Source organism: Bufo bufo, chromosome 6 (assembly GCF_905171765.1).
Source record: "Bufo bufo chromosome 6, aBufBuf1.1, whole genome shotgun sequence".
Taxonomy (NCBI): Eukaryota; Metazoa; Chordata; class Amphibia; order Anura; family Bufonidae; genus Bufo; species Bufo bufo.
This window is the reverse complement of record NC_053394.1, coordinates 66718980-66791068: the sequence shown is the minus strand read 5'-3', so window position 1 is coordinate 66791068 and position 72089 is coordinate 66718980.

Here is a 72089-nt window from a genome sequence, read left to right as displayed (position 1 = left end):
TTTTTTAACACAATAAAAGCGCAGAGAGCTATGGGACCTGGGTACTGCAGATGAGCTAGTGGCCATCTAGCAGCCCATGTCCCCAGCTCTATGCGCAAAATCATGGTGACAGGTTTCCTTTAACAACAAACAACATTTAACTCTTGCACGATCACTGCACATCCGAAAGGATGTCATAGCAATGAGGAGTGATATGGCAGGACTGGAGACCTACAGAGGACCCTTGGCTGCTATGACAGCCATTCAACATTATTACATTTGGGGGGTGCCGACTGGTGGACACGGGGAGCTCCTTTCTTCTGTCTAAACTCTCCGTTTCTGAAGTTGTGGCAGTGAGAGCAGGGAGACAATTTTTTTTAAAAATAGCAACCTATAAAATACAGGAATTGCAGTCGTTGAAAGGTAAGTGCACCCACAAAACTTATATATTTCCTGAAAGCAGACAACCTGATGATTTGAATTGCTTTGATAAACTGTTGACAACCATGTCTACCTTGCAACTTTGTGACAAGCAGGAATTATTAAAAAATGCATCCAAAAGACATTTACGCCTAAAACGTGCATCCAATTAGATGTTTAAGTGCAAAAAAACAGCGTAATATATTAAGGCGTGCAAATTTCATATACACCAAAAGCATATACATCAACAAGAAAGTATGCTCTTAAAAGCACTGAAACATATAATATACCGTCATGATCCACATATGTGTTAAGAATGTGTGCTGTCTGAACTAATGCTGACTTGCTTTAGGATCTTAGCTGATCACTGGCTACAAGTATTGCCAAGCCTGGGAGTAGACCTGTTGCATTTGGCTTTTGGTTCATTTTTGTTATCCCAATGTTTTCCTGCACCTCCCCTCTTGTGCCTTTGCTATACCTTTGCTTTCCCTCTCCCTCTCGTTCACCCCCTCTCCCCCTCTTTTCTCTCCAAACTGTCAGTCATCAGAAGGGAGAGCTGGAATTCATGAATAACCATGACTCTTCTCAAGTGGCCGTGACTCTTTTCCAGGCCTAATCTGCAATGATTGTGATGTTGGTTCTCGGCAACCACTTACTTTTAACTTATAAATGACAGACCGCTGAAATCAACTCACCTGTGTCTAATTTATGCTGCCGTTAGTATGGGCAGTATAAAGCTGATGACAGGTTCCCTTTGAATTTGTAATGTAGAAAAGATTCTGTACTGACTTATACACTCACCTAAAGAATTATTAGGAACACCTGTTCTTTTTCTCATTAATGCAATTATCTAGTCAACCAATCACATGGCAGTTGCTTCAATGCATTTAGGGGGGTGGTCCTGGTCAAGACAATCTCCTGAACTCCAAACTGAATGTCAGAATGGGAAAGAAAGGTGATTTAAGCAATTTTGAGCGTGGCATGGTTGTTGGTGCCAGACGGGCCAGTCTGAGTATTTCACAATCTGCTCAGTTACTGGGATTTTCACGCACAACCATTTCTAGGGTTTACAAAGAATGGTGTGAGAAGGGAAAAACATCCAGTATGCGGAAGTCCTGTGGGCAAAAATGCCTTGTGGATGCTAGAGGTCAGAGGAGAATGGGCCGACTGATTCAAGCTGATGGAAGAGCAACGTTGACTGAAATAACCACTCGTTACAACCGAGGTATGCAGCAAAGCATTTGTGAAGCTACAACACGCACAACCTTGAGGCGGATGGGCTACAAGAGCAGAAGACCCCACCGGGTACCACTCATCTCCACTACAAATAGGAAAAAGAGGCTACAATTTGCACAAGCTCACCAAAATTGGACTGTTGAAGACTGGAAAAATGTTGCCTGGTCTGATGAGTCTCGATTTCTGTTGAGACATTCAAATGGTAGAGTCCGAATTTGGCGTAAACAGAATAAGAACATGTATCCATCATGCCTTGTTACCACTGTGCAGGCTGGTGGTGGTGGTGTAATGGTGTGGGGGATGTTTTCTGGGCACACTTTAGGCCCCTTAGTGCCAATTGGGCATCGTTTAAATGCCACGGGCTACCTGAGCATTGTTTCTGACCATGTCCATCCCTTCATGATCACCATGTACCCATCCTCTGATGGCTACCTCCAGCAGGATAATGCACCATGTCACAAAGCTCGAATCATTTTAAATTGGTTTCTTGAACATGACAATGAGTTCACTGTACTAAAATGGCCCCCACAGTCACCAGATCTCAACCCAATAGAGCATCTTTGGGATGTGGTGGAACGGGAGCTTCGTGCCCTGGATGTGCATCCCTCAAATCTCCATCAACTGCAAGATGCTATCCTATCAATATGGGCCAACATTTCTAAAGAATGCTATCAGCACCTTGTGGAATCAATGCCACGTAGAATTAAGGCAGTTCTGAAGGCAAAAGGGGGTCCAACACCGTATTAGTATGGTGTTCATAATAATTCTTTAGGTGAGTGTACATGTCTCATGTGATCTTTTAATGTTTATTTTCTGTTTTATGACTCTTAATAAACAGATTGCAAAATATACGGTTGTGGGAGTTAGCTTTACAAATGGTAGGCGACTAGCAGGATTGGATGCAGCATAAGGGTTTTATTAAAAAAACAAAAACAAAATTGTCCCAACAGGATGGCTTAACATCAGCTGTTTAAATTCAGTCACATAAAGCACTTATCTTCAGCCAAAACGATAGAAAGTTCTCATGCCTCCATGTGTCTTATAACAGTCCATTTTCAACAGGCAGAAATGCTAGAGTCACCTTGTGCAGGGTCTTGTCTCTCCCTTTCTGCTGCACTGTGGAGAGGAATGCTCCCAACCTCTCCATTAGAGTCTTTCTGCCCCCTGCTCCCAGGCAGCCATTCCCTTTTTAACTACCTCTGGGAACTGCACCTGGACTCCTTTTCAGCAGTATGGAAAATCCGGGATGAACTGCTGGAACAGCCACACTGCAATCCCTGGACTTAGCTAACTGACATTAGCAACCTATATGGCACATATCTGCCCTCTAGTATTTTTCCTGCTGATTGCCTGCAATGGTGTATACAAATATAACGTAATAATTAATACACAGCCACCTTCATGCAACTTTGCAGCAAACAGTGATTATTAGCAAAAAGTGGCCAAAATTTTTTATATGTACTCCAGCAGAATCCTTTTGCAAATAATGCAAAATGTAGTCTGCAAAAAACTGTAATATGTGAGGAGGTCAATGCAAAAGCTGCAGGAATGCACCAACCAACTTTTGCATGCAAGTATTGGGAATTATGCAGTATATAATTTGCCATACCCCTATGCAAACTGTAATCCTAATTAACAATGTAAATATTAGTGTTGAGCGATCATGCTCGGCCAAACACCAGTTCGGCTCGAGCATCGCTATGCTCGGCACATCGTGGAGATGCTCGAGTCAGTGTATTTAAATCTAATTTAGCAACTATTTCTATGCAGAAGATCGCTGTACAGTGAGGGAATCCCTCAGTGTGAGTCCATGGCTTAGGAGTCCCTGCTCTGACTCCATACATAGCTATAATGGGGCAAAAAAGTATTTAGTCAGCCACGAATTGTGCAAGTTCGCCCACCTAAAAAGATGAGAGAGGCCTGTAATTTTCATCATAGGAACACTTCAACTATGAGAGACAGAATGGGAGGAAAGAATACAGGATATCACATTGTAGGAACTCTAATGAATTAATTGGTAAATTGCTCGGTAAAATAAGTATTTTGTCACCTACAAACAAAGCAAGATTTCTGGCTCTCACAGACCTGTAACTTCTTCTTTAAGAGGCTCCTCTGTCCTCCACTCGTTACCTGTATTAATGGCTCCTGTTTGAACTTGTTTATCAGTATAAAAGACACCTGTCCACAACCTCAAACAGTCACACTCCAAACTTCACTGTGGCCAAGACCAAAGAGCTGTCGAAGGACACCAGAAACAAAATTGTAGACCTGCACCAGGCTGGGAAGACTTATTCTGCAAAAGGCAAGCAGTTTGGTGTGAAGAAATCAACTGTGGGAGCAATTATTAGAAAATGGAAGACATACAAGACCACTCATAATCTCCCTCGGTCTGGGGCTTCACGCAAGATCTCACCCCGTGGGGTCAAAATGATCACAAGAACAGTGAGCAAAAATCCCAGAACCACATGGGGGGACCTAGTGAATGACCTGCAGAGAGCTGGGACCAAAGTAACAAAGGCTACCATCAGTAACACACTACGCCACCAGGGACTCAAATCCTGCAGTGCAGCCTGTCTGAAGTTTGCTAGAGCATTTGGATGATCCAGAGAATAGGATTGGGAGAATGTCATATGGTCAGATGAAACCAAAGTAGAACTTTGTGGTTAAAACTCAACTCGTCGTGTTTGGAGGAGAAAGAATGTTGAGTTGCATCCAAAGAACACCATACCTACTGTGAAGCATGGGGGTTAAAACATCATGCTTTGGGGCTGTGTTTCTGCAAAGGGATCAGGACGACTGATCCGTGTAAAGGAAAGAATGAATGGGGGCATGTATTGTGAGATTTTGAGTGAAAACCTCCTTCTATTAGCAAGGGCATTGAAGATAAAACGTGGCTGGGTCTTTCAGCATGACAATGATCTCAAACATACCGCCCGGGCAACAAAGGAGTGGCTTCATAAGAGGCATTTCAATGTCCTGGAGTGGCCTAGCCAGTCTCCAGATCTAAACCCCATAGAAAACCTTTGGAGGGAGTTGAAAGTCCGTGTTGCCCAGTGACAGCCCCAAAACTTCAATGCTCTAGAGGAGATCTGCATGGAGGAATGGGCCAAAATACCAGCAACAGTGTGCGAAAACCTTGTGAAGACTTACAGAAAACGTTTGACGTCTGTCATTGCCAACAAAGGGTATATAACAAAGTATTGAGATGAACTTTTGTTATTGACCAAATACTTATTTTGTATTATGTCTCTCATAATTGAGGTATACCTATGATGAAAATTACAGGCATCTCTCATCTTTTTAAGTGGGAGAACTTGCAGAATTGGTGGCTGACTAAATACTTTTTTGGCCCACTGTATGTCCATATATGGAGTCAGTGCTTTGGGACACCACAGTGTACTTGAATCTAATTTAGCCTGTATTTCAGAAAAGTTTCTGCCGGGATTCAAACTCACGACCTTCTGCTTTAGAGGCAAGGCACTTAACCACTCAGCTAAAATAGCTGCAAAGCCAGTTACTTTAAATAAATAAAATAAAATATGAGACTTCTACTGTACTGTACTTCTACTGAGACCTATACAGTAGAAGTCTCATATATATTTATTTTTAATTTTTTTATGACTGGCTATGCAGCTATATAGTGTAGTGGTTAAAGTTCAGGGCTATGATGCAGAAGCTGTGAGTTCAAATCCCGTCTCAAGCTTTTTCAGAAATACACATAGCCAGTCACAAAAAAAAAACAAAAGCATATGAGACTTCTAGTGTATTGGTCTCAGTAGAAGTCTCATATTTTTTTCTCTTCAAAACAGGGGGTGACTGGTTTAATGTTCGGGTTCTCCCATTGACTTCCATTGTGCTCGGGTGCTCTGTAGAGCACCCGAGCATCGCAAAGTGTTCTACTAGAGCACACGAGCACTTTGATGCTCGATCAATACTAGTAAATACCTAAATCTAATGCATTAACTAAAGGTGGCCATACACATTTATATAGTTACACAGCCTGTCAGGAATTCCCTCACTGCCCATGACATCTCAGCAGGCTGAAAGGGGTAGCTCTGCTTTCTGCTGGCATACAGTGTATCTCGAGCTGGGCAACAGCCAGAGATTGTTTTATCGCAAGTTAGAGCGCTTAACAAATCAGGTTTAGAATGATTGATACAGGTATATGCAGATTTCACTAAGACCCCTCAATCTTGTTCTTGTTTTAAAACTGATATTGTCATGTCTTGATTCTCTAGCAGTTACACAGCCAGTGATCCAGGCATCAGTAGTAAGGACATACGAGGTATGTACAGAACAGAGTTTTCACATACAAAGGGCATTTTACATAAATTCTTGTAAGAAGTACTAGGAAAGCAACATTCAGTTATATGGTTAAGTAGCAGGAAATGAAAGATTGCGCAAAGAGGAAGTATAATGTACACTTACCAACAAGCAATGCTTAGTAAAGGAACTTAGACGCTATGACCTTTGCGATGATATTTGATTTCTTTGCACTGGGTTTCAAGACTGTAGGCAGGTAAAGGTGACTTATTAACTTGGTGTACCTATCATTTTCTTCTGTATCAAAATTCTGTGACAATTGATAATACATCTTTATAGGGCAGAGAGTTACAAATCCCGTTACTTCACACAGTTTTAGAGGTAAATTATCAAAAATATGGCTGCCTGCATGAAAGGAATACTATACCCCACTGGAAAGTCACAAACAATTTTGGTACAAACAGGAACTGTGTATTTTTGTCACAAAGAGGCCCAGTATTCTTCACAGTTTCTGTCACTTTTAAATGGGTTGCTCAGTTTTTGTTGTTTTAATTTCAGCATAGATAGGGTCACATGCATTGCTGCTGTCAATAAGTGGCCTCAGCTTTGACTTGTCCTCAAGTGTCACATCACTGCTGCATCACCTGACTGCTGGGGCCAGTTATTAGCTGTACTGGTGCAATGAGCAGGAAACGGGTAAACGCTGACGCCAAATTATGCAATGACTGGGTCAGGTGTAGATGATAGTCTATGTTTTGTTCGTGACGCCAATTGAAGCGTGCGCAGGGTACTATAACAGGGCCCTCCCAAGGTGTTTTAACGCACATCCCAGGTTAGGAATGCCAGAGTGGTGTGATTGCCTATAATGTCTCTGTATAGGGATAATAATTGTGTCAACGGTGTCTCCTACCTGGGTACGGCTGGACTCCTGGCTCACTTGCAATAAATTTGAGTGTAGTGATAGTAGGAGTAAAAGAGGAATTTTGCAGCAGAAATTGATGTCCAGACCTTTAGGTGAAGTTTAAACTTTTCTTTACTGAGGATAACTTGAATCCAAACTGAATACAGCTTTGGTCTTTGGTCCCAGCAGGTTTTGGCAATGGTTGGCAGGAATAAATCTTCTGCACTATAAATCTGGAGCTTGCAGGATAAGACGTCTGCTTAGTAGCTCTGTAACTGTGGCAGGAATTTGTCTTCTGCTTTGAACTGTACCTTCTGCTTTGTGGGGGACAGACTAGCTGAGGAGGAATGGCTTCTCCTAGGTCTCTGGACTTGACTCTCCGATAGGCTCTCAGGGAATGCTTTCGTCCTGGAACTCTGGAGGTTGTCTGCTTTCTTCTCATCCAGCTGAGGCTGCAGGGCTCAGACTTGGAATATGATCAATGTCTCAGCCGAGACAAGATCCTAGCTTTCTTCCCTATACAGGGGGACTCCTGAACTCTATCACACAGCCTTTCCCAACAGGGATGGCTGGCACACTGACTTAACTTCCTTCTCCTCCCAAGGTGCAGGATGTGGGAACAGTCCACACCTGTACAGTGATAAAGGCTCTTAGAAGATAGTAGTGGGGTAGAGGCGTGTAGTAACACAACTCTGGGGTGTTACACTGGCACATGTGGCAGAAAGCCAGAAGAGAGCTACGGGGAGCAGGTGAGTATGGATTGTAACACAGGTATTCCAGACTGGGATGCAAATTTAAGAAAAAATCTAGACAACCCCTTTAATTTTTACAGTCTCTTAGTGAGGTGCAAAGCTTAGTGGTTATTTTCACACTGGGTCTAAATGGTAAAAAACGCGGAATCCCACCCTTCCGGGTTAATTAAGACTAACTCCCCCGTGTGGCGATTGAGGAAGCCAGTCATTAATTCTAATACACTGAGTCTCTGAGTGAAGAGACCCAGCGTACTATAGCTTCAGTTCATATGTTGGCTAGCAGGTGGCGGAATTGTGTTTGTTTGTTTTTCCGCCCCATTTAGAATTTGTTTCTTCCCACTACATTGTATGCCCTGTTAAATGGTGGCATTAGAAAGTACAACTTGTCCCACAAAAAACAAGCCCTCATATGACAAAAACGGAAAAACCTCCGATATCCAAGGTTGTAATGCCCCAGGTTTAGCATATGTATATATTGTGGCAATGTGAATAGTGATGAGTGCAGTAAAGTCCCGGGGAAACATGAAAAAGGGGTGTTGTTTGCACCAGGAGCGTGTCTATTTAATCCTGTTGCTGGACTTGGTTGTGGCTCCCAGTCTGGGAAAGGAGCTGTGTCGAGGCCTGTGGGAGCCGGGACCTGGGACCCTGGACCCTCTAACCCTGTGTGTGGGGTCAGCGCTGGTGATGTGTTTTGGGGAGCTGGGTGGTAGACCCAGATCCCGATAGAGAAGGAAAGACTGTTTAGTCAGTGGCCAGGCGGCTGAGGATTTATGTTTTTGATTTATGTTTTGGTTGCTGTTTTGTGCTTGGAAAATAAAGCATCGTTTGGACTTCAATCTGGTGTCCGTAGCAAAGTCTGTGAGAATGACCCCCGGATAAGAGACGATCCCCCACAATTGGTGTCGGATGCGGGCAAGCGTCCCTGCTAAAAAGAGACTGACTTGTGAAAAAAAAAATTTGGGGGGGAGTCTCTGGCTAAGTGGACTTGGTTGCCGAAATGTCTGTTAAAAAGACTTTCATGACGGAATATGCCAGACGGTGGCAGCATATCAAACGGCAAGAAAACCTGGTCAAGGAGCTGGGTTGTGGCCCCAGTGAAATGGCGTGCATTGATGTAGAGCGGGAGGCGTTGAGGGCGCAATTGCAGTGGACCCACGAGACAAATTCTCCAACGCTGTATGGACCCTTTGTAAACGTCCAAGGTGTCGGTGGTGTGCCTGGATTTCCATAGGAAAAGCGGATCTATGCCGTTGCCCAGGGCAACTGTCGGGAAGACAAAGAGGGGGAGAGCGGTGCGGCTTTCAGGAGTGCCTGTGTTTCCTGTTAAAGTGTACAAGGTCCTAAAGGGTGCGCCTGGAGTGACCGTCTGGGAGAGGTCTGGACTCCATGCCATGAGGTTTCCGGTAGCAACGGCTGCAGTAAGGAGTCTGCCGGTGGTCGTGGTACTAGGAACTCAGAGAAGGCTGGAAATCTCAGCAGAGGTAATCTTGGGATATCTTCATCTCCAGAGACTGGCAAATCCGCGACGTCAGGCGGTAAGAACATTCCTGTATTTATTGGGCTGGCCGACCCCTGGACAGTACACCGACGACAGTTGCTACATGCTGGGCCGGCAGGTGGAAAAGTCCCTGAGGCAAGGAACTGTTGCAAGGGGATGTGTCTATGTGGAAACCACAGTGTCTGAGCAGGCGGGTAAGCCTGTTGCGGTTGCTCCCTCGCGGGAATCTGCAGGGGAGCAGGGTATTGTGTTTCCCAAAATGCCGGTGACCAAGGCTAGGCTCGGGTTTGTGAAAGTTAGAGACCCTATGCTAGCCCGGGTAAGGGGTAGCACGATACTGAAAACTAAGACTGGTATAATGGTAAATATGCTGGACAGACATGTGATTAAAAAGGACTGTCAGTTCCCACCAGAAGTGAGACTATGGTGACAACTAAAATCAATGGTGCCAAGTTATCTGCATTGCCTAATGAAAATGTGAAGTTATGTAAATTAAGTGATAATGATAACACCCCTTTTCCTTTGCAGGCTGTGATCAGGAAAAAAGCTACCCGTGCTGGTTTAATTGTATATGTGGTAGGGATGTTGATTGAAAGTGAGGCAATGCTAGAAGGTGTACCACATGTACTAGGTGCAGATAAGCAGTCTCTCCAGGGTCCTATGGTTAGTGAGCCCAGGTGCAAGATAGATGAAAGTGGTGTGACCTATAATGTGAACCAGGCACCTGAAAGAGAGCCTGCGCAAGTGCGGGTGGTTCTCATTGGGGGGGGGGGGGGGGGGAGTCTCCAGCGATAACTGGGTCTTGTGGACCTGATGTTACAAATATTTTCATATATGATGTGATGTTTGGCTGTGATATTGTTTCGTTGTTGTGGGGTAAGGTAGACACTTCTGCAGATAGTGACGAATCTCCTGTAGAACCTGTACTTGCCCGTTTAAATAAAGGTCTAAGGGAGCTGCACATTGACCGCCATGGGGAAAGAATATTGCCTATTGAAAACAATGGCGCTGATAAGGTGCAAAGCAACTGTACCAAGTTTGCGGAAAGGCATAATGAAAATGTGATGTCAGGTGCAATATGTGATGATGATGACATGCCTTTTCCGTTGCAGTATGTGATCAGGGAAATAGCACCCCATGGTGGAAAACATGTGAATGATGCAGAAGTGCAGATAAATGTCGTGAGCCCCAAGTGGAGCAATCCTACTCTGGTGAATGTGCAAGAAAGGGTAGCAGTCCTAGAGGGTGTACCACACGTACCAGAGGTAGACATGCAGTCTCCACAGTGTTTTATGGTCAATAAAGTAATGTCCCAGGGAGGGATTAACTCTGCAGTGCCCCTAGAGGTCAGCGTTAATATTGACACGAGTGACATAGGTGATGTATGTGCTGTGGCCATTAGCAATTCCGAGAGGGAAGCTACCAGGTCGAAGTCTTGCGAAGTTGAGGTGATTACTAGTGGCGACCAGTTGATAGTTGTATCTGACATGACAAAAGTTAAGTGGGGAGACTTCAGCCTAGTGTCTGAGACCCATACCCAGGCCGTGGTAAATTACCTAACTTGTCAGTACAGCCGCAAGCAAGATGATGATTCCTCCCTCTCTATACGATCCCTAGATGTGATAAAGAAGAGACTAGCTGTCTTCACAGAGTCATTGAAGAAGGTTGCAGAGGGGTCAAGGGAGGAGACCCAGAAAGAAATACAGAAAACTGCGGTAGACACCGATAAAGTGCTTGAAGGAACTCAAGGTGGAACCCCCACAGGGTCTCTGGAAAAGAATCGTGATACTCCTATATCTGCTGCCGCAGAACCCAGCGATGAGCAGTTGGACCAGGAGGCCCAAGAGCGGGGCGCTTCCAACAAACTGGTGCGAAAAAACTGAAAAAATTTGATCGGCCCCGGGCTGAAGAGAAATACATCTTGGCCTGATATGCCGAAGAACATGACCAAGCGAAGGCGGATGCTCGGGAAAGAGAGACCAAGGCCCTCTCCTTGGCTAGAGCCCTTGAAGAAGTGCAAGAGAAGTGAGATGAGTTTGAGGGGCTGAACAGGCAACTCAGAGCAGAGATGGAGGATCTTATGAGCTCAAAGGATGACGTTGGGAAGAACATCTGAGTTGGAGAAGCCTAGGCCAGAGCCTGTTAAGAAGGGATCTGGAGATGGTGGCGCTGCGGTGCCGACCGAGGCGGAGAAGACGGAACGTCTTTCTGCTGAGCCCATTGATGGGGCTGATGTGAAAGCAGAGGCCAAGAGACACATGGCAAGGGGTAGCCAGGACCTGGTCCCGAAAGACTTCCCTCCGCTTGCAAAGCCGTCCAAGTTGCCAGCAGCCTGCTAGGGAAGGAATACGAGGAGATGGGCGACCAGTATGCGGATCCTGTCTACTACTGTGAGTCGGCTCTCTTAGAGCCTAAACGATTGGGGAACAATATCCTGGGTGAACCTCTGGAGGGATTGCCAGGAGGCGACGAGTCTGGTGAAGATCCCGATGTCCCCAGTGCCTCCAACCTTGATGAGAAAGAGGAGGAGGAGTTGAGAAGGCAAGGATATGATGCCATGTCCGTAAAGGATGAAAAGGCTAATAAAGTGAATGGAGACGCCAAAGAAACAGAGGCTGAAGAAGCTAAGGTCTTGAAGTGGGAGAAATCCTAGAGTGTTCCAGAGACCAAGGATAAGGCTAAAGAGGGGTCTGCTGAAGTGGAGAGAGCCACTGACGAAGCAGAAGACCCTGAATCTGAGGCCAAATCTGAGGAAACCACTGCTGAAAAAGAAGCGATTGGGGGCAAGCGTGCTCTGCTGAAGGAGCGCCGCAAAGCCAAGGAGAAGGGGTCTGAACGAGCATGAATGGCAGAAACTATGCGAACAGTCCAGTCAAGAGCTGCAGCCGTACAAGAAAAGGCCTGAGCATGAGAACAAGAATCAAAGAGTGTGAAAGCATGTTATTGTCACTCAGAAAACAGTAGAAAAAGAGTGTATATACGTTAGTTGGGCACAGAAGGCCTTTAGACAGTTTCTACTAGGTAGGAAGGCAGTGTTTATGACAAACCGAACTCTTCTGGCCTGGGTCTGGCAGAATAAAGGGAAGCCTATGATGCTGTCCACATCTTACAGGGGGAATGTTGAGCTGGAAGATGGCAGGTTAATGCGGATGCCCTATCACAAGCATCCGTTTGGTACATGTAAAACAAATATATATTGTGGCTCACCCGTATCTGTCAATGTGGTTAGGGTGCTCTGCTTTTTGGATGAATCACCTATTCATCCGGCAAAATGACTTAGAATTAGTTAACAATAAAAGCAGGCACTCACCAGCTGGCTAGTCTAATAAGTAGTAGCTTTATATAATAATATAAAATTTACAATAAAAGATATAAAATGTTTAACATATAATGCACTGGGGGTAATTAGAACACTGTGGTATCTTGCTTTGGTTGGCTAACTGAATGGAAATTGGGCTTTGGGTCTATGAGTGTATAGATTATATATAATCAATTCATATAAATCAAATAAGTGTCCTGTGTAAGATAACACAAATACAAATACAAAACTCAAATGTCCTTCTGTGAACAAAAACCTGTGAAGAATAAAATGAAGATCCTGTGGAAAATGAGTGAAAGAAAGTATATATACTGTTGATAAATTTTGAGTGAATATAGTGTTAAATAAGGTCGTGCATAGACCCAATAGCGATTCCTCAAATGGGGTATGTATTGTTTCAATTCAGTAGCAATTCCTCTATGCGCTAGGCAGTAGGGCTTTGGTAAAGAGTGGTCGGGTTTTGGAACTGGGGCGTCCCCCTAGTTCTTCAAACCCTCTTACCTTGCCCTTGGTTAAGGCTAGACTCTTTGAGGGTGCCTCTCTCCTGAACGTTAGGGTCCTTGGTGCAGGATCCAATAGTGTGAGAATTTTCTCTCGCCGGTCTCAGCGTTCCACGAAGGTGCTTCCTTGCGTCTCAGCAATCAGGAAGTGATCTCTCAAGTTCTCGTGGTCTCGCGTAGTCTCGCGATAGGTTGGTCCAGCTAAATTTGCACTGGATTGTAGATGCAGACTAGACGATATTCTTCCAACTATTTGTATATTCGGATTAAGGTGGGTAATTACTCGCAGGAACCAGCCAGACGCGTTTCGAGGGTCCTAGCCACTGAGGAAGAGGGAGGACCCTCGAAATGCGTCTGGCTGGTTCCTGCGAGTAATTACCCACCTTAATCCGAATATACAAATAGTTGGAAGAATATCGTCTAGTCTGCATCTACAATCCAGTGCAAATTTAGCTGGACCAACCTATCGCGAGACTACGCGAGACCACGAGAACTTGAGAGATCACTTCCTGATTGCTGAGACGCAAGGAAGCACCTTCGTGGAACGCTGAGACCGGCGAGAGAAAATTCTCACACTATTGGATCCTGCACCAAGGACCCTAACTTTCAGGAGAGAGGCACCCTCAAAGAGTCTAGCCTTAACCAAGGGCAAGGTAAGAGGGTTTGAAGAACTAGGGGGACGCCCCAGTTCCAAAACCCGACCACTCTTTACCAAAGCCCTACTGCCTAGCGCATAGAGGAATTGCTACTGAATTGAAACAATACATACCCCATTTGAGGAATCGCTATTGGGTCTATGCACGACCTTATTTAACACTATATTCACTCAAAATTTATCAACAGTATATATACTTTCTTTCACTCATTTTCCACAGGATCTTCATTTTATTCTTCACAGGTTTTTGTTCACAGAAGGACATTTGAGTTTTGTATTTGTATTTGTGTTATCTTACACAGGACACTTATTTGATTTATATGAATTGATTATATATAATCTATACACTCATAGACCCAAAGCCCAATTTCCATTCAGTTAGCCAACCAAAGCAAGATACCACAGTGTTCTAATTACCCCCAGTGCATTATATGTTAAACATTTTATATCTTTTATTGTAAATTTTATATTATTATATAAAGCTACTACTTATTAGACTAGCCAGCTGGTGAGTGCCTGCTTTTATTGTTAACTAATTCTAAGTCGTTTGGTACATGTGTTCACCCCCACAGGGTTGAACACAGGGAGGATATGTGGCAATGTGAATAGTGATGGTTGCAGTAAAGTCCCGGGGAAGCATGAAAAAGCATGTTTGCACCAGGAGAGTGTCACCAAGGGGCCCGGCCTTGGTGGAGTAAAGGCCCTAGATATACAATTGCAAGAAAAATTATGTGAACCCTTTGGAATGATATGGATTTCTGCACAAATTGGTCATAAAATGTGATCTGATCTTCATCTAAGTCACAACAATAGACACTCACAGTCTGCTTAAACTAATAACACACAAAGAATTAAATGTTACCATGTTTTTATTGAACACACCATGTAAACATTCACAGTGCAGGTGGAAAAAGTATGTGAACCCCTAGACTAATGACATCTCCAAGAGCTAATTGGAGTGAGGTGTCAGCCAACTGGAGTCCAATCAATGAGATGAGATTGGAGGTGTTGGTTACAGCTGCCCTGCCCCATAAAAAACATACACCAGTTCTGGGTTTGCTTTTCACAAGAAGCATTGCCTGATGTGAATGATGCCTCGCACAAAAGAGCTCTCAGAAGACCTACGATTAAGAATTGTTGACTTGCATAAAGCTGGAAAGGGTTATAAAAGTATCTCCAAAAGCCTTGCTGTTCATCAGTCCATGGTAAAACAAATTGTCTATAAATGGAGAAAGTTCAGCACTGCTGCTACTCTCCCTAGAAGTGGCCGTCCTGTAAAGATGACTGCAAGAGCACAGCGCAGACTGCTCAATGAGGTGAAGAAGAATCCTAAAGTGTCAGCTAAAGACTTATAAAAGTCTCTGGCATATGCTAACATAGCTGTTAGCGAATCTACGATATGTAAAACACTAAACAAGAATGGATTTCATGGGAGGATACCACAGAGGAAGCCACTGCTGTCCAAAAAAAAACATTGCTGCGCGTTTACAGTTTGCACAAGAGCACCTGGATGTTCCACAGCAGTACTGGCAAAATATTCTGTGGACAGATGAAACCAAAGTTGAGTTGCTTGGAAGAAACACACAACACTATGTGTGGAGAAAAAGAGGCACAGCACACCAACATCAAAACCTCATCCCAACTGTGAAGTATGGTGGTGGGGGGACCATGGTTTGGGACTGCTTTTCTGTGTCAGGGCCTGGACGGATTGCTATCATTGAAGGAAAAATGAATTCCCAAGTTTATCAAGACATTTTGCACGAGAACTTAAGGCCATCTGTCCACCAGCTGAAGCTCAACAGAAGATGGGTGTTGCAACAGGACAACGACCCAAAGCATAGAAGTAAATCAACAACAGAATGGCTTAAACAGAAAAAAATATGCCTTCTGGAGTGGCCCAGTCAGAGTCCTGACCTCAACCCGATTGAGATGCTGTGGCATGATCTCAAGAAACGGATTCACACCAGACATCCCAAGAATATTGCTGAACTGAAACAGTTCTGTAAAGAGGAATGGTCAAGAATTACTCCTGACCGTTGTGCACGTCTGATCCGCAACTACAGGAAACGTTTGGTTGATGTTATTGCTGCGAAAGGAGGTTCAACCAGTTATTAAATCCAAGGGTTCACATACTTTTTCCACCTGCACTGTGAATGTTTACATGGTGTGTTCAATAAAAACATTGTAACATTTAATTCTTTGTGTGTTATTAGTTTAAGCAGACTGTGATTGTCTATTTTTGTGACTTAGATAAAGATCAGATCACATTTTATGACCAATTTGTGCAGAAATCCATATCATTCCAAAGGGTTCACATACTTTTTCTTGCAACTGTAAGTGACAACCAAGAGAGTTAGCTTAGCTGGCTCCAGCTAGTCCGGGACGGGCTTCTATTGGGAACAGGCAATGTGTTGGGTGGGTGCCTGTTCCCTATGCTCCAATCCGGGATTTTGCAATATGCCCATGTCCAGGGATGCTATTTAATCCTGTTGCTGGACTTGGGTGTGGCTCCCAGTCTGGGAAAGGAACTGTGTCGAGGCCTGTGGGAGCCGGGACCTGGGACCCTGGACCCTCTAACCCTGTGTGAGGGGTAAGCACTGGTGATGTGTTTTGGGGAGCTGGGTGGTAGACCCAGATCCTGATCGAGAGGGAAGGACTGTTTAGTCAGTGGCCAGGCGGCTGAGGATTTATGTTTTTAATTTATGTTTTGGTTGCTGTCTTGTGCTTGGAAAGTAAAGCATCGTTTGGACTTCAATCTGGTGTCCGTAGCAAAGTCTGTGAGAATGACCCCCGAATAAGAGACGATCCCCCACTATATTATATATGTGCCCCAAGTATCTATATAGATATATATGTGTTTATAATGTGGCCAAATCATGCCCCCAATCACGGTGCCCCCCCCCCCCAGCCTAATCCTTCTGCATTCTCCTGCAAGGGGGGAAATGACACCAGATGGCTGGACAATTATGTCCAGCTTCGGTCATTTCAAAAGACAAGGGATCAATAAGATCTTTTTGCCTTTTTTTTTAAACATCTCCAGCAGGGCTGGATATGTTTTACATAACAGAGATAGGGGAACAAAAGTTCCCCTGCCTCTGTTTGTTACATACCTGTGGTTAATTACAGCACCTACGGTATGCAGACACATCACAGGCGGGATAATCAAAGCATTCCCCTGCCTGGAAGCGCGCTGCGCATTCCTCTGAAGGCGCGTGCAGGGACGCGCGGGCTGGTGCGGCGACATCATGTGTCCTTGCCTGTGGTGTGCACGCACGCTATAGCACAGGCTGCTCGAGAGCAAGCGCCACTGGATTTAAATAGTCCGGCGGCACTGCGCTCTTCAGTTGAGCCATGCAGTCCAGACAAGGAGAACGAACATCACCTAGAGAGCACCCCTGGACGACAAGCTGGAATAAGTATCATTAACCCCGGATAATCTCTGCTGCCCTATATACCCCTGTATTAACCCCTTCCTGCCATAGCCCACAGCTCTGTAACCCTTTCCCTCCCACTGCCACCAATAACCCCTTACACCCTGCCCTGCTATATTTACCACTGCACTGCCCTGCAACCCTGGGTTAACCCTTTAACCCATGCAGTGCCATCCTTTGTGTTTAACCCCTTGTTATCCCAATAGGGACATTATAGAGCCAGGAGTGTGCTTCACAAATGCTTTGCTGCATACCTCGGTTGTAACTAGTGGTTATTTCAGTCAACATTGCTCTTCTATCAGCTTGAATCAGTCGGCCCATTCTCCTCTGACCTCTAGCATCCACAAGGCATTTTTGCCCACAGGACTGCCGCATACTGGATGTTTTTCCCTTCTCACACCATTCTTTGTAAACCCTAGAAATGGTTGTGCGTGAAAATCCCAGTAACTGAGCAGATTGTGAAATAATCAGACCGGCCCGTCTGGCACCAACAACCATGCCACGCTCAAAATTGCTTAAATCACCTTTCTTTCCCATTCTGACATTCAGTTTGGAGTTCAGGAGATCGTCTTGACCAGGACCACCCCCCTAAATGCATTGAAGCAACTGCCATGTGATTGGTTGACTAGATAATTGCATTAATGAGAAATAGAACAGGTGTTCCTAATAATTCTTTAGGTGAGTGTATATGTCCATTGATATAAATATATATATATATATATATATATATATATATATAGTTATAGCAATAATTAGACTGTAAACTTGTTATTGTGTTAATAAATATACTTTATTATTCATAATACAGTGTATAGTATTTTTGGTAGGCGCCGTAGTATATAACATAGTGAACGCACGTAGTTCAGGGAAAACATGTAAATGCAACAAGGAATATATGTAGGTAACTAGTTAATTAGTATTTTTAGGATAAATAGGCCGAGTCATCAATAGACGACTCACGCCTATTTATGAATATTAATTACCGATATTAACCGAAATATTAATAATTAATATTCCCTTTAACATTGGCGAGCCAGGCCCACTGCTAGGAATTTGTGTCTGTGTTTGGTTTGGTGAAGAAAATCGCTTACTCTGTCAACTAGTCAGGCAAGAGTGACGCGGTAAGTAGTTTCTGAGCGTCCAGGGCCTGATAGTTTGGACAGATAAAGCGATTTTTCAAGAATCTAAATCTACAGTATACTGATTTTTGTGTATTAAATATTCTCCTGATTGCCTTACACGCCCACTGTAATAAGTCGTCACATACCGTCACTGAGAGAGAACCATCACCGTTGGAGCTGAACAGAAGAAGTCCGGCTGGTCGGGAAAAGGCGTTCCGGATATTAGAGGACCTCCTCCACGCAGCAACAAAGGACAAGAAAGTACAGCACCAAAGATGGCCTCTCATCAAAAAATTTGTATGGACTTCTCCACACTGCAACACCTAGGTAAACACAGTACATTCAACCACATCATCCCCACCACTTACAAATCTACAGAGCTGCTATATGGTCCACTTTGTTGGACCAGGCATATGCTCACGATAAAATTTGTATTAGTAAAAGTGTTTTCAATTAAACCAACCAACGGTTCCAAATGTTAACTAAATTGGTTTACACCTTTGAGGATACCATTTGGAATCCAAAATGCGCAGAGACACTAACGCTGGGTTCGTACGCTCTGTATGCGCGATTGTATGGGCGTTTGCAATCGCGCATACAGAGACAAGCGAACGCCCAGTGTCGCGCGTTCCCGGAAGTCTATGTACGGGAACGCACGACACTACGCCCCAAAGAAGCTCCTGAACTTCTTGGGGCGTCAGGCGTTTTACAGCACGATCGTACGCGCTGTAAAACGCCCAGGTGAGAACCATGCCGATAGGGAACCATTGGTTTCTCCTTGTTGAGCGTTTTACAGCGCGTAGGAACGCGATGTAAAACGCTCAGGTCTGAACCGGCTGTCACCAGCACAGCAAGGGCAGAGGAAGTTTCCAACGTGGCAAACTCAACTGCAAGAAAAGGCCCAGTGTACAGTCGAGAGGGGCAGAGAGATTTGTGTGTTAGAGTCTAGACTTTCGGATAAGAGTCTAGACTTTCGGACATGGACAAAGAGCTGCTCAAACTGCACTGAGATAAATCAGTTCAGGAACAATGCGGTATCTATGGATACACTGATTGTTCAACTTCAAGAGGACCTGTCTGCGAAAACGCAAACCATTGCGGATTTGCAGCAGGTAATCTTGAATCTGTCACAGCCTAGTGCTAACAGCATGTTGCCCACAAAACAGGTTTGCGTTTCGGGAACAGTACAGGGGGAGACAGCGGTGACGGCGCCAAGGTTTCCCACGGATCAAACATCCAACGTGGTAGACACTAGGGGACAGGTGGAACGGACGCTACATTTCACCCCAACACCCAGGGAGAGCAGATATAGCAGCCGCTTCCAGGATCAGGACAACAATTGGGGAGAGGAAAGTGGTTGGCCATTTACCACTTCAAATCCGCCAACGCATCCGGAAAGACAGGAGGAGTTTTATCCTAACCATTCCAGTATGGAAAGGATAAATTTCCTGTTACGGATCTGCAAGGAGATTCCAAAATACGATCCCTATGTAGATCCGTTCACTTCATGCGATATTTTCGAAGGTCATTGTAACAAATATTCAGTGGACCCCGAATATCGTATGGAGTTATTCAAATTGTGGTTACCTACACACCTGAACCAAATGTATGAGGTAATGGGGAGGACGCAACCCAAGAATGGACAGTTTTATGATAAGGAGGAACGTCTCTCCATACTCATGAGACTGGCAACCCACTATATTGTAATCGGTGTAATCGGTTTGAAGTTATGTACAGAAGGGTTACAAAGGACCAAGGTATCGGAATTCCACCGGGTATGATACGAATGTTTGTGGAAAAATTCCCATTCCTTGACACTGCAATCTGGCTGAGTACAGCTAGTCAGGCATTCCTCATGGATGCAGCCATGATTATTGAGCAGTGTAGACAGGATACGCTGCACAATAAAAAATCTGTCAAAGTGAGGGAGCGTGTGCCTGTACACGTTAGAATTCAAGATGAACATGTACAGCACACCAAATCTAATTCAACTGTTCGCCACACGGCCCCGGCATTGGAAAAGACAGGAAACATTCGATGCTTTCTGTGTTTACAATACGGGCACATAAAGAGGAATTGGCCACAATGGCCACGAAATAATCGTGCTAATAAAAAAAAAACTGTCAATAATAATGGTTTCAAGATGAAACTCAATTATGCCAAATCAGTGGGGGAACAGGTTGAGAAAAATCTGGGACATTCAGAAGGGCAGGCACCAAAGCGTGTGGTCGTTGTGAATACCCCAGCCCAGACAGTAGAGGGTGTGGAATCCTTGGATTCTACACAAAGTGTTCAGGGTAAGAACCCACAAGTGGCAGTATGTACCTCACAGGTACCTACTGGGAGTCTAGGACAAATTGATTAAAGATCAGGGTTTTCTAAAGATCTGGTGCCTGTATGTCCCATCATACTGGATTCTTCAGGGAGACCCCGCATAACAACAAGGATAAAAGACCAAGAGACTAAAATCATGCTTGACACTGGTGTGGAAATTTTTATTACCAACGTCAAACATGATTTACATCCCAACAGCCCTCAGTGTGTGGTGATCGGATTTGATCACAAACAAGGGGGGGGGGGGAAGGCCCACAGAATTGAAGAAGTTATTGTCCAGATTGCCAGATAGACCCTTAAGATCCCAATGTGGTATCACCCCGGTTCTGACAACATCATCGGAACCGACTTAATGACCCAAAATAGGTGGATCTTAGATCTGGAAAAATGTATTGTATGGAAGGGTCCCAGACAATACAAGGTGTTTGTAATCCAACGCCAGTGTCTGGGACCACCTTTGCCAGCAGTAGAAAATTCTACTGACGTGCTCGAACACAAATGGCCGGAGGTCTCACACAATCCAGACCTTGAGCCTATTGTGTATGACTAAATAACACAACCAATTGAAGTAGGTCAAACTACTGTTGGTAATATTGGGCTAAACCCTTCAAATCCCAAAAAATCCACAGTAAATGGGTAGCTTAATTAAAACTTAACATTTAATAATGTCTAGGAATAAAATAATGGGCCAAACACATGAAACATACAAAAAACGCAACTTTAGGCTGCGTAACTCTCCTTTGAAAGTAAATACTGACAAGGAGATGGGAAAGGACCATGCAGGGATAGTGGTGTAATAATAGAGTAGGAGGAGAAGAACATAGAAAGAGAGACACAGAGCTGGGTCGATCGCCCTAGGTGTCCCTTGCTCTATCCCCTGTCCTACTACCCTACTGTTTTCACCCTGCCGTCACCCTCCCTAAAAGTGGACTGCCCAGCTTTGCCCGATAGACAGAAAGAGGTCCGTAGGTTCCCTCAGTTAATCCATCGGTACAGGAGAGCAATTGAACTGACAGAGTAATAAAGTTGACATAACTCAACTGCAGTGTGACTGTGGAAAACTGCAATGGACAGTAAGTCAATAGTCTGACATATATATTGATGGGTATGTAGCTAACAGATTACAATTTCCTGACAGAGTGATAGAGTCAATGGAACCAGATGACAACTGTGGCTAGTCAAAACCACAATGTACAGTGCAATCAACAATCTGACAGGTGTATAAGTAGCTGCATATCCAAGAGGTTATGGAAGTCCCGACGCGTTTCCTCAATGGTTACTGATTCCTCAGGGGACCAAATCTAATGTCAGTGACCCCTCAATAAAAGGTCACTTTGTTCAAGTAGGGAGTATATAGAAAGCCAGGTCTCATACAGCACCCCATAATTTTGCGCTGCAATCGATCCTAAATGCTGGTGGCCATATGATATCTATTTGTTAGTCCAGTCACCAATACCGCTTTCCGCCAGAAGTCACCCATTCAATTATGGACACTGTCCAGGAATTGGAAACTAGGGGTGTGGTCATAGAGGGCAATTCAAAATGCAACAATGCCCTCTGGCCAGTAAAGAAGAAGGACACCAATGCATGGAGGCTCACCATAGACCTCTGGGTCCTTAACAAGTACACCCCAATGTCCGCTCCAGTGGTGGCACAGACTCCCGACATCATGGCCAGAATAAGCAACAAAACTGCAGGTACAAACCTGTGGGGAACAAACAGTACGCGGTGGGGGACAAACAGTACATGTTTGGTGTACTCCCTCAGGGGTTCCACAGCAGCCCCACCTATTTTCACCAGGCACTGTCGGCTGTACTGAGTGTGTTTTCACGGCCGGAATGTCTTCTGCAATATGTGGACGACTTGCTCTTGCACACAGAAACCATAGAAGAACACTTGGTTCTGTTGAGAGAGCTATTGGGACTCCTGGCCAGGTCAGGACTCAGGTTGAGTCCCCACAAGGCAAATTTGGCCAAAGCAGAGGTGACCTTCCTTGGGGTCCAAATTTCTTTTGGAGCCAAAGGGATTGTGGCGGCCTGAGTGGAAGCCATGGTAAAGTTGCCTAGGCCTAGCACTTTACAGGATTTGAGAAAATTCCTGGGAGAAGCCAATTTTATGAGGGAGTTCATAGAAGATTTTGCTGCCAAAGTGAAACCTCTCTATGAACTCCTCCGAGGAGAAGAGCCATCACTGAAAGGTTGGTCTGATGCTCAGGAGGATGACTTTTCTACCTTGAAGAGACCTCTCCACAGCCCCTGTATTGGCCACTCCCTATCCAGAAGGGGAAATGGCCATACAGGCACATGCAGTGATGGAGTCTATCTCAGCGGCCCTCCTACAGCAGATCTGGTACAAGACAAGACCGCTGGGATACTTCTCCAGGCTACTTTCACCCATTTAAAGAGGGCTCGATGAGTGTGCCAAACAACTGGCAGCCATACACTATGCCGTAAAAACTACCGAGCATATTGTAGGCTTCAGGACCCTCACCTTATGGTCCATATACTAAAACTTTTAAGGAGAAGGAAGACCGGCCGCACAGCCTAAATCTGTGGAACTGTTTTGGGCAGGAAAGCCATGCATGCGGTCGGTCAAATGTGACTTCCATGGAATTCGGGAACCCCTGCTCGGATCTGGGTGATTTCTGGTTATGTTGTTCACCCAGATCAGAGCTATCCAGGGATGTATAATTTATGGGAATATGTGGGGCTTTGGGATGTTTTCAGTTTTTTGGGGAAAAATTTGTGTTTTCTGCCTGTGAGTGATTAAGTTAGCCCATTGTGTTTGGTAATTGTATCACAGGCAGAGCCCTTTGTGTTTGTTAATTGTATCACAGGCAGAGCCCGTTGTGTTTGTTAATTGTATCACAGGCAGAGCCCATTGTGCTTGTTAATTGTATCTCAGGCAGAGGGGGGGTTGTGTACAATTGCTGGGAGTGTTTCCATACTGTAAATGCATGTTATTGGCTAATGTATAAACTGGCTCAGTCTTCCACAAGGTCCCCAGGGGGAGTGTCCCTTGCTGGAAGACCTGTATAAAAGGCTGACATGTAGCCCCGTTAAAGAGTTCCTGTTTTACCCTAAACATAGAGCCTCGTCTCATGTGTGTGGGGAAAAGACTGCATCTACACTGGGGAATGCTATATACTCCCCTGGCTATAATCCCTGAGTTCTTTTAAGAGCTTGTTCCTGCATCGCTCTCTGAAGGAAGAGAGGTTCACCCACTGGAAGCCTTGTAGTAGGCCCAGGGTGGGTAGAAGATGGCGTTATCCCAACTAAGCTGTGGCGGTTCATGGGTCGGCAGTGCTTACGGTGTCAAGGGGAGTGCTTGGAGCCCTCAGAAAGCACTAGGAGCATCCATCAATGGAGGTACCCAGTCGGGGTGCCAGGAGATCCGTTACAAACCACAAAGCCAAGTATGTTCTGTCCCAGTTACTGAACATGACTGGAACAGAACATGAATTTGGACAACCAGCGCAAATCAACACACCACAAATGTTCAAGACCAAATGACATCCAGAAGACAGAGTCATCTTTGTTGATGGCTCTCGATTCTACATGGATGGGACCTAAGTGACAGGTTTTGCTGTGCTGGATGAGACCACAGGTACCCAGAGTCTTGTCAGGTTGCCAGGTCACATGTTGGCACAGCAGGCAGAACTGGAGGCTGTCAAGGAAGCTCTGCTCCTTCAACCCCCAGGGAAACGAACTATATATAGCGACAGTTCATATGTAATTCGCTCCCTCACCCTGCACCTTGACACATGGAAAAGACGAGGATTTGTGGACGCCAAAACAAACCTCTGGCTCATATGTCGGTCCTGAAAGAATTGTGGGAATGGGGCATGGCACACCCGGCGAAAGCAGCCATCATTAAAATCCCTGCTCATCAGAAAGGGGACAAGCTTTTGACGCTAGGCAACAACAAGGCGGATGAATTGGCCAAACTAGCAGCAGTGTCTGGGATCCTTCGGGAACCAGGCACTGAGCCGCTACCAGCTTACCGGATTGCAGTAAGACAAACCAATCTGAAAGATGGCCCTGTGTCATTTGAGGAAGAACAATCCAAAGATCCTCTTCTAATGGCACACATCACATCACCACAGCATCCCTGGTCAACACGACAAGGGATCCTGTGTTATGATACTGGTACACAGCAACTTCCTCTTCCCGTGGTTCCGCAGCATCTGCAAGCAGAACTGACGAGGCTGATCCACCAACAGTTTGGACACCTTGGCCAGGATAAACTCTTGTCTCTCCTGAGGGACAAATTATACTGGCCAGGAATGTCCAATACAGTGGAAGAGGTTACCCAACAGTGCCTGGTATGTGCACAAGTGACCCCAAGGGCTTCTGCCCTGAAGCAGGTGTTGCAGCAGGTTCCTCCTGGTGATGGTCCGTGGTCCGCAATCCAAATTGATTATATCGGACCATTACCAGCAGGAAGTCGTAACTGTTTTTACGCGCTGGTAGTAGTGGATGTCTTCTCTAAATGGATAGAAGCCACCCCCAGGTTCTGTCATGATGGCGTATATCCAGAGTGATAGAGTCAGAAAGAGGAACCCATTTCATGGGTAAGGTAATGAAAGCAAAGGTTTCATGTGCCTTACCATCCTTAGTCTGCGGGTATCGTTGAGCTGATGAACCGGACCATTAAAACCCGGCTTTCCAAAGCACTACTGGAGAAAGGTTCCTCGTGGGTAACCTCTCTTCCAGCCGTGCTAATGGGTATCCAAACTACCGAGGCAACTAGTACCGGTATCACGCCATTCGAACTCATGACCGGACGCAAAATGCCCCCATGCCGGCCCAATGAACCTCTCGTGTCGGAGCCCATGAAGAACTCCATCGCTAGAGACATGTTCCTCCAACAGGTTTGGCAGAACCTGAAAGAGTTACTGCCTCATGCTGCGATACAGCTGCACAAACTGTACCTACAGGGGGAGACACCGATGCCCTCTGTAGGAGAGCTGGTGATGGTAAAAATCTTCCGTCAGGCCAGTCCTTGGGACGCAAACTGGGAAGGACCCTATGAGGTCCTTGAAGTAATTGGTGACATAATGCTGAAGGTACAAAGGCCAATGACAACCAAGAAAAAAATCCCATAGAAGACAGGGAGTTATTTGGATTCACATCGACCAACTAAGGCCATCTGAGCCTCCCCAACTCAATAACGTATTCTCGCTTAGAGTTGGGTGAGGGGGGTTTGGTGGGTCGATGGTGGATCCATGGTACTTACAACATCATATTCAACTACTTGACAGATCACAGGATGGAGACACGCCATGGAGCCAAATAGCCTGAAAAGAGATAGGGATCCTCTGGACAGGGCATGTCTCCAAATTGTGACACAGGTGGTAAGTATGATGATGGCAGGCTCAGCCTCTTCGAGGGAGGGTCTGGGAACTAATTATGGTATGGCCAACATATCACTTAGTAATATGGTGGAATGTTTGGGTGGTGAAATCCTGGAACTTCACCTTTACACGGGGACAGTGATATCTGTATGGTTTCCAGAGAGAGGGTTTTGCTAAAGGTGTTATTCAACATTATACCCCAGTGGAGAATGTGTCTGCCATACAACATGACTTACATGCCCTCTGCCTCAAGGAATTTAGACATTTTCAAGACTCATACCCTACGCCTTTCAAATCTCTAAGATAGGTGTCTAGGGGCCCTCACTTGCACCCTTACAAGCAAGTGGAAGCCAACACTACCACGGTGTTGTGTACGAAGATGTCACTGAAGATGTCACTGGGGCAGAGTATAGTGGCTGGTATATCCTCAAAGCTACCTTCATAGGGAAGGATAGCCATGATGGTTTGAGGGTAAGGACATATTTTGATAGACCCATTCCGGTAAAGGGCACCCTAAAAGCTTATTGCATGTTGAGGGATTCCCAGATGATTATCACTAGGGAATCCAGTTATGGTCAGGGAAATGTGTCCACAGATTACTCACAAACCAGTATAATGATATTAAAGTTAAACTGCGGTAACTCTGGTCAGGCCCTATGGAATGACCAGAGTGGTCCGGTAAAACTGGAAGGCTTGTACTGAGCAACAGTTTTAAAGGTACGGACTAATACCAAGGATCTTAGGTATACTCAGTTAAAGGGATCTCCATCCATACGGTCTTTCATAATCACTATCATGAGAGACAACTGTGTACAGGAGGTGACGGGGTACTATTTCGTCACCTATGCCCACTGGAGACAGGATACCCAGATGTTGATGTTGGACACTAATCCTTGGAGGTGGGATTTAGTGTGCAATGGGGTGGATACCCCTCCAGTGGATGTATGGATGGATGGCACCCCTATGACTGAGGAATACCGGGATAGGTATGTGTCTTCTGATTGGAAAGACCCCAGTGGCAGGGATATTAATTTTGACATCAATATTGATGGTTCGTTTAAATGGCCTTTTTGTGAGGCTGTAGCTGAAGGGTGCTGGACATTTACACACTGGGTTTATCTGTCCAAATCCAAACCCGTAGGAAAACTAGTGTTACAGGCTGGAGAAAGTGACCAATGGTATCCGTTCAAAGGTACCAGTGTGTTTAATGGTGGTGAGGATCCCCTATGAAACGGAAGGTCTCAAACCTGTGAAACTGCATTCAGATTCTTGCAATGTCCCTATCCATCAATTCGCAGATCCTATAGCTCCTCAACTGTCATCCCCATGGAAGATCATCACGGGTGTAAAATTTGTCCTATTCACCTGGAGAATTTCCGTGGAGGACTTCAGAGTTGATCATTGGGATCACAGATGTGAGGAGTTTGTGAGGAACCAAATTGACATGATTAGAAGTTGGATAAAGGCGGGGAAAGAGGTAAAAAAAGATGCCCCTCGACACAGGAAATTCAGGGGGAAGAGAGATCTTATAGCCATGGGACTAGGCAGAGGTGCTTTGGGAGTGGGCGCCCCAAAACACTATGGATATGGAAATCCTGAGAAGTAAACTTGGGGATGTTGGGCGACACGCCGGGGAAGGATTTAAGACCCAGCTTGATGTAAACCACGTCTTAGAGGGTTTGAAGCATTCGCACATAGATGCCACTACCTCTCTATCTTCTGCTCTACGAGAGAAGTTTAGAAGGTTAGTTGTGGGTCTCTTGGAGGAGCAGGATAGAGCTCAGCTTGCTCTGGCGTGTACTCAAGTCTATAGTGAACTCTCGGACCACCTTAAACATATTGTAACATCCTTGTACAGCAGCCACTTCCCATTGAACCTCTGTCAACGGGTAAGTCCACTGATTTTTCCTTTCGCAGCCAATCACACCAACTGGTGGGTGGTCCAGTGGCACGAATGTCGGAATCTTACTTGCACTGCTTCGTCATTGGCACCTGTATCTGGCCATCTTAGACAGGGATACAGTGCCATTAACCTAGAAATTGTAAATAACCGGATGGTACATCATCCACAGATCCTATCTGACATTCTAACCTATGAGGAAGGCCATCCTTATCTGTTTGACAAAGATGGATGTTGGAAGAAAGAGCATGCCATCCTCTGTCAAGGTAGTCAGGATCGGGTGCTTAGAAACCAGGCGAATTCCTCCCCAGAGCGTATTGCACCCTTAGTCCCGTCCTAGGTTTAGACGTCGCAGAGCAGCAAGGAAGGACGACGATCACCCCTGAGAAGAGACTTGACATCCACCCTGACGTTCCCGTGAGACTCCAGAAGATTCCTCTTTGGTAAAGAACTCAAGCATCTCCTGCTAAACTTCAGACAAGAGGACGAAATACTTCTGAATCTTCGAGAGACAGAGAAACAGGCCACAATTCAACTATCACATGATAAGACCAAAATAACTGCAATTTGCTACCGCCTTAGACAAGGACTCCAAGGTTTTCTGGTGGGAAAGTGTATTCGGCTACAGTCCAAAGGCAACATCATTCTTCAACCTGTTGATACACCCGGTGATAGTTCTTCTGGTTCTGGTTATCATTATGTACATGGGACTGTGTCTGATTTACCAGAGGGTCAAGGGACTTGCTGAACGATTAAACCAGAACCAGACGGAACTTCCTGAAGTTAACCGTAGGAGGCTCAGGACATAGCTCCAACATAGTCCTGAAGCCAGGGATCTCATGGACATACTCTGTTTCCTATGAGGATTCAGGATGTAAATCCAATGCCATCCTGAAACCCCATAGTATGGTGTATATATATTGTTCATTTGTAGGTTTTTCCTATGAGGGTTCAGGATGTATACCCAATGTCATCCTGAAACCCTATAGTATTGTATATATTTTGTTTATTTGTAGGGTTTTCCATGGGATTTGGAGTGTTGGGTGGGGGTGTGTATACATGGGTGTTGTGTGAACGGGGACAAGAATAGGGCACACTAGGGACAGGCCCTTTCGTTTACTGTATTTGCCACTTTAACCCCAGGAATGGTGAAGTTCATAAGGGTTGGACTAAATGTTAGTAGTGAGGTGTTCTTTCCCGCAGTTAGAATTTAGGTACCATGACATCACCTCTTACTCAAAGAAATTCTCGCCTGCCTTGTATATACCTACGTATCTTTCCATGGGAGAACCTCCTCAACGACAGATTCTTCAATCAAGATGAAAGGAGAAGTGTCGGATGGAAGTCGTGCCTACACTGAAAAGAAGCCAGCCCGCGGTTGACCGTACCCCAGAAAGAAGGAGGTGCTACGTGGAGAGACTGAGGGTAAAGCCATTCCAGCGTGCATTGGTACTTCATTCCTTCCTGAACTGTCACCAACAGCGAGTGGGGTTGAGGAGGCAAATGCATCCCAACCCTTCCCTCAAACGTTATTGTTGTGTCTTCGACAATAGAGGGATTGTAGAGGGAAGGGGAATATTTGAATATATTTATATATATGTATGTCTCCACTAAGATACATATATACATACAGTCATGTGAAAAAATTAGGACACCCTTTGAAAGCATGTGGTTTTTTGTAACATTTTTAATAAATGGTTATTTCATCTCCGTTTCAACAATACAGAGAGATTAAAGTAATCCAACTAAACAAAGAAAACTGAAGAAAAGTCTTTTCAAGATCTTCTGTAAATGTCATTCTACAAAAATGCCTATTCTAACTGAGGAAAAAGATAGGACACCCTCACATGTATTCCCTCTTAAATTGGCTCAGATCTCACACAGGTATATCACACCAGGTGCACATAATTAGTAGATCGTTACTCTGCATGTTGAATGAGGCTTGCCCTATTTAAACCTCAGACATTTAGTTTGGTGTGCTCCTGACTGTTGAAGTGAGAGTGAGCACCATGGTGAGAGCAAAAGAGCTGTCAGAGGACTTCAGAAAAAAGATTGTAGCAGCCTATGAGTCTGGGAAGGGATTTAAAAAGATCTCAAAAGATTTTGAAATCAGCCATTCCACTGTCCGGAAGATAGTCTACAAGTGGAGGGCTTTCAAAACAACTGCCAACATGCCCAGGACTGGTCGTCCCAGCAAGTTCACCCCAAGAGCAGACCGCAAGATGCTAAAAGAGGTATCCAAAAACCCTAAAGTGTCATCTCGAGAACTACAGCAGGCTCTGGCTACTGTTGATGTAGAAGTACATGCCTCTACAATCAGAAAGAGACTGTACAAGTTTAACTTGCATGGGAGGTGTGCAAGGAGGAAACCTTTGCTTTCCAAGAGAAACATCGAGGCCAGACTGACATTTGCCAGCGATAAAGTTGACAAAGACCAGGACTTCTGGAATAATGTTCTTTGGACAGATGAGTCCAAAATTGAATTATTTGGACACAACAGCAGAGGACATGTTTGGCGTAAACCAAACACAGCATTCCAAGAAAAGAACCTCATACCAACTGTGAAGCATGGAGGTGGAAGTGTCATGGTTTGGGGCTGCTTTGCTGCAGCAGGACCTGGTCAGCTCACCATCATAGAATCCACGATGAATTCTACTGTGTATCAGAAGGTGCTTGAAGAACATGTGAGACCATCAGTTAGAAAATTAAAGCTGAAGCGGAACTGGACCATGCAACATGACAATGACCCAAAACATACTAGTAAATCAACCAAAGATTGGCTGAAAAAGAAGAAATGGAGAGTCCTGGAATGGCCAAGTCAAAGTCCAGATTTGAATCCCATTGAGATGCTGTGGGGTGACTTGAAAAGGGCTGTACGTGCAAGAAACCCCTCAAACATCTCACAGCTGAAAAAGTTCTGCATTGAGGAGTGGGGTAAAATTTCCTCAGACCGATGTCGAAGACTGGTAGATGGCTACAAGAACCGTCTCACTGCAGTTATTTCAGCCAAAGGAGGTAACACTCGCTATTAGGGGCAAGGGTGTCCTATCTTTTTCCTCAGTTAGAATAGGCATTTTTGTAGAATGACATTTACAGAAGATCTTGAAAAGACTTTTCTTCAGTTTTCTTTGTTTAGTCGGATTACTTTAATCTCTCTGTATTGTTGAAACGGAGATGAAATAACCATTTATTAAAAATGTTACAAAAAACCACATGCTTTCAAAGGGTGTCCTAATTTTTTCACAAGACTGTATATACAGTATATATTAGGCCTGTATGGCCAGTTGGGATATCATCCAGGTCCCCCAGGTTCTAATGCCCCAGGTTTAGCATATATATATATATATATATATATATATATATAAATGTGCCCCAAGTATCTATATAGATATATATGTGTTTATAATGTGGCCAAATCATGCCCCCAATCACGGTGCCCCCCCCTCCCCCCAGCCTAATCCTCCTGCATTCTCCTGCAGGGGGGGGGGGGGGGGGAAGTAACACCAGATGGCTGGATAATTATGTCCAGCTTCGGTCACTTCAAAAAGCAAGGGATCAATAAGAGCTGGACATGTTTTACATAACAGAGATAGGGGAACAAAAGTTACCCTGCCTCTTTTTGTTACATATCTCCGGTGCGATAATTACAGCACCTGGGGTATGCAGGAGCTTGACAGGCGGGAGTATCAAAGCATTCCCCCACCTGGAAGCGCGCTTCACATTCCTCTGAAGGTGCGTGCAAGGATGCGCGGGCTGGTGCGGTGACGTCTTCAGTTGAGCCATGCAGCCCAGACAAGAGAATCATCCCCCAGGAGAACGGGCATCCCATAGAGACGACCACCCCTGGACGACGAGCTGGAATAAGTATCATTAACCCCTGATAATCTCTGCTGCCCTATATACACCTGCATTAACCCCTTATAACCCCTGCTGCCCACTGCCAAAACCCCTGTTGCCCACTGCCACCAATCCCTATATACCCCTGCATTAACGGACACGGAATAAAACAACGTTCGTGTGCATGAGGCCTAAGTGTATTGTTTAGGTAGATTTGGGGAGGATCTGTGTAAGATATTGTACTGTGTGTAGCGTAGTTTAGGTGTATTGTAGTAACATAGTTACGTAGTACATAAGGCCGAAAAAAGACATTTGTCCATCCAGTTCGGACTGTAATCCTGCAAGTTGATCCAGAGGAAGGCAAAAAAAAAACTGTGAGGTAGAAGCCAATTTTCCCCACTTTAGGGGAATAAAAAATTCCTTCCCGACTCCAATCAGGCAATCAGAATAACTCCCTGGATCAATGACCCCTCTCTAGTAGCTATAGCCTGTAATATTGTTACGCTCCAGAAATACATCCAGACCCCTCTTGAAATCCTTTATTGTACTCACCATCACCACCTCCTCAGGCAGAGAGTTCCATAGTCTCACTGCTCTTACCGTAAATAATCCTCTTCTATGTTTCTGTACAAACCTTCTTTCCTCCAGTTGCAGAGGATGTCCCCTCGTCACAGTCTGTACTGACCCCTGATATATTTATACATAGTAATTAGATCTCCCCTCAGTTGTCTTTTTTCTAAAGTGAATAACCCTAATTTTGATAATCTTTCAGGGTACTGTAGTTGCCCCATTCCAGTTATTACTTTAGTTGCCCTCGTCTGGACCCTCTCCAGCTCTGCTATGTCTGCCTTGTTTACAGGAGCCCAGAACTGTACACAGTACTCCATCTGTGGTCTGACTAGCGATTTGTAAAGTGGTAGGACTATGTTATTATCACGGGCATCTATGCCCCTTTTGATGCAACCCATTATCTTATTGGCCTTGGCAGCAGCTGCCTGACACTGGTTTTTGCAGCTTAGTTTGCTGTTTATTAAAATTCCTAGATCCTTTTCCATGTCAGTGTTACCGAGTGTTTTACCATTTAGTATGTACGGGTGACTTGCATTATTCCTTCCCATGTGCATAACCTTACATTTATCAGTATTAAACCTCATCTGCCACTTATCTGCCCAAGCCTCCAAACTATCCAGATCCCTCTGTAGCAGTATACTGTCCTCTTCAGTGTTAATTACTTTACACAGTTTAGTGTCATCTGCGAAAATTGATACTTTACTATGCAAGCCTTCTACAAGATCATTAATAAATATATTGAAGATAATAGGGCCCAATACTGACCCCTGAGGTACCCCACTAGTGACAGTGACCCAATCTGAGTATGTACCATTAATAACCACCCTCTGTTTTCTATCACTGAGACAGTTACTTACCCACTTACAGACGTTTTCTCCCAGTCCGAGCATTCTCATTTTATATACTAACCTTTTATGTGGTACAGTGTCAAATGCTTTGGAGAAGTCCAGATACACGACATCCATTGATACGCCGCTGTCAAGTCTAGAACTTACCTCCTTATAGAAACTGATTAAATTAGTTTTACATGACCGATCCCTCATGAAGCCATGCTGATATGGCGTCATTTGCTTATTTCCATTGAGATGCTCTAAGATAGCATCTCTGAGAAAACCTTCAAACAGTTTACCCACAACAGATGTTAAACTTACCGGCCTATAGTTTCCAGGCTCTGTTTTTGGACCCTTTTTGAATATTGGCACCACATTTGCCATGCGCCAATCCTGTGGGACAATCCCTGTCAGTATAGAGTCCGCAAATATCAGAAATAAGGGTCTGGCTATGATTTTACTTAATTCCCTTAGGATACGGGGGTGTATGCCATCCGGTCCTGGCGATTTGTCTATTTTAATCTTTTTAAGTTGCTGATGTACTTCTTCCTGGGTCAGACAGGACACTTTTAATGGGGAATTTATTTTTACGTTCTGCATGTCATCTGACATTGGAGAAAAAAACTGTGTTGTTAATATATATTACTGTGTGCAACTATAAGTATATATACATGTATAGTATATATATTGTGAGGTTTCGCTCTGGTAGACAGGATTAGCAGACGCAGTATAGAGGCAACAACAAGTTCTTTGGATCAAACCGTTCAGTGTTTTATTCACACTTTAGGCAATTGACAAAACAAGCAGTCATAATCCAACAAAATGTCACCTTGCAGTGTTGGTGTTTATTCACATTCTGCCTCAAAGAGTCCTTCCTGATAGCAGCACCAACCTGTTTTCACACCAAACAGGTAGCAAGCCTTCATCCAGACACAAGGCTCCCAGATCCCAACACAGAGACCTCGCTTCTGAGACCAGCTGCCTATTTTAGGATAGCCTGGTGCTGCTAAAACCTGGACCGACACATAAAATCCGGTCCGCTATTTGACCTCACCTGGCTGTAAATAAGCCCAGCACCACATGCTGGTAGAAAAATACCTGCCTTGCCAGACAAAACCTCTTACTGTGTCACAATATTTATATGTCCATTGATAAAAATATATATAGTTATAGCAATAATTAGACTGTAAACATGTTATTGTGTTAATAAATATACTTTATTATTCATAATACGGTGTATAGTATTTTTGGTAGGCGCCGTAGTATATAACCTAATGAACGCATGTAGTTCAGGGAAAACGTGTAAATGCAACAAGGAAGATAGTTAGGTAACTAGTTAGGCCCCTTTCACACGAGCGAGTTTTCCGTGCGGGTGCAATGCGTGACGTGAACACATAGCACCCGGACTGAATTCTGACCCATTTATTTCAATGGGTCTGTGTACATGAGCGTTGTTTTTCACGCATCAGTTCTGCGTTGCGTGAAAATCGCAGCATGTTCTATATTCTGCGTTTTTCACGCAGCCCTGGCCCCATAGAAGTGAATGGGGCTGCGTGAAAAACGCATTGCATCCGCAAGCAAGTGCGGGTGCGATGCGTTTTTCACTGATGGTTGCTAAGAGATGTTTGTAAATCTTCAGTTTCTTATCACGCGCGTGAAAAACGCATCAAAACGCATTGCACCCGCGTGGAAAAAAACTGAACAACTGTACGCAAAACTGACTGAACTTGCTTGCAAAATAGTGCGAGTTTCACTGAATGCACCCTGAACGCATCCGGACCGAATCCGTCACGCTCGTGTGAAAGGGGCCATAGTTAGTATTTTTAGGATAAATAGGCGGAGTCATCAATAGACAACTCACGCCGATTTATGAATATTAATTACCGATATTAACCAAAATATTAATAATTAATATTCCCTTTGACAAAAGTATATTACAAAAATGAATTATGGCCCATTTAGAATAGTTTTTAATAAAATTATTTGAAAGGTCAGGTACACTTTAAAGTATTTTTCTGTGTAGCAAACTTGTGGCCGCTGGATTTCTTCCATCACACGGATAAGCAGGGTATAAATAATCAATAAATAAAGAGGAAACCATTCTCTTCTCTACAAATTCCATTTATTGGTGTGAACATATTATCTGTCAGCTTGATTACTAGAGCTTTCAAGAGATCACAGAAAATGCCTGATGGAGCATTATATCTGACAGGATGAGAGAGACTGCAGAGGCCATCAATAGAAAACATTGTTAGACCATTAAAAAGTACAGCAGCCCCGACAGAACAAGTGTCAGATGGTTTGATGAGTTGGTCTTCAACAACAGTAGCTTTATTGAAGTTAGTAAGCATTTCTTGACCAGAAAGTAGCACCGGAGAGGTATAGAAGAAGACAATTAAAGGCATAAATAAGCATGAAATGAAAATGAGTTTCCTGGAACTGGAGGATTTAGGAGAGCAGCACGGTGGCACAGTGGTGGGGTCCTAGGTCCTTGCAGTGCTGGGGTCCTAGGTTCAAATCCGACCAAGGACAACATCTGCATGGAGTTTGTGTTCTCCCTGTGTTTGCGTGGGTTTCCTCCCACACACCAAAGACATACTGATAGGGACCTTAGATTGTGAGCCCCATTGGGGACAATTGGTTTCTAATGTCTGTAAAGCGCTGCAGAATAGGTCAGCGCTATATAAGTGCATAATATAAATAAATAATAAAAAGGAGAGAAAGGCAGTATAAACCTTTGACCAGTTTCCGTCCCCTAACTTTCATACATTGTGGTGACTATGGAGAGGGGAAGACCTGTGTAGGGTCATTCCTCCCACAGGAGGAAAATGGAGGAGTGTATTTTTTAAATGCCACCCACTGCACTGTAGCCCCAGTCAGTGACCAGGGTGCAGTGAAAACTTTGAAGGTAACACAGCACCGAATCAACACCTTCATTTTTGGGATCAATGGAGCTCAAACTCCAACATTCACAGTAGTGGCATATCCTAGTGATATGCTATCACTTTATCAGATGGAAATACCACATTAAAGGATAACTGTCATATTTTTTTTTTATTTGCTAGTTTATTAGAGCTAGGCATGTATACCTGAGTGAGTCTGTCAATGATTGCCAAAAGATCTGTAATTACCTTATAATAACAGCTTTCATTAATGTCCTCTATACCTTTCCACTGCTCCCTTAAAAGACCGTTGCTATGGCTCATCTGTCTCCTGCTAGGAAGACAGAGGGGCGGTCCTTCACACTGTATGCCTGCATTAGGCTTCAGAGTGAGGAGGCGTGTCTCTCACTAATCCAATCTGATTGGCTGGCAGGAAGCTGCTGGCTACAGCAAGTTTGTATGTGACCTGAGGGAATGCAGTTTTGGCCTCAGAGAACTGGCAGAGGAGCCATCTTGAGAAGATCCTTAAAATGTAGGATTCAAATCAGCTGTAACTAAGGGGGAAACTCAAGGAAAACAGTGGCAAGTGAAGAAACTAAAGATTGCTTTATGCATAATTCTGCTGCAGCAGTAACATATGCTAATATTGATTTTTTGATGAAAATATAACAGTTATCCTTTAAAGCAATTTCAAACCATAATATGCCTAATATTGTGTAGGTTCCCCTTGTGGCGCCAAAACAGCTCTGACCGTCATGGATTCCACAAGACCCCTGTAGGTGTCCTGTGATGCCTAGTACCAAGAAATTAGCAAAAGATCCTTTAAGTCCTGTAAATTGTGAGGTGTGTCCTCCATGGATCAGACCTTTTTCTATCAGCACATCCCACAGATGCCCAATCGGTTTGAGATCTTAGGACTTCATCAGAATAAGCTCTGGTGTAGAAGAGAGAAAATAGATGGGCTATCAGATAATAAATCTTCTGCTCTATGATCAGGTGAAATCATTAACCTGAGGAACATACTGCAATTCTCAAAGTTGGCTTATGATGGGCCTGGGCCACAAGCCACAAGCTGGTCAGCCTAAATGATTTAGTGACTTATCTTCCCTTTTATAGCAGATAGAGCGCTGCCATGTGGAAGTGGCTCCCTGTGAGTCAAAATCCAACTTTTTAACAAGCCTGGGGGCATGACAAGGGAAAATAGCCAAGCCAGATATCCATCCATAGGCAACTGTTTTGGGGTGCTTGCCCCTCATCAATACAGATTAGGATTCTGTCTGGCTGAGAGCGATGCTTTGTCATGTCCCAAAGCTTGTTAAAATTTCCCACAAGGGGGCGCTAGCTAGATGTTTCTCTTTTTTTGGGGAATATCTGTTTGCATATTATTTTTCCATAGAGCACTTCCAATAAGTCCCCATACACAGCTGGTCTCTTTAAGAAGACCTAGCACACTGCCCAAATAGCAGATTCTAGAAAGGGATGATTAGTTTGCACACTTCCTTATTTCAAGAAGAAACAGTCTCACTCAGCTAACATAGATCAGCTACTGCTAAGCCAGGATGTCGGCGTTCTGCGCTCATTAATCAATATTCCTTCAGCAAAGCATTAATCACTGTTAATCTTTTGCTAGGTAAGAGTTTTTCTTTTAATACTAATTTCACTTTTACATGTGAAAATGAATAGGCAAACACAGCAAAAACAACCCTAATGTTTCTAGTAGACCACTGCAGCATCACAAGGATGTTGTCCTCCAGCTATCATATAGGTACATGTATACACACATGTACAGAAGTAGCTGTCTTCAACTTGACACTTATAGGAAGCTAAATATACCATTGCTGGAAACTTTAAAGTGTCATTCAATATCTTTTGTTAAGTGTCATGCTAAAGATTACTATATTTGTATTTATTTGTGCATTGAAATAGTAATAATTTATTTTTAAAGATGATGCCTATTTAAAGGGAACCTGTCACTATAAAAATGCAATGAAATCTTCCAGGAGCATATTATAGAGCAGGAAGAGCTGAGCAGATTGATACATAGTCTTGTGGGAAAAGATTTAGTAAAACTTGTATTTAATTCATTTAAATTCCTGCTAATTCTGGGCTTTGAAGTCCAGGAGGCGGTCCTATCAGTGATTGACAGCCTTCCTTCTATGACTGTGCATACAGAGAGAGCTGTCAAGCACTGATAGGACGACCTCCTGGACTTCAAAGCCCAGAATTAGCAGGAATTTTAATAACTGAAATGAAACTTAGGCTGGGTTCGCATCCCCGTTTTGTTTTCCGCTCTTCTGATCCGTCAAAAGAACAGAAAACAACAACAACAAAAACAGCGGATCAGTGTTGATCGAGCACCAAAGTGCAGCACAATGGAAGTCGATGGGAGAACCCTTGCATTAAACCAGGCACACGCTGCAATGAAGAGGGAATGGTGTCTGGTTCACATGAAAAGGTCAGAAATTGATGAAAACACCACTGAAATGGTTCAGGAACAGCATGGGGAGGATGTCTAGATGCATCTTGGACTCCAAGGTTGCTGCTGGGAACGGTGTTGCTCGAGTAGTACGCTACTTTTACAGACTGACAAAACCAAAGATAAAATCGATTTTAGAGGAAAAATTGTTAGGAAACATTCTTTCCTATATATTCACTTGTATATAAAGTGCAAGTGCTGCAAAAAATTACAAGGAAGAGGCACTCCGATACAACCTGTAATTACATAAAGGAGGGCCTCATTCACATTGTGGTACAATTGATCAGGTAGTGGGACTCCTACAATCATAAAGCCTATACACTAAGTGAAAGGGCTTCCAAAAATTACAAGGAACCGGCACACCAATACACCCTTTATTACACATAAAGGAGGGCATCATACACCCTTGAAAAATTATGATTAATGGCCTGCTGGTGAGCTAACCCCCAAAAACATTATATTAAAGGGCCTGTAGGTGAGCTGACCCTGTAAAAGATTGTAAGTTGAAAGCCTGCTGGTGAGCTGACCCTCTAAAAAATTATATGCGAGGGCCTGTAGGTGAGCTGACCCTGTAAAAGATTGTGGGTGAAGGCCTGCAGGTGAGCTGACCCTGTAAAAGATTGTAGGTGAGGGCCTGCAGGTGAGCTGACCCTGTAAAAGATTGTAAGTTGAAAGCCTGCTGGTGAGCTGACCCTCTAAAAAATTATATGCGAGGTCCTGCAGGTGAGCTGACCCTCTAAAAAATTATATACGATGGCCTGCAGGTGAGCTGACCCTGTAAAAGATTCGAGGTGAGGGCCTGCAGGTGAGCTGACCCTCTAAAAATGATATGCAAGGGCCTGCAGGTGAGCTAACCCTGTAAAACATTATATGCGAGGGCCTGCAGGTGAGCTGACCCTGTAAAACATTATATGCGAGGGCCTGCAGGTGAGTTGACCCTGTAAAAAATTATATGTGAGGGCCTGCAGGTGAGCTGACCCTCTAAAAAAATGATATGCGAGGGCCTGCAGGTGAGCTGACCTGTAAAACATTATATGCGAATAAGCATGTTGATATGATGGAAGAGGAGGATGAGAAAAGGAAGAATCAACCATATATCATTTTTTCTGGTGGAAGGGGTGCATAGGAATACAGTGTATTTAGTACATTATAAACAACACATTTTTGCCTTTATGTTCATCAGCTTCCCTCTTGTGGAGTCGAGAAGTCATGGTCAATCCAGGCCTTGTTCATTTTTATGAAGTCAACCTGTCGCCATTTTCAGTTGACAGGCGTATACGCTTATCTGTAATAATGCCACCAGCAGCACCAAATACCCGCTCTGACAAAACGCTGGCGGCAGGGCAGGCCAGCACATCCAAGGCGTAGAGCGCCAGTTCGTGCCACGTGTCCAGCTTGGACACCCAGTAGGGGTGGCATTATAACATCAGGGTGAGGGTGCTGGTGGGGTATCATAAAACTGTCCCAGGCTTTGGAGAGTGTTGCCCTGCCTCTGTTGGAACTGCTGTGTGTTCCCCTTGTCTTCCCTCCTCGGTTGCCCAAGGAACTATGGACTCTGCCGCCAGCGCTGTCAGATGGAAGTTTTTGGAGCAATTTTTCAACAAGGACCTTCAGGTATTGCACCATTTTGCTCGTCCCCTCCACCAGAGGAATGAGAGATGAGAAGTTCTCTTTGTAGCGGAGGTCAAGAAGAGGGAAAAAAACTGTAATCCGTGTTGTCTAAAATGCGTATAATGCGCGGGTCGCTGGAAAGGCAGTCTAACATAAAATCAGCCATGTGTGCCAGAGTACCACCAGGCAAGACTTCGCTGTCGTAATCAGGAGGATCACTCTCAATCTCCTCATCCTCTTCCTCCTCTTCTGCCCACCCAATCAGAACAGATGGAATTAAACATCCATGGGTACTACCCTCTGTAGCGGAGGAAACCGTCTCCTGCTCCTCCTCTTCATCGTCCAATTTGAGCTGAGAAGACGAACTGAGGGTGGTCTGGCTATCACCCTGTGTAATGTCTTCCCCCATTTCCACCTCTTCCACATGCAAAGCATTGTCCTTAATTGTAAGCAGCGAACATTTGAGTAGACACAGAAGTGGGATGGTTACACTGATAATAGCATTATCGCCGCTCACCATCTGTATTGATTCCTCAAAGTTTCCTAAAACCTCACAGAGGTCAGACATCCATGCCCACTCCTCGCTTGTGAATAGCGGAAGCTGACTGGAAAGGCGAGGACAATGTTGCAGCTGGTATTCCACTACTGCCCTCTGCTGCTCACAAAGCCTGGCTAACATGTAGAACGTCGAGTTCCAGCGCGTGCTCACGTCGCACAACAGCCGGTGAGCCGGCAATTTCCAGCGCTGCTGCAGCGTTGACAGACCGGTTGAAGCTGTTGATGACTTGCGGAAATGTGTGCACAAGCGGCGCACCTTCACCAGTAGCTCAGGAAAATTGGGGTAGGTTTAGAGAAACCGCTGAATCATTAAGTTTAAGACGTGGGCTAGGCATGGGATGTGTGTGAGCTTGCCGAGCTCCAAAGCCGCCACCAAGTTATGGCCATTATCAGACACAACCATGCCTGGTTCTAGGTTGAGTGGCGAGAGCCACAGCTCAGTCTGGTCTCTTATGCCCTGCCACAGCTCTGAGGTGGTGTTCTGTTTGTCCCCTGAGCACATCAGCTTCAGCACGGCCTGTTGCTGCTTCCCCACTGCAGTGCTACACTGCTTCCAGCTACCGACTGATGGGGGTTGGAGCCACTAACGTAATCCTTGGCGTCGGTAGCACCTGTGCCTTCCCAGGGTACGACTCGCTCCCAGCCTCACAACGTTCACCCAGTGTGCCGTCAGGTAAATGTAGCGTCCCTGGCCGAATTTACTTGTCCATGTGTCTGTGGTTAAGTGGACCTTCCCAGTAACTGCGTTGGTCAGGGCACATGTGATGTTACGGGACACATGTTGGTGTAAGGTTGGCACGGCACACCTTGAAAAATAGTGGCGGCTGGGGACTGAGCAAGATAGAAGCTATAACCCGCACAGGACACTAGGAAGGGGCGTAATTTAAACTCATACAAACAACTAGGGATCGACCGATTATCGGTTTTACCGATATTATCGGCCGATATTCAGTATTTTGACCGTTATCGGTATCTATTTTGCCGATATTCCGATAACGTATCGGGAACACAGATCGCGATGCTGACAGCGCTCTCCGCGTTCCCTCAGCAGCACAGGGGAGAAGGAAGCCGTGTCTCCCTCCCCCTGTGCTGCCGCCAATGAGAGGAAGGAGGACAAGAGAAGGGGAGGGGTTATGGCCACTGCGCCACCAATGAAGATACCTCTCTCATTAATTCATATACAGGAGGCGGGAGCTGGCTGCAGAATCACATAGCCGGCTCCTGACCTCTATGAGCAATAGCTGCGATCTGTGGTAGTTAACCCCTCAGGTGCAGCGGATCGCAGCTACCGCTCATAGAGGTCGGGAGCAGGCTATGTGATTCTGCAGCCAGCTCCCGCCTCCTGTATATGAATGAATGAGAGATTTCTCTTCATTGGTGGCGCAGTGCGCCCCCCCAAGCCCCCCAGTATTAATCATTGGTGGCGCAGTGCGCCCCCCAACCCAGTATTAAAAACATTGGTGGCGCAGTGCGCCCCCCCAGTTTTAATCATTAGTGGCAGTGGCCACAGGAACTCCTCTCCTCTGCTCCTCCGATCGGAGCCCCAGCAGTGTAAGCCTGGGGCTCCGATCGGTTACCATGGCAGCCAGGACGCTATTGAAGCCCTGGCTGCCATGATAAGCTCCATGTTGCTGTGTGCACAAAGCACAGAGCAGCAGGGACAGTGTGAGCTCCTATTCACCCTAATAGAGATCTATCCAATAAATCTATCAGAGTGAATAGGACAAGGGTTCTAGTCCCTAAGGGGGCTAAAAGTTAGTAAAAAAAAAAACAACACCAAAATATTAAGTATAAATGAAAAATAAAGATTTACAAATAAAAAACCTACACGTTAACAATAAACATATTAATTTTCAGCAGATGTGTGTAGGATTTTTTTTTTTCAAAAATGAAAATTCCCTGAATATCGGTATAAATTATCGTCTATCGGCCTGAAAATTCACAAATTATCGGTATCGGCCCTAAAAAATCAATATCAGTCGATCCCTACAAACGACCCCACCCAGTGCACCTGAAGGGAGACAGATACAGCTCAACTCCAAAACAAAAACAAAAAACTACACACGTGCTGCTAACCTGGCAGACCTCCGCACATAACCTGAGCAGGGCATGACAGTACCCCCCCTTCTACGGGTGACCTCCGGACACCCCGGCCCAACTTTATCCAGGTGGGATCTGTGAAAAGCCCTCACCAGTCGGCTGGCACTAACATCCACAGCCGGAACCCACATCCTCTCCTCAGGGCCGTATCCCCTCTAGTGTACCAGCTACTGAAGGGAACCCTGAAGAACCCGTGGGTCGAGAACCCTAGAGATCTCGAACTCTAAATTTCCATCAACCAGAACAGGGGGAGGAGGCAATGGCGTTGGTTCCACCAGTTTCACATATTTCTTAAGCAAAGACCTGTGGAACACATCGTGGATCCTCCAGATCTGCGGAAGATCCAGACGAAACGCTACTGAATTGATCACCGCAGATATTTTGTAAGGTCCAATAAATCTTGGACCCAGTTTCCAAGATGGTACTTTCAGTTTAATATTTTTAGTAAATAACCACACCAGATCACCCACACACAGGTCCGGACCAGTCATACGTCTCTTGTCAGCCATTCGCTTGTACCTCTCACCCATCCTCTCCAAATTCACTTGAATCTTCCGCCAGATAGAGGACAAGGCAGAAGAAAATCTCTCCTCCTCTGGCATCCCAGAGGAACTAGTCTCAGAAAAGGTACCAAACTGAGGATGAAAACCGTATGCGCCAAAAAATGGCGACTTACCCGTGGACTCCTGCCTATGGTTATTCAAAGCAAACTCTGCTAGTGATAAGAATGAGAATCAGTCCTCCTGGTTTTCAGCCACAAAGCACCTCAAATAGGTCTCCAGGTTTTGATTAGTACGCTCTGTCTGTCCATTCGACTTCGGATGAAAAGCCGAAGAGAACGAAAGTTGGATACCAAGACGAGAGCAGAACGCCCTCCAAAATCTGGAAACAAACTGGGTGCCCCTATCAGAAACCGCATCTGAGGAATGCCATGTAATTTCACGATGTTACCCACAAAAACCTGAGCAAGAGTCTTAGCATTGGGCAGACTAGCTAACGATACAAAGTGAGCCATTTTACTGAAACGGTCAACAACCACCAAAATCACAGTTTTCCCAGAGGAACTCAGCAGATCAGTAATAAAGTTCATAGACAAGTGCGTCCAAGGACGAGATGGAATAAACAAAGGAAGAAGTGAACCAGAAGATCGAGTGTGAGCAACCTTTGCCCGTGCACAGGTCTCACAAGCTGCTACGTAATCCTCAACACTCTTACGTAACCCGGGCCACCAGAACCTCCGGGAAATCAGATCAAAGGTGGACTTGCCACCAGGATGTCCCGCAAGGACAGTATCGTGATGTTCCTTGAATACCTTGTATCGCAATCCAGCAGGAACAAACAACCTACCTGGGGGACAAGAATCAGGAGCCTCCTCCTGGGCTCCCAATACCTCCATCTCCAACTCGGGGTACAGAGCGGAAACAACCACCCCATCAGCCAAAATCGGAGCAGGATCCTCTGAATCACCTCCCCCAGGAAAACTACGAGACAATGCATCCGCCTTGACGTTTTTAACCCCCGGGCGAAAAGTAACCACAAAGTTGAACCCAGTAAAGAACAGTGACCATCTAGCCTGTCTAGGATTCAGACGCTTGGCAGTTTGCAGGTAAGCCAAGTTTTTATGATCAGTATATACCGTAACGGGATGAGGCCCCCTACAACCAGTGACGCCATTCCTCAAAGGCCAATTTGATGGCCAGCAATTCCCTATCTCCTACATCATAATTCCTCTCGGCGACCGAGAGCTTCTTGGAAAAAAAAGCACATGGACGCCACTTGCCAGGAGATGAACACTGCGAAAACACTGCTCCAACCCCCACCTCTGATGCATCCACCTCCACCACGAATGGCTGAGACACATCGGGCTGCATCAGAATGGGAGCAGACTCAAAACATTCCTTAATAGCCGAAAAGGCCTGCAATGCCTCATCCGACCAGACAGAGAAGTCGACGCCTTTCTTAGTCATATTGGTCAGGGGTCTTACAATGGTAGAGTAGTTCAAGATAAATTTTCTATAATAATTGGTAAACCCCAAAAACCGCATCAAAGCTTTCTGATTCTCCGGTCGGTCCCATTCCCGAACCGCCCGGACCTTTTCGGGGTCCATACGAAAACCAGAGTCAGAAAGCAGTTAACCCAGAAACGAAAGCTCCTGAACAGTAAACACACATTTCTCCAATTTAGCATACAATTTATTCTCCCGAAGGATCGACAAAACCTGTCTCACGTGATCCTGATGAGTCTTCAGATCAGGAGAGTAAATTAGAATGTCATCCAAGTAAATTACAATGAACCTTCCCACAAAATGATGGAAAATGTCATTGAGAAATCGTTGAAACACTGCTGGCGCGTTAGTTAACCCAAAAGGCATAACCAGATTCTCGAAATGACCCTCGTGTGTTGAAGGCCGTTTTCCACTCATCCCCCTCCTTGATTCTGATCAGATTGTAGACCCCTCTTAAATCTAACTTGGAGAACACCTTGGCTCCAACAATTTGATCAAAAAGGTCAGAGATCAAGGGAAGGGGATACGGATCACGGACCGTAATGCGGTTCAATTTCTGGAAATCCAAACAGGGTCTAAGCGATCCATCCTTTTTCTTAACAAAGAATAACCCAACTGCGACCGGAGATTTAGATGGCCTAATATGACCCTTTGCCAAACTCTCGGCAATATACTTCTGCATGACCTCTCTTTCGGGTTGAGAAAGATTGTATAGCCGAGACTTTGGCAGCTTAGCCCCTGGGATGAGATTAACCGGGCAATCATATTCACGATGAGGAGGCAATTCCTGAGCCCCACCTTCCGAAAATACATCCGCAAAATCTGAGAGATACTGGGGTAAAACCGTAGTAGACACCCCAGAGATAGAGGCACTAAGACAATTGTCCGAACAAAATTCACTCCAACCAATGATCTGCCTTGCCTGCCAATCTATAGTAGGGTTATGTTTTATCAACCACAGTAACCCTAAGACCATAGGAGCGGGCAAGTCCTTCATGACAAAACAAGAGATGATCTCAACATGTGAATCATCCACCCTTAACTGAATACCATAGGCAATATGAGTGAGACTCCTTTGAGAAAGAGGGGAAGAATCGATTGCGAACACCGGAATCTCTCTTTCTAAGGTGCAAGTACTTAGGCCCAGATTTTGAAGAAAAAGATAATCAATAAGGTTTACCCCAGAACCACAATCAAGGAATGCTTCAAAATTTAATTTTCTTGAGTCTAGCGCTACCATAGCTGGAAGGAGAAAACGAGTATTGCAGGGAGATTGCATACTTGTTTGCTCCGGCAGCCCATTCCCACTACCAAGAGTAAAGGATGTTTTTTTTTTCTCTTTATGTAAATCTCTTTGTGGTTCTTTATCATCAACACGCGATTTAACAAAAGGACAAGCATAAACGAAATGACCGCTTTCTCCACAGTAATAACATAGCTTATGCAACCTCCTAAAGTTCCTATTACCAGAAAGGAACAACACCTGACCCAGCTGCATGGGTTCCTCCCCTACCCCAGAATTACATGTCATAATACTCTGGGGAACTGGTGGGACGAAACCACTCACAGAAGGGATCCCTCGCGTGGAGGGGACCTTACACCTCTCTCTAATGCGTCTATCTAACCGTACTGCCAAAGACATAGCATTCTCCAATGTATCCGGATACTCATGAAAAGCGAGGGCATCTTTTAATCTCTCAGACAACCCCTGACAAAACTGACTACGAAGCGCGGGGTCATTCCACCCAAACTCTGTAGCCCATCTCCTAAACTCAACACAAAACACCTCTGCAGAATGTTCTCCTTGTAATAAAGTACGCAACTTAGATTCTGCCATCGAGACCCGATCTGGGTCATCATAAATTAATCCCAAGGCTTTAAAAAATTCATCCACCAACCGGAGGGCCAGAGAACCGGTCAGCAGAGAAAAGGCCCAGGACTGTGCGTCCCCTTTAAGCAGGGAAATGATTATCCCTACTCTCTGACTCTCATCACCAGATGAAGAAGGCCGCAGCTGAAAATACAACTTGCATGACTCTCTAAAGCGGATAAAATCATCCACACCCCCAGAAAACCGATCAGGGAGAGCAACCTTAGGTTCAAGGCTGGACTGACTCCCACCAGCAGAGCCATGAAGCAGAAAATTCTGACAAAGTGAAACTGCATTGCGGAGGTCAGCTACCTCCCAAGTTAACTCCTGCATGCGATCAACCAACGAATCAATTGACTCCATCTCAAAGCTGCTGAGAAATGGCAGTCTAGGTTTTGGCGGGTTATAATGTCACGCTGGACAGGATACAAGATACAACAGAAATCCACAAACAAGTGTCTAGGCCAGAAGCTGGGGATAAAGGTCACCTCCTAACAAATCCCTACCAGCTCTCCTTAGACTTCTGTGCCCACGTTCAGACCCTAGAGGTGGGAATAAACGTGCCCCCGTGCCTAAGGCTGAAGACTCCCTAAAATCCCTAAGATGGTGACAGGGGGAAAGAGACAGCTTGCTTCCTCAGACCTGGAGGAGGCAGGCGTCTCTCTAACAGCCTAGACAGAACACACACAAGAAAACAAAACCAACTTATCTTGTCACAGAGCAGATACAGCAAATCCTTCTTTCCTTCCTTCATTCCACTGAGCAAAATAGAAGCTATAACCCGCACAGGACACTGGGAAGGGGCTTAATTTAAACTCATACAAACGACCCCACCCAGTGCACCTAAAGGGAGGCGGATACAGCTCAACTCCAAAACAAAAACAAAAAACTACACACGTGCTGCTAACCTGGCAGACCTCCGCACATAACCTGAGCAGGGCATGACACACTATTCTTTTGTCGTCTGCACTTTCCTCAAAAAAGCGCCATTCTGCAGAACACCTGCGCCATACTGCAGAACACCTTGCGGAGATTTCCGCAAGGGGGTGCTCCGTGGAACAGTTGCAGGCCTGTTTGGTGTGGCCCGCCTTCTCCCTTTTTGCCACCCCACTGCCTCTTCCAGCCTGTTGCGGTGCAAGAGATCCCTCCCCCTCTGTACTGCTGTCCTCACTCGGCTTTCCACCTTCCCAGGTTGGGTCAGTGACTTCATTGTCCACTACCTCCTCTTCCACTTCCTCACTATGCTCATCCTCCTTACTTGTTGACCTAACCACAACCTCAGTGATTGACAACTGTGTCTCATCCTCTTCTTCAACCTCTTGAGACAGTAATTCCTATTGACTTATTGGCAACTGTGTCTCATCATCATCCACCTCATTAAACAGTAATTGCCGCTCCCCACCGTCATCTTCTTGTGACTGTGGATGCTCAAGACTTTGTGAATCAGGGCACAAGAGCTGTCCCTCTTCAAGCGTGCTTGGCGAGAGTTCCAAATCAGGAAATGGCGCTGAAAAGAGCTCCTCGGAATATCCAAGTGTGGGATCACTTATTTGCCCAGACTCTCCTTGGTGGGAGGAATGAGGATCAGGGTGAGGATTGTGTTGGGCAGACTCTTGGCTACTGAGACTGGACTTGGTGGAAGACAGGGTTGTGCTTAAGCGACTGGAAGCATTATCTGCTGCAATCCAACCAACCACCTGGTCACACTGGTCTGACTTCAAGAGTGGTTTCTTGTGCCGCCCTGCAAACTGGGACATGAAGCTAGGTATCGTGGATGATTGTTTTTCTTGTGCTCTGGCAGCAGGCACAGTTTCACTGCGTCCAGGGCCACGTCCTCTGCAAGCACCATCAGCATCACGGCCACTGCCCCGTCCCTTACTGCTCGCCTTCTTCATATTAAATGTTATACATGCTTGAACGTCTGTCACATGTACAGTAGTGTAGGATTTGGAAATGTAAGCGCAAACAAATTTAAAAAGGTATTTGGGATGTGGAAACGTCACACAGGAGAGATCCCGCAGTTAATATCAATGATGCCACCAACGGGTAATAAAAAAATTACAGGGAATGTCACAGGTATTTGGGATGAGGAAACGTTATACAGGAGAGGTACCACCAGTAATGTCACTGTCTGCAGCGTCTACAAAAAAAGTACATTGTATGTCACAGATACATTTTTGAAGCCCACACGTTACACTGGAGATGTGGCCCTGGTAATGTCACTGGCAGAAGCGGACACCGTCTATTGAAAAAGTACACTGTATGTCACAGATATTTTTTGGATGCGCACATTTTACACTGGAGATGTGGCGCAGCTAATGTCACTGTCCGCAGCGGATACCATCTACCGAAAAAGGACACTGGATGTCACAGATATTTTTTGGATGCACACACTTTACATTGGAGATGTAGCACAGGTAATGTTACTGTCCGCAGCGGACACCGTCTACGGAAAAAGTACACTGGATGTCAAGGATATTTTTTGAATGCGCACACTTTACACTGGAGAGGTGGCGCAGCTAATGTTACTGTCCGCAGCGGCTACAGTCTACTGAAAAAGGACACTGGATGTCACAGATATTTATGGGATGCGCACACTTTACACAGGAGATGTGGCGCAGCTAATGTCGCTGTCTGCAGCGGCCTAACTATTGCACGCTATTTAGCGCAGGATGCGCTAAAAATAGATATTGCTGCCATACACAAGAGTCCTTAAAAGGACTTTTGGGTATGTAAAGTTTTAGCTATTTAGCGCAGTTTGTGCTAAAAATAGATATTGCTGCTGCCACATACATTAGTTCTTAAAAGGACTTTTGGGTCTGTAAAGTTTTAACAATTTAGCACCCGATGACGCGTTCCAGCCAGCCAATCACTGTAATGCCAGTAACCAACATGGCTCTGGCATTACAGTGAGGGCAGTACTTACCTGCGCGTTTATTGGCTGCGTAGCAGACAAGAAACGTGCGGGGAGGAGACTCGAGCATTGGGGTCGAGCACATGCGCTATTCAGCCAAATACCTCCATGTGCCGAGCATGCTCAATCAACACTACAACGGATCCTTTATTTTGAGCATCTGTTATGTTCGGTTATGCTCATTTTGCATTCGCTTTAGCCATTTACCCCCTGAGATCCATTAGTCCATTAAGAAGTCCTCTTTTTTTCCATCTTAAATGGATGCAAAATGAGCATAACTGAACAGATGTTTACAATACAGGATCCTTTTTTTTTTGTTTGTTTACTGTTCTTCACTCCTTAATGCATAATGCCATACATGTACGGCATTATGTGCCCGCAATTGTATGGAGCGGGCTGCCGCGGTGGGTGTAGGCTGTATCATAGAGCAGGCACCCGGCTGCAATGACAGGGAATAATGATCAAAATTTTTTAGTTACCTTGTCCCCTCTAAAAAAAATTGAATAATAGTGATCAAAAAGTCATACATACTACAAAAATGGACCGTGATCAGCCTGGGAAATATGGTCCATGTGTCGGCTGCATCTCCCAGGCCGACCACAGCTCCCCTGACCAATAATAGTTTATGATGCAGCCAATTCATATCTGATCGTGGGAATATTGCAGTGTACTCACATGATGTTGTGAGTACACTGCAATAACTGTCAAATAGGTGCAGGTCCCACCTATGGGACCTGCTCATATTTCTAGAACTGAGCCCCGAAGTGAATGAATGGAAAGCTGCGCTCGTGCGGCCGCCCTCCATTCACCGCTATAAGACTTCTGAAAATAGCTGAGCGCTGGCAGCTTGCTCTGCATTCACTGGTGTAGAACACCCAAGAAAGAAAGTCCCATAGCAGTGAATGGAGAGGACATCCATGCTGTGTTCTCCATTCACTTTGGGGCTACATTTTGGAGATAGGAGTGGGTCCAAGAGGTGGGACAGCACCTGTCTGACATTTATAGCATAATCTAAAGATATGCCATAAATGTTCCAGATGACACAGCCGCTTTAAGAATGCTCTTAGAGAAGCTGGCATCTTTTATATGCACAGGCAGTAATGTACTTTCGTATAAATACATATGTGTACATCACAAGAGAAACTAAAAGTAAAATTCCCCTAAATGTAAAAATTATGAAATAAAAGATTATTAGTGCCACTACACTGTCCTTTTTCAGGGTTGTGGTCATTGATGTCCTGTACACCAATGCAGCCAGTCACTGGCCTTAGCAGTGTCATGAATAAGGATTAGGCTTAGCCCGAAACGCAAAGTCCTTGTCCATGCGGATCTATTTGCTTGTGTCGCACGTGTTCTAATTGAATCTTCTTCAATAAAGGATACGTTTTATCTTCAATCTCCAAGTGCTGGAATCACCCTTTTTTCTATGTTGGATCGGGCTTTACCGTGGATTCGCAGAATACGGATGTGGCTCGTGTGCATCCCGCAATTTTTGAGGGACCCACTGTATGCAAAACGGACAAGAATAGGACAGGTTCTATAATTTGTGGCTCGGCCGACATGGATGTGGACAGCACACAGATGACAAAACTGTTGTATGTTGTAGAAGGTTGAGGTCCTTCAACATGTGTGGAAAGATGCTGGAGATGTTTTACCAAACTGTTACGGCGAGTGTACTGGTTTTTGCAACGATGACTTAAGGTTTGTGATGAGAATAGAGTAAATAAGTTGATTAGGAAGGCTGGAAGATTGATTCTAGAAGATGTGGTTCAGTGAAGGATGCTTACAATTTTTGGTGTAACTGTGGGGTATGTAAATCATCAGCTCCGTCGGATCTTAGTTGGACAGCGTAGCACCTTTAGGCCTCGTGCACACGACCGTTGTTGTGGTCCGCATCCGAGCCTCATTTTTTGCGGCTCGGGTGCGGACCCATTCACTTCAATGGTGCCGCAAAAGATGCGGACAGTACTCCGTGTGCTGTCCACATCCGTTGCTCTGTTCCGTGGCCCCGAAAAAAAAATATAGCATGTCCTATTCTTGTCCGTTTTGCGGACAAGAATAGTCATTTCTACAATGGGCCGCCCGTTCCGCAAATTGCACGGCCGTGTGCATGAGGCCTTAGTAACAGACATGTATAGCTTTGCTGCGGTACTGACCAATATAGAAAATCTACCTAAGGCAATTATCTTGTATAAAATCATAGGTCATTATGTTATAAATGCTAAGAAGGAATGTTATGGGGGAAGTGGTACTATATAGGTTTTAATCTGGAGTTTATTTAACCCCTTGAGCCCCGGAGGATTTTTAATTTTTGTTTTTCACTTCCTGCCTTTCCGGAGCCATAACTTTTTTTATTTTTCTCATAGCTGTATGAGGGTTTGTTTATTATGAGACAAGTTGTACTTTCTAATGGGACCAATTATTATTGCATACGATGTAGTGGGAAGCTGGAAACATTTTTTAAAATGGAGAGGAATTGGGGGGAAAAAAAGCAATTCCACCACAGTTTTACGAATTTTGTGCAATAAGATGTACCTATTATCTTCATTCTCTGGGTCACTACTATTACATTGATACCACATTTGTATTGTCTCTTTACATCAACATATTCTGACCACCATAAGTTTTTTTACAGTTACGACTACGGAGCTATGTGAGCACTCTCTTTTTTTTGTGGGGCGATCTGTAGCACATGTATGACATTTCGATCACTTTTTGTTAAAAAAATTTGGGGGGGAGGGGAAGCGAAGAAAAAATGTTGCATTGGAAAGTTTTATGTTTTTATCAGTTACGCTGTTCACAATATGTGATAAATATTTTAATATATTAATAGTATTAATAGTACAGGTGCTTTTGGATGCGGCAATGCCTATGATGTTTATTATCATTTTGTTATTTATTCATTTATTTGGGCAAAGGAGGGTGACTATAACAATTAGTACTCACTAATGGATTTTGATCCATTAATGACTAGACAAATCAGTATATGCCAATACAATGCTGCCACCTACAGGCCTGTATTGGAATAGTCCTGTAATAGGCATCAAAGCCTCCAGCAGGCCCTGGCCTATAATTACAAGGTAACAGCTTCCCTGATTTCAGAGATCAGGAAGCTGTTACTGGCGCTGAAGGGCACGGCTCCCACATTTTTACCACTCAGATGCTGTAATCACAATTGACCAAGGCATCTGAGGGGCTAAATGTCTTCGATTGGTGCTATCACCAATTGCAGACATTAAACAGCATAAAACATAAAACAGCAGAAACCAGGCGCCATATTTAAAGTGATGATTTCCGACATACATGTATGGCGGTGGTCGTCTAAGGATTAAATGTGTTCTGTAATGTTGTTGTATTTTTATGTGTACTGTTTGGCATGTATGCTGCTGTAACTACGCTTTCATTTCCCTTTGGATTTAATAAAGTTGTATCTTAACGTTTTAGCTTAAGGCTGCAGGTCAAGTCTTCTGGAACTATACTGTACACATGAAATGACATGCTGATATTGCCTGTTCAATGAGCTTTAGTGTCCACTACTGTGTCTTTTTTGGGTTCCCTTAGTTAACCACATCATGACAATATTATTTAAGTCTAATGTTTTTCTTTGTCACAATATTACCATTGTTTGTGTTTAGTGAATCCAGCTATTGCTCATTTTTTACTCTGTTTACTCCATTTGTTGTACCGTGCCCCTGAACCCTTCTGCAATACTGATCCATAACTATGCACTGTATCGCTAATTTGCACACAAATGTGGAAACTTGGCAAATAACTTTACATATTTGAGATCTAATTGTCTTTTACATTTGATTTCTGTTTTTACAGATTATTTTGTCTCTCCCAGAGGGCAACAAAACTGCGAGCCAAAGATCAAGTTGGTATTTGTGGAATCACATTCATGTTGCACAATATGAATTCGTTCTCATGCCTAAAACCTGTGGGCCGCTGCCACCTTGTGGTGGGAAAGGGGTGATGCAGTACAGGTTCTCATTTATACGGCAGTCTATCAGGTAACTGGCAAAGAAATACAAAGGTTAAATAGACCACAAATACAGTTGTGTGAATAAGCCGGTACTGCTGCTTGGGCGGATCATCAATGAAAAATGATTTTATTCTGTCAAGTTCAACTTTACATTCACAGTTGCCAACAGTCCTGAATTTGCAGGATCTCTGTCTAATTTTCAGAGACAGTCCCTGCAAATCCAGGCTGTCCTGGGCTGAGATTGGGTTGAGGCTTAAGTAAACCCTGCTCATAAATGGGGCGTTTGTTAGCGTGTATACTATGGGGGAGATTTATCATTTCTCTTGCACCAGGAAAGTGACTTAAAGGGAACCTGTCACCTGGATTTTGGGTATAGAGCTGAGGACAGGGGTTGCTAGATGGCCGCTAGCACGTCCGCAATACCCAGTCCCCATAGCTCTGTGTGCTTTTATTGTGTAAAAAAACTATTTGATACATATGCAAATTAACCTGAGATGAGTCAGAGCTTTAAAATATGACTCTTCACTGGTCACACAAGTAAGATATGACTCTTTTATGTTAATTTGCATAAAAGGCGGGAAGTACAAAAATAAATAATAATTATTGAATTCGTCTTCAAATGAAATTAAAAGTGTAATTGATATGTTTAGGGTAACACAGTGAACATTTAGAAACGCTCAGTGAGGGTAGTAGCATAGTAGAGGTGACAGGTTCCCTTTAAAAAGGTCTTAAGCTGTGTTTTTGTTACTTTTTAAATGGGATTTTTTTTTTCTCAAAAAGTGCCTCTTTTTACGCCGCTCTCACTACTTTTACAAAAGGGGTTGTAGTAAGGCCAGGAAAGGAGCGTGACCAGCAGCCTAGATGAATTTAGCTGGTTTTACACCAGTTTTCTGGTGCAAATGAAGCCAGAGATATACGGCGACTCTGAGGTTTCATAAATTTCTGGACAGCCAGATGATGAGCCTAATTTATGACGAGGCATGTGTCTCATCATAAATTAGGCGCATTCTCCGCCAACGCAGGGAATATATCAAGTCTGATAAATCTCCCCCTGTATGTTTTTGCAGGTTTAGCAGACAATATTTCTCATCCCTTTCATATAATGAGTAAATGTATTAAATCAGATGCGCAAAATAAAGCGTCTACTTCACTTTGGCAACTGCTTCAATCTCATTGCTAGCTCTGCTCGCGAGTCAAGGAAATGCAATCCCTAGGTATCTCTGCTGGATCCCCTTTACTGTGTTTTACTGCACAGCTGCACGCCGGACATTGTTCATGTGCAGTTCCTTGCACAGCTGGGTGGATGAGATGCCGTTTTACAGAGAACACTTGGAAGGGGTGCTACAACAGCACCTTCATTCTCAGGATTAATAGGGAACAGAGGTAGGAACCCAACCAATCATAAACTTATGGAATATCCTAGCAATATGACATCACTTTAGAAGATGGGAATATCCCTTTAAATGAAGAACTTCCTAAAAGTCAGTTAAAGGGGTTGTCCCACAAAAAAATATTCTACATTTTTCAAATCAGCACCTGGATCTGAACACTTTTGTAATTGCATGTCATCATAAATTTAGTATAGCCACTTTGTTATTCAATAAAATCTATCTGTATAGCGCCACCTACTGTTTGTTATTATTTTTTATTTCTTTGTCCGGCTTACTGAGATGGCCGCACATGTACAGTTTCATCCTTCAACTGTATCCTGAGCTGTGATAGGGAGAACATGGACACGCCCCCTGAAGAAGACACTCCCCTTGAGCTGTAACAGAAAAGACACTCCCCTTGAGCTGCCAGCTTGATATAAATCTAGCAGAGCAATGGATGGGGAGATCTCTGGATCCATGTGAGGTACAGGGCTGGTTCTAGCTTTGTTAGAAAGAGCATGTCACGTACTATATAATTCCCCATTTTAATTGTTTGACATTAATCATGGAATATCACCGTTAATGTACAGTTTAACCACCTCAGCCCCCAGTGCTTAAACACCCTGAAAGACCAGGCCACTTTTTACACTTCTGCACTACACTACTTTCACCGTTTATTGCTCGGTCATGCAACTTACCACCCAAATGAATTTTACCTCCTTTTCTTCTCACTAATAGAGCTTTCATTTGGTGGTATTTCATTGCTGCTGACATTTTTACTTTTTTTGTTATTAATTGAAATTTAACGATTTTTTTGCAAAAAAATGACATTTTTCACTTTCAGTTGTAAAATTTTGCAAAAAAAAACGAGATCCATATATAAATTTTGCTCTAAATTTATTGTTCTACATGTCTTTGATAAAAAAAAAATGTTTGGGTAAAAAAAAAAAATGCTTTGGGTAAAAGTTATAGCGTTTACAAACTATGGTACAAAAATGTGAATTTCCGCTTTTTGAAGCAGCTCTGACTTTCTGAGCACCTGTCATGTTTCCTGAGGTTCTACAATGGCCAGACAGTACAAACACCCCACAAATGACCCCATTTTGGAAAGTAGACACCCTAAGGTATTCGCTGATGGGCATAGTAAGTTCATAGAACTTTTTATTTTTTGTCACAAGTTAGCGGAAAATGATGATTTTTTATTTTTTTTTTTCTTACAAAGTCTCATATTCCACTAACTTGTGACAAAAAATAAAAACTTCTATGAACTCACTATGCCCATCACGAAATACCTTGGGGTCTCTTCTTTCCAAAATGGGGTCACTTGTGGGGTAGTTATACTGCCCTGGCATTCTAGGGGCCCAAATGTGTGGTAAGGAGTTTGAAATCAAATTCTGTAAAAAATGACCTGTGAAATCCGAAAGGTGCTCTTTGGAATATGGGCCCCTTTGCCCACCTAGGCTGCAAAAAAGTGTCACACATCTGGTATCTCTGTATTCAGGAGAAGTTGAGGAATGTGTTTTGGGGTGTCATTTTACATATACCCATGCTGGGTGAGATAAATATCTTGGTCAAATGCCAACTTTGTATAAAAAAATGGGAAAAGTTGTCTTTTGCCAAGATATTTCTCTCACCCAGCATGGGTATATGTAAAATGACACCCCAAAACACATTCCCCAACTTCTCCTGAGTACGGAGATACCAGATGTGTGACACTTTTTTGCAGCCTAGGTGGGAAAAGGGGCCCATATTCCAAAGAGCACCTTTCGGATTTCACAGGTCATTTTTTACAGAATTTGATTTCAAACTCCTTACCACACATTTGGGCCCCTAGAATGCCAGGGCAGTATAACTAACCCACAAGTGACCCCATTTTGGAAAGAAGACACCCCAAGGTATTCCGTGAGGGGCGAAGGCAAGTTCCTAGAATTATTTATTTTTTGTCACAAGTTAGTGGAAAATGATGATTTTTTTTTTTGATTTTTTTTTCATACAAAGTCTCATATTCCACTAACTTGTGACAAAAAATAAAAACTTCCATTAACTCACTATGCCCATCAGCGAATACCTTGGGGTCTTTTCTTTCCAAAATGGGGTCACTTGTGGGGTAGTTATACTGCCCTGGCATTCTAGGGGCCCAAATGTGTGGTAAGGAGTTTGAAATCAAATTCTGTAAAAAATGACCTGTGAAATCCGAAAGGTGCTCTTTGGAATATGGGCCCCTTTGCCCACCTAGGCTGCAAAAAAGTGTCACACATCTGGTATCTCTGTATTCAGGAGAAGTTGAGGAATGTGTTTTGGGGTGTCTTTTTACATATACCCATGCTGGGTGAGATAAATATCTTGGTCAAATGCCAACTTTGTATAAAAAAATGGGAAAAGTTGTCTTTTGCCAAGATATTTCTCTCACCCAGCATGGGTATATGTAAAATGACACCCCAAAACACATTCCCCAACTTCTCCTGAGTACGGAGATACCAGATGTGTGACACTTTTTTGCAGCCTAGGTGGGCAAAGGGGCCCATATTCCAAAGAGCACCTTTCGGATTTCACTGGTCATTTTTTACAGAATTTGATTTCAAACTCCTTACCACACATTTGGGCCCCTAGAATGCCAGGGCAGTATAACTACCCCACAAGTGACCCCATTTTGGAAAGAAGAGACCCCAAGGTATTCGCTGATGGGCATAGTGAGTTCATGGAAGTTTTTATTTTTTGTCACAAGTTAGTGGAATATGAGACTTTGTATGGAAAAAATAAAAATAAAAAATCAGCATTTTCCACTAACTTGTGACAAAAAATAAAAAATTCTAGGAACTCGCCATGCCCCTCACGGAATACCTTGGGGTGTCTTCTTTCCAAAATGGGGTCACTTGTGGGGTAGTTATACTGCCCTGGCATTTTCCAGGGGCCCTAATGTGTGGTAAGTAGGTAAATGACCTGTGAAATCCTAAAGGTGCTCTTTGGAATATGGGCCCCTTTGCCCACCTAGGCTGCAAAAAAGTGTCACACATGTGGTATCGCCGTATTCAGGAGAAGTTGGGGAATGTGTTTTGGGGTGTCATTTTACATATACCCTTGCTGGGTGAGAGAAATATCTTGGCAAAAGACAACTTTTCCCATTTTTTTTATACAAAGTTGGCATTTGACCAAGATATTTCTCTCACCCAGCATGGGTATATGTAAAATGACCCCCCAAAACACATTCCCCAACTTCTCCTGAGTACGGCGATACCAGATGTGTGACACTTTTTTGCAGCCTAGATGCGCAAAGGTGCCCAAAGTCCTTTTAGGAGGGCATTTTTAGACATTTGGATACCAGACTTCTTCTCACGCTTTGGGGCACCTAGAATGCCAGGGCAGTATAAATACCCCACATGTGACCCCATTTTGGAAAGAAGACACCCCAAGGTATTCAATGAGGGGCATGGCGAGTTCATAGAAATTTTTTTTTTTTGGCACAAGTTAGCGGAAATTGATATTTTTAATTTTTTTCTCATAAAGTCTCCCGTTCCGCTAACTTGGGACAAAAATTTCAATCTTTCATGGACTCAATATGCCCCTCACGGAATACCTGGGGGTGTCTTCTTTCTGAAATGGGGTCACATGTGGGGTATTTATACTGCCCTGGCATTCTAGGGGCCCTAAAGCGTGAGAAGAAGCCTGGAATATAAATGTCTAAAAAATTTTACGCATTTGGATTCCGTGAGGGGTATGGTGAGTTCATGTGAGATTATATTTTTTGACACAAGTTAGTGGAATATGAGACTTTGTAAGAAAAAAAAATAATAATTCCGCTAACTTGGGCCAAAAAAATGTCTGAATGGAGCCTTACAGAGGGGTGATCAATGACAGGGGGGGTGATCAATGACAGGGGGGTGATCAATGACAGGGGGGTGATCAATGACAGGGGGGTGATCAGGGAGTCTATATGGGGTGATCACCACAGTCATTGATCACCCCCCCTGGAAGGCTCCAGGGAGACGCCTGTATGTGTTTTGCGGATCCGATCCATCTATCAGTGGATCCGTAAAAATCATGCGGACATCTGAATGGAGCTTTACAGGGGGTTGATCAATGACAGGGGTGTAATCAATGACAGGGGGGTGATCAGGGAGTCTATATGGGGTGATAACCACAGTCATTGATCACGCCCCTGTAAGGCTTCATTCAGACGTCCGTATGCGTTTTGCGGATCCGATCCATCTATCAGTGGATCCGTAAAAATCATGCGGACATCTGAATGGAGCTTTACAGGGGGTTGATCAATGACAGGGGTGTAATCAATGACAGGGGGGTGATCAGGGAGTCTATATGGGGTGATAACCACAGTCATTGATCACGCCCCTGTAAGGCTTCATTCAGACGTCCGTATGCGTTTTGCGGATCCGATCCATCTATCAGTGGATCCGTAAAAATCATGCGGACATCTGAATGGAGCTTTACAGGGGGTTGATCAATGACAGAGGTGTAATCAATGACAGGGGGGTGATCAGGGAGTCTATATGGGGTGATAACCACAGTCATTGATCACGCCCCTGTAAGGCTTCATTCAGACGTCCGTATGCGTTTTGCGGATCCGATCCATCTATCAGTGCATCCGTAAAAATCATGCGGACATCTGAATGGAGCTTTACAGGGGGGTAATCAATGACAGGGGGGTGATCGCGTTCACAGGAAGTCTCGGCTCGCGCGAGATGACGCGTATATGCGTGACTCTGCGCAGGGCTGCCACCTCCGGAACGCGAATCTGCGTTAGGCGGTCCGGAGGTGGTTAAAGGGGCTAGATAGATTTTAGAAGATAAGTCACTTTCTTCTACCTCTTTATTCCTATGTACTTTGGTGTATTAATATGTGAATCTTTGGTGGTCTTCCGAGGTTTTTTTTTTGTTTTTTTTTACTGATGACCTATATGAGTATCTGATTGGTGGGGGTCCGACACCTGGGACCCCCCGCTAATCAGCTGTTTGAGAAGACTTTTGCAGTAGCACCGCAGCCTTCAACAGCTTTTCGTAAGGCCTGTGACGTCACGTTCATTGATCATTTGCCCAGATCCATTCCCGCCTTGATTACTGTAACTCACTATTAATAGGTCTCCCCCTCACCAGACTCTCCCCTCTCCAATCTATTCTTAAAGGGAACCTGTCACCGGGATTTTGTGTATAGAGCTGAGGACATGGATTCCTAGATGGCCGCTAGCACATCCGTAATATCCAGTCCCCATAGCTCTGTGTGCTTTTATTGTGTAAAAAAAAACGGTTTGATACATATGCAAATGACCCTGAAATGAGTCCTGTACATGAGATAAGTCAAGGACAGGACTTATCTCAGGTTAATTTGCATATGTATCAAATCGTTTTTTTTGCACAATAAAAGCACACAGAGCTATGGGGACTGGGTATTGCGGATGTTCTAGCCGCCATCTAGCAACCCATGTCCTCAGCTCTATACACAAAATCCAGATGACAGGTTCCCTTTAATGTAGCAGCCAGGGTCACCGATCTGTCCAACCGCTACTCCGATGCCTCCACTCTGTGCCAGTCATTGCACTGGTTGCCCGTACACAATAGAATCCAATTTAAAATGCTCGTTCTCACCCACAAAGCTCTCCACAGTGCTGCCCCCTACATCTCTTCCCTCATCTCCGTCTACCACCTTACCCGTGCTCTTTGTTCTACAAACGATTTACGACTGACTTCCACCATAATCCGAAGTTCTCACTCCCGACTGCAAGACTGCTCCCGAGCAGCACTGGGTCTCTGGAATGCCCTACCCTAAGAAATCAGGTTAAATAACCCATTTATCATTTCCTGAACCTGATCCTCCATCAAACTCTCCATTGCACCCATGCACCCAGAAGCACTTCATATATTGGCTGCTGACCGGCTCATGCAGCTTTATATCTGCTCCAAGAAGGCCGGACCACTGAACAAAACAAGCACTTTGACCTTTTGTGTCACCCCTATCTCCTCATAGATTGTAAGCTCCTGCAAGCAGCGTCCTCATTCCTCTAGTAATTATTGACTTGTCTGTTGCTATGTTATTTATGACTGTTTGTACATGAACCCCTGAACTGTAAAGCGCTACGGAATATGTTGGCGCTATAGAAATAAAGATTATTATTTTTTTTTTAATCAATAAATTTTTATTGAAGAAAAGTTTTGGTTTAGCAAAATATTTAGACATACAGAAAGAAAAGTAACAAATGTTAAATCATAAAGGTTCCATACATGACTTCAAGGAGATACATAAGTAGCGATAAGTGCAAAGTACATGTGTTGTGAGTAATACACTGCAGTCCTATTTCTTACATGTTATTCACATTATACACCTATATCACATTTTGTATATACCCGTTACAATTGTGTACACACAGAAAGTTTATATCAGGTATTTTGAGAGTGGTTCTGCGTGAGGACTTGACAGCCATTGTAGCCACGAGTTGTGCACTGTTATTCTAGCTTTCAACGATGATGCGAAAGTGAATTCACAGTGCATATTGTGGTTTACAATTTTGAAAATTTCGCCAAGTGAAGGAGATTGTGAGCTTTTCCATTGACGTGCAATCACTTTCTTTGATGCAAATAAAACATGTGCTATCGTGCCTCTGCTCTCCCAAGGGATACTCTCCAATCCTATACTGAGAATTGCTAGTTCTGGGGTCAATATTCCCGCGATCCCAGTTATTTCTTCCACAACCTTCGATATCAAGGCCCAGAACCGAGATACTACCGGGCACTCCCACCACATGTGAAATGGAGATCCTGTCCGGCCACATCCTCTCCAACACAATGGAGAATAGTTGGGAATGATATGAGCCAATCTATCTGGTGTTAAGTACCACCTCAATTGGGTTTTCCTATTCTGCTCTGCATGATTTGTGCATTTAGAAGATTTCATGGACCAATACATGGCATCTGTCCACTCCCTCAGAGACAATGTTGAGGTCTCCACCGAGGAACCCATGCAGGTTGGCATGACCCGAGGGAATCTTCGCCGCAGACGTGGAGAATGCTTTTACTGTGGAGATCCTGACCATTGGATCAACCAGTGTCCTAAGAAGGTCCTCTCTGTCAAGTCTCCTAAGGCAAGGCAACCTAAAGACCAGGTACACCCTGAATTTTCTAAATGCAAGCTTTCGGTACCCATTACGATTTCTCTGGGAGTAGATAAATGGCCGGGTAAGGCCTTTATTGATTCTGGCTCAGCGGCTAGCTTTATTGACTCTGAGTATACCGTAAGATTGGGTATTCCTATGTTTGCCTTACCAACTCCTATCCAGGTCATGGCTATTGATGCTACTCCTCTTATTGGTGGTACGGTGAGCTTATGTACCTCAGAGATTTCTCTAACCGTGGGTGTGTGCCACTCAGAGAGATGTTCGCTTTTAGTCCTGGAGAACCTACCGGCTGAGGTGGTACTAGGGTTGCCTTGGCTCCGACTACATAACCCCACTATAGATTGGTCCAATGGGGAGTTGGTGAGATGGGGGCCTAAGTGTGACTCGTGCTTGTCCGTGGTACAGGCTGGGGTCTCAGTAAAGTCTGATACTTTACCCACTGTTGTTATGGAATATTCTGATGTATTCTCATCACCAACCCCGGAGGTTCTACCCCCCCATAGACCTTATGATTGTACCATAGAGCTAGTAGAGGGGGCCAAGTTTCCTAAAGGACGAATTTATAATCTTTCTATGCCCGAACGCAAGGCCATGGAAGATTATATTAAGGAGAGCCTTGGTAAAGGGCATATTAGACCTTCTGTCTCTCCTATGGGGGCAGGGTTTTTCTTCGTTAAGAAAAAAGATGGTGGTCTTAGGCCATGTATCGATTACCGGAGATTAAATAAAATCACTGTCCAGAATAGATACTCCCTCCCATTGATTCCGGATTTATTTAACCAGGTTCTGGGGGCAACCTGGTTTTCCAAAATTGACCTGAAAGGGGCATACAATCTAATCCGAATCAAGGAGGGAGACGAATGGAAGACGGCGTTCAATACTCCGGTAGGACACTTTGAATATCAGGTGATGCCTTTTGGACTCAGCAATGCCCCAGCTGTGTTCCAAAACTTCATGAATGACATTCTTAGGGAGTTCTTAGGTAAATTTGTTATTGTCTATCTTGACGACATTTTGATATTCTCTCCTGACTTCGAATCCCATGTGTCTCATGTTAAACAAGTATTAGAGGTGTTGAAGGAGAATCAGCTATCCGCTAAACAAGAGAAATGTGTCTTTGGTGTACAGGAGATTCTGTTTCTAGGGCATGTTCTGACTCCTCACGCCTTCAAGATGGATCCTGGTAAGGTACTAGCAATTAAGGAATGGGTAAGACCTTCATCCTTAAAGGCCTTACAACGGTTCTTAGGTTTCGCCAATTACTATCGTAAATTTATTATGAATTTTTCCGTAATTGCTAAACCGTTGACCGACCTTACTAAGAAAGGGGCGGATTTGGAGAATTGGTCTACTGAGGCCATTTCTTCATTTGAAAAATTAAAAAAGGCATTCAGTAGCGCTCCCATTCTGATCCAGCCTGATCAGGAGAAACCTTTTATTGTGGAGGTGGATGCGTCCGAGGACGGCGCAGGAGCAGTCCTTTCACAAGGTCCTGCTAGCCTCACTAATCTGAGACCATGTGCCTTCTTCTCCAGGAAATTCTCTCCCACGGAGAGAAACTACGACATAGGGAATAGGGAGCTGCTGGCCATTTAATGGCATTTGAGGAGTGGAGGCATTTTCTGGAGGGGGCAAGGCATTGTGTAACTGTTGTCACTGACCATAAAAACCTTATGTTTCTCGAGTCTGCTAAGAGGTTGAATCCCCGTCAAGCCAGATGGGCTCTGTTTTTTACTCGTTTTGATTTTTCCATTACGTTCAGGCCGGGAAGTAAAAATGTGAAGGCGGACGCATTATCTCGGAGCTTCCAGGCTTTTCAACCTACTGAGGTACCACCTGAATCCATCCTGCCAGCAAAAATCTTCTTAGCAGCTCTTACCCAGGATATCTCGGCTTGCATTAGGTCTGAATAACATCTGGCACCGGTATCCACCCCAACAGATAAGTTGTTTGTTCCCGTACAATTTCGTCTCCAGCTGTTGGGTGAGTGTCACGATTCTGCCTTTTGTGGGCATCCGGGTGTTGAGGGCACTAAGGATCTGGTTTCTAGATCTTATTGGTGGCCCACTCTAACTAGGGATGTCAAGTCCTACGTGTCAGCCTGTGAGGTTTGTGCCAGGTCCAAGACACCTAGGACTAGCCCTGCTGGTAACCTACGACCCCTACCCATTCCCAGTAGACCCTGGTCCCATATCTCGATGGACTTTATAACTGACCTACCGCCGGCAGAGGCTAAGACTGTAGTTTGGGTAGTGGTCGATAGGTTTAGCAAGATGGTCCATTTCATTCCCCTGTCTAAACTCCCGAATGCCAAAACCTTGGCGTCTATTTTTGTGAAAGAAATTGTTCGATTGCATGGTATCCCGGAAAATATTGTTTCTGACAGGGGTGTGCAGTTTGTGTCCAAATTCTGGAGGGCCTTCTGTCAAAAATGTAAAATTTCATTGTCTTTTTCCTCTGCCTACCACCCTGAGAGTAATGGGCAGACTGAATGCCTTAATCAGTCTGTCGAACAATTCTTGAGGTCGTATGTTGCTGATGACCAGCAATTATGGGTGAAATTTCTTCCATTGGCTGAATTTGCTTTGAATAACCGTGTCAATTCTTCTGCTGGGGTTTCACCTTTCTTTTGTAACCATGGTTTCCATCCCCGTTTTCATTCTGGGTCATCCGTCTCCTCCTCTAACCCTGAGGCGGATAGGCTCTCCTCTGAACTGTGCACAGTTTGGGCCCGGGTTCAATCGAACTTAGAAAAGGCTCAAAGTTCTCAGAAACTCAAGGCCGATAGGAGACGTTCAAGGGGGGTGAATTTTCAGGTTGGGGATAAGGTATGGTTGTCCTCCAAGAATCTCTCTCTTAAGGTAGATTCTAAAAAGTTTGCTCCTCGTTTTATTGGACCATATAAGATCACGGAAGTGATTAACCCGGTATCTTTTAGGTTGGAGCTGCCCGAGTCATTCCACATTCATAATGTGTTTCATAAGTCTCTACTTAAAAAATATTTTGAACCGGTAGTACCATCGAAAGCCTCGCCTCCACCGGTTCTTGTTAATGATGCTGTCGAGTATGGTGTGTCTAAAATAGTGGATGTCAGGAAGGTGCGTAATTCCTTGCAGTACCTGATTCACTGGAAGGGGTATGGACCTGAAGAGAGATCTTGGGTATCTGCCAGGGAGGTTCATGCTCCTAGACTTGTTCGAAAATTTCATTTAGAACACCCTGAAAAGCCATCGCCTGAAGTCTTGGGTCCGGTGGCCCCTCGTAAAAGGGGGGGTACTGTAACGGGGTTTCCGAAGGTGCACTCGGTCCCCCATTAACCGAAGACCTGTTGCTTAGCTTTGGGAATGAGGATCTGTGTTTGACCTCATTCCCAGGGCGGCGTTACTAGCTGGGTGGCTCCCTGCTCCTAAGTCTGCCTTGTGCGCCGAGCTGATCACTCGGTGCTCGACTGGTTGGTCTGTCGGTCATGTGACGCTGGCCACGTCACATGACCCTCACTCCCCACTATAAATACAGGCAGCCTGCTGGCCACAGGTTGCCTGTTAATTTAGGTTCCACCTGTGATTTGGTCTTTCCTGGCGTACTTACCTCCTGCTGAATTCCTGACGATCCTCTGCCTGCTCCTTGTGTACTTTGCTGCTCTCCTGGTATTTATGACCCCGGCTTCTCCTGACAATTCTCTGCTTGCTCCCTTTGTACTTTGTAGCTTTCCTGGTATTGACTCGGTCCGTTCACGTCCTGTTGTTTGTCTGTCTGTCATCCCTGCACTTATTCCAAGTTAGGGATTGCCGTCCAGTTGTCCCCTGTCATTAGGACTCGCGAGCCAAGTAGGCAGGGCCAGGGGTAAGGGTGGAGCGCAGTGGTCATTTCCCTTCCCCCTGTGTGTGTGTGTACGCGACCGTTACATTAAGAGACCTTCTCCTAACATAAACCTCCTCGATGTTGAGCCACTTATGAGGTGAGGAAGGCTTCCACCACTCCATGGTCTGGTCCATTAGGTTGGCTAAGTAATAGCTATATAAATCTGGGACCCCTAACCCGCCTTTACTAATAGAGGGGTACAGCACATTTTTCTTTATCCTGGGGGGGGGAGTTTCCCCATATAAAGTTAAGCATGTCACTTTGCAGTTGCTTAATATATGTTTTGGATATTTTCAAAGGTATGCACCGAAATATGTATAGGATTTTGGGAAGGATTAACATCTTAACCGCGTTTATTTTTGCAATCCACGAAAGCATTGCTTTACTGTACTTGGAGTAGTCAGTTTGTAATTCAATTTTTTAAGGTTCAGTGAGAGTAGGGTAGACAATGAGTTAGTGAGTTCCACACCTAAATACCGTATCGATTCTGTGGCCCACACAAAGGGATACTTTTTGCTTAATACCTGATATAAACTTTCTGGCACATTGATAGGTAAAACATTAATTTTGCTGACATTTAACTTATAATAGGATATCGAAGAATACCGGTTTAATATTTCAGTTACTGCCTGAAGTGATGCTGAGGGGCTAGTAAGAGTCAGAATGACGTCATCTGCATATAACCCAATGCAATGGGAAGTTTTCCCTACTGTGATTCCAGATATTTGCGTGCAGTTTCTTATACTCTCTGCCAATGGCTCCATCACCAATGCGAAAATCGGGGGCGGCAATGGGCACCCCTGCCTAGTCCCATTAGTGATTGAAAAAGAAGCAGATAAAAAGCCTTAGGCTAATACACTAGCTCTGGGTGCCGAGTATAATCCAAAAATAGCTTGCAGGATGTGTCCCTGAAACCCAAACTTCCTAAGAGTCTGATCCAGGAACCCCCAGTGCACTCTATCGAACGCTTTTTCAGCGTCTAGGGAGACAAAGATCGTGGGGGCCCTGGACCACTCTGCAACCTGGATCAAGTTTAACATTTTAAGAATAAAAATGAACAAACTAATGTTCGGTACCAGCGCTGGGAATAGAATGGATATTAGTTTAGTTTTGGTAATTACCTTATTCCGGCAGGACCAGGGGTTTGATCGGATAAGGTATGCACCGACTGTCCGGTGTGGAAACAAGATGAGGTGACTTTGCAGTGCTTCTTGCTTCTTTTCTTCTTGCTCAACCTCAGAGTGCGTATGCCGCCCCGGCCGGTGGCTGGCGTGCGCACGAGGGAGCTATGATGGTACAAGGTTCCGGAACGTGCGGCGTGACGTCACGACTGACCTACGGGGTAATCCAGAGACCAAAAACGATCCTACGCGTTTCAAAGCCTACGGGCTTCTTCGTCAGGGATAGTTGTTCTATGTGTACTCTGGGTTAAGTAGGTGCCCGGTCCCCATAGTTTAACATTTTCCTAGTTCCATCCCTACATTGCCTACCTGGCACAAAACCCACTTGGTCAGGATTTATAAGGGCAGGGAGCACCTTATTGAGGCGAGCTGCCAAAATCTTAGCAAAAAGCTTAAGGTCAGCGTTCAGCAGAGAGATTGGCCTAAAATTCTCAGGGGCATCAGGAGTCTTCCCTGGTTTGGGTAGAGTGACTACAGTGGCCTGCAGCATTTCAGAGGGAATATCTCCAGAAGTCATGAAAGCATTATACAGCTTAACTAGGTAAGGTACAAGCGCTGAATAGAATGTTTTATAATATTCTGCCGGGAATCCGTCAGGTCCCGGAGCCTTATTAGACGGGGTGCTTTTAATTGTGGTATAGATCTCCTCCGAGGTAACTGGCCTGTTCAGAATGCACAAGTCATCCTCGGATACTTTGGGGAGTTTGAGAAGTTCTTGTCACGGGACCATGAACCAGACGTACAACAAGAGATAAATGAAAATAAGAAGGCTTTATTGAAAATAAAGCTGTAAAGCAAAAGTCCAAACGGATGGTGAAACCGAGCAGAGTCTTTGCGAAGCCAGAGGTCAGGAACCAGAAGGGTAGTCAGACGAAGCCAGGATCAGGAACCAGCAGGGTAGTCAGACGAATCCAGGATCAGGAACCAGCAGGGTAGTCAGACGAAGCCAGGATCAGGAACCAGCAGGGTAGTCAGACGAAGCCAGGATCAGGAACCAGAAGCAGCAGCAGTCTTAGAAGCATGTGAACACAAGAGGACCAAGCAAGGAACTGAAGCCACAGACCTCCTATATATATGAGCTAGGCATCCAGCTCCTCCCAGGGGAAGGAGGAGCCGCAGGGTGGAAGGCTACAAGAAACCAAGATGGCCGCCAGCACATGTCAAACGAAGGAGAGCAGCAAGCAGGTAAGACCATGACAGTACCTCCCCCTCAAGGGCCCCTCCTCCGCGGAGCACAAAACGGTTTCTGAGGGAAGCGTGCGTGGAAGGCTCGGAGCAAGGCAGGAGCATGGACATCTGCGGAGGGAACCCAGGAACGCTCCTCTGGACCATAACCACGCCAATGGACCAAAAACTGCAACCGACCGCGGACCAGGCGTGAGTCCAGGATATTGCTCATCTCATATTCCTCACGATTGCCCACTTGGACCGGACGAGGCCGAGGAACCGAGGAAGTGAAAAGATTACACACCAGTGGCTTCAACAGGGAGACATGAAACACGTTGGAGATCCGCATGCCAGGAGGAAGCGCAAGGGCATAGGCTACCGGGTTTACCCTGTGAAGCACTCGGAAGGGACCAACAAAGCGAGGCGCCAGCTTGGGAGTGGGCACTCGAAGGTTGAGGTTGCGGGTGGACAACCATACACGGTCTCCGACCTGGTAGGAAGGAGCAGGCGCTCGTCTGCGATCAGCCTGGAGTCTCTGGCGCTGCGCAGAGACCTCAAGGGACTTCTGGATCTGTACCCAAGAAGCACGTAGGACGGAAAGGTGATCCTCCACAGCCGGAATATCCTGGGGAGAGAATACCTCCGGTAACACGGCAGGTTGGAACCCATAATTGGCCATGAAGGGAGACGTCCCAGAGGAAGAGTTCACCGCCGTGTTCCTGGCAAACTCAGCCCAAGGCAGGAGGTCAACCCAATTGTCTTGGTGATCGGAGACATAGCAACGAAGGAATTGCTCCAAGGCCTGATTGGATCGTTCTGCGGCCCCATTGGACTGAGGGTGGTAGGCCGAGGAGAAGGAGAGATGAATCCCCAACTGGGAGCAAAAGGCGCGCCAGAACCTGGACACAAACTGACTCCCCCGATACGACACAATCTCCTTAGGCAAACCGTGCAACCGGAAGACCTCCCTGGCAAAAATCGTGGCCAACTCTTGTGCAGAGGGTAACTTCTTGAGAGGAACACAGTGGCACATTTTGGAAAACCGATCCACAATCATGAGAATGACCGTATGGCCTCGGGATGCAGGGAGGTCCACAATGAAATCCATCCCCAGGTGTGACCATGGGCGCTCCCCGGTGGCTATGGGTTGCAGAAGGCCCAACGGAAGGTGCCGAGGGGACTTACTCTGAGCACAAACGGAGCATGCCGCTACATATGCGGCGATGTCGGAACGTAGGGAAGGCCACCAGAACAGACGTGAAACAGCCCAGGACAGCTGATTCTTTCCAGGATGCCCCGCGGTCTTGGAGTTATGGTAGGTTCGCAACAACCGAGTGCGCAACTCCTCAGGCACAAAACATCTGCCGTTGGGTCTCCCAGAGGGAGCACCAGATTGAGCCGCCAAAATCTGCTCACCCAGGGGAGAGGTCAGGCTGGTGCGAATGGCGGCCAGGATCTGATTCGGAGGTATGACCGAAGTCGGAATCGACTCCTCCCTGGACAGCTCGGAGTACTGCCGTGATAAGGCATCCGCCCTGATGTTCTTGGAACCGGGTAGGTAGGAGACCACGTAATTAAAACGTGACAAGAACAGAGCCCATCTGGCCTGACGTGGTGTCAATCTCTTGGCCTCAGAAAGGTAGGTCAGATTCTTGTGGTCCGTCAGGATGAGAACCGGAACCACCGAACCCTCGAGCAAGTGCCTCCATTCTTTAAGGGCCTGCACGATGGCCAATAACTCCCTGTCACCAATCTGATAGTTGCACTCCGCGGAAGACAGTTTCCGGGAGTAAAACCCACAAGGAAGCAGAGGACCCTCTGGTGTTCTACGCTGAGACAGAAGGGCGCCTACTCCCGTCTCAGACGCGTCCACCTCGAGGACAAAGGGCAACCCAGGGTTGGGATGCGACAGAATCGGAGCCGACACAAAGGCGGACTTTAGGGCCTCAAAAGCTCGGATGGCCTCGAGCGGCCAGACCTGGGAATTACTGCCCTTCCTGGTCAGATCCGTGAGAGGCTTGGCCAGCATGGAAAAGTCCCTGATGAACTTCCGATAATAATTGGCGAAGCCCAAAAAGCGCTGCAGGGAACGAAGACCACTGGGCTGGGGCCACTGTAAGACAGCCGAAACCTTCTCAGGATCCATGGAGAACCCCTCAGCGGAAATGATGTAACCTAAGAAGGTTACCTGGGATCGGTGAAATTCGCATTTCTCAAGCTTACCGAACAGCTTGTTCTCTCGTAACCGTTGCAACACTCGTCTGACATCCAGAATGTGGGCCTCCATGGATTCAGAATATACCAAGATGTCATCCAAATAGACTACCACACACTGCTGCAACAGGTCACGGAAAACATCGTTGATGAATTCCTGAAAGACTGCGGGCGCATTGCACAACCCAAAGGGCATAACCAAGGTTTCGTAATGACCGGTCCTGGTGTTAAACGCGGTCTTCCACTCATCGCCCGCCTTGATCCTTACCAGGTTATATGCCGCCCTCAGGTCGAGTTTGGTAAAGACCGTGGCCCCTTTAAGGCGATCGAACAGCTCGGAAATCAAGGGTATCGGGTAAGCGTTCTTGATCGTGATGCGATTGAGACCCCTGTAATCGATGCAAGGCCTCAACTCACCGCCCTTCTTTTTCACAAAGAAAAATCCAGCCCCTGCCGGGGACGAAGATTTGCGAATGTGTCCGCGTGAAAGCGCCTCCCTCACGTACTCCTCCATGGCCTCATTCTCCGCTACCGACAGTGGATAGACTTTGCCACGAGGAGGAACGGCACCAGATTGTAACTCTATGGCACAATCGTATGGGCGGTGCGGAGGTAGGGCAACCGCGCGCACCTTATCGAATACATCCCGGTACTCCTCGTATTCAGGAGGCAACAGAGAGTCCGAGGAAGTACACAGCAACTTGACAGACCCATGGATGCAACTAGCCCCACACTGCGGTGACCACGAGAGGATCTCGACCGATCTCCAATCGAAAGTCGGATTATGCTTCTGGAGCCAGGGGTACCCCAAGACCACCGAGTAGTGTGGAGACGAAATAACCTGGAGGCAGACCGACTCTCTGTGAACGGCACCAATGGCTATCCCCACTGGAAGGGTCTCATGAGTCACGTGTGGCGGCAGAAGGGGTCTGCCGTCTATCGCCTCAAGAGCCAGTGGGGAACCTCGAGCCTGCAGAGGAATGGAATTGGCGGCAGCGAACACACTATCAATGAACAAACCACCAGCACCAGAGTCCACCAACGCCCGGGTCGTCACCGAGCCCCCGACCCAGGAGAGGACAACAGTGATCAGTGGTTTGTCAACACGGGAAACCGGGGACGAGGAGACTCCACCCAAGATCTGCCCCCGACAGGATCTCAGGGTACGAGCGTTTCCCGGGCGGTTCGGACATGCCAACCGAAAATGCCCACCGAGACCACAGTACATGCATCGGCCCTCGCGTCTCCGGAGTGCCCTCTCCCCCTCGGACAGGCGAGCAAACCCCAGCTGCATGGGTTCATCCCCAGGAGGCGTGGGAGGAGAGGGAGGCACGGGTGGGACAGCAAACGTAGGCACCAATCTGTTAGAAGACCTCCGCAGGTTCTCCTTAAAGGAAGGTCTCTCCCTGAGTCTGGTGTCAATCAAAATCAGGAAAGAAATAAGAGACTCGAGCTCAACTGGTAGGTCCTTAGCTGCAACCTCATCCTTCAAGGCATCCGAGAGACCATGAGAGAAAGCAGCGACCAGAGCCTCATTATTCCAGCCCACCTCTGCTGCCAGGGTACGAAACTCAATGGCGTATTCAGCTACGGATCGTGAACCCTGTCTGATGGACATAAGGAGCTTCGCAGCAGAGGCAGCACGAGCCGGCACATCGAATACCTTCCGAAGAGAAACAACAAAACCGGAAAACTCGGCAACCACCGGATTGTTGTTCTCCCATAAAGGGCTGGCCCAGGCCAAGGCCTTGTCCGAGAGCAGCGAGATCAAGAAGCCCACCTTTGATCTCTCAGTAGGAAAGGCATGTGGCAGCAACTCGAAATAAATGCCCACCTGGTTGAGGAAACCTCGGCACTGAGTTGGCTCTCCCCCAA